This window comes from Zingiber officinale, chromosome 8B, assembly GCF_018446385.1.
Source record: "Zingiber officinale cultivar Zhangliang chromosome 8B, Zo_v1.1, whole genome shotgun sequence".
In the NCBI taxonomy this organism is placed as follows: Eukaryota; Viridiplantae; Streptophyta; class Magnoliopsida; order Zingiberales; family Zingiberaceae; genus Zingiber; species Zingiber officinale.
Genome location: NC_056001.1, coordinates 113,495,277 through 113,567,036, shown reverse-complemented (window position 1 = coordinate 113,567,036; position 71,760 = coordinate 113,495,277). Strand labels below are relative to the sequence as shown.

Here is a 71,760-nt window from a genome sequence, read left to right as displayed (position 1 = left end):
TGCTTAAACTGGTTCAATCGCACAAATACAAATAATTACGGTCGAACCCGATTCAAAAACCCGCAACAACTGCTGTAACACTTGATCAGGGTTTTAAAACACTTCCCAGAAGAAACTTAAACATGCAAACCTCATGAACATTTTATAGAGTGAAGAATCAAATTTACAGAAAGTGGAGGTAGTTTCGATCCAACAGCAGCAATAAAGAATCAGTGTGTGCATATATTTACCATCTGTATCGTCGCTATCTTAGTAATCTATTTGCAAAAAGTGTATAAACAAGAACAAATCCAGTCATTGTCCAAAGTAGTTTATCGTAAATGATCTGTGAGGATTGGCTTATCACGATTTGGCTGGCGTTCAGGAACCGGTCCTGGTTCTTACCAGATGATATGCTGACATTGACAGACTGAGAACCTGAAGAAAAGAGTGGTAGAGGTTTCAGCAGCTGATCATAAAAGCAATAGATAGAAGAATCATCCGCGATCAGAGACTTACAGTCGTAGCTCCGCCAACCGACACGCTGATTTGCCAAATCATACACCACTATCTTATCCTTTAGAACAAGGTCTGCAGAGAAGAATGCACATTGTGTTAATAACCCTTTAACTCGCCAAGCTTTCGATAAACTTTGTGAAAGATAAGAAGTTTCAAGAGCATGGAATTCTGTCTTTAGTCCACAAACCTCCTAGAATTGTTACTCCTGACCCGTGGTTGTTTTGCAAGCCTAAACACCATATGTCTGTATAATCCTGCACGTCGAAGTCAATGCTACCTATCAGATGCTTTGTGAAGTAGTAATGAACTTGTGGCTGCCACAAAATTACTCATTCGACAAAAACAATGAAGGCAACTTACAACAATGCCTTGTTTTAATAGATAATCCTCGGGCGTTAGTAACATTGATGCGCCGCCCTTAAAGTTCAATGTGATCGAAGGAAATGATTCATCGAGACTGCAATTGAGAGAAACAGCATGCTGTTATACGAGTCAGATTGCTAGAAAGACAAGCACAGCAATGTGTTGGAAAAACCTGCTGGAAGTTATGAAACACTCATTTCCACTATCGGTGGGGATCGAACGCACTGATGATGAAACAGAACCGTGCATCTACAAATAGTAAAGCAGAATTATTATGACAGCAATATAGATTGATAATAGGTTGGCCTCAGAAGCAACAAGTAAACTTACTGCATTGATCAAAGTAACGTAAATCTGTTCGGCAAGGTAAACCAATGTAGTCCCAGAGTCGACAATGGTCCCTTGCAAGTTTGTTGTGGTGAATGCCGATTGATCGATGGATAGTGGCTGATCATTGACAGCAATGCTTTCTAAAAAAACATTGTAATGAGGCCTGATGGGCAAACTGAGGCAGTCAGCATGTGTAAAAATCTTTTAAAAATAGAAGATAAAAAGACCAAGGGGGAATATCCAAAGAATGGTTGTCTGAAACATCATAGGCAAATTCATAATGGCGATATTTGTCATAAGATAACTAGAACACATCCATAGTTTTAACAAAATGAGATGATTTCCTAGCTAAGAAGAAAGGGATTGTTTTAATCATGAGAAAAATGCTTCAACTTCCACCAATTTTAGTGTGTTTAGAAAAGCATAAAATCTTATATCAAGAGAACTTACTGTGCTGGAACAAGTGGGGTGTAGGCGATACCAGGTGCCAAAATCTCTCCAAGAACCAATATGCCTCCGCCATTGTCTGAACCCTTCAAGCAATGTGAAAAAACTGGAGGCGCAACACCCATAGCCGACAATTGTGAAATGACAGATAATCCATTCTGTCCAAATCCCAAAATTCCACCAACTGCCTTGTCTGACTTGCTCAAATCTCCGGTCTGAGAGTTGCTACAACTGTACAAAAGCTATTTTTGAATCGGTAAATGTTTGTAATAATTTCCTTATATTAACTCAAAGAGCAAGCGGAAAAGCATTCAATTAAACTGGTGTAGGAAAAGAATGAATAATGAGGAAAGCAAATATCTATCAATGAAAATGACATAGAACTAGTAATCAATTAGGGAAACAAAGATAGCCTCACCTACACTCAGCAATCAATATACTGCATAAAATCTATGAATGAGTACCCTTTCTCACAACATAAAATAACTAATAGAAGGCAATTTCCTTTTGTCAGACCGAATCGAAATTGAGTTCATTTTTTTTGCAAGAAATATTTCATGGGAAATGAACGAGTAGGAAAGTTATCGTGCCTACAAGTTTTTTGTCCTTAACTATATGAAGCTAAAATTGTTTTATATAAGTTTATGGTATATGCTAAAGTCAAAATTTCCTATTGCATTATGTGATAATTTATATATGATGGATATGATCACTCAAACTGAGCAATGAAATTAAACAAACACACAGCATAGAGATACGCGTATAAAGGGCGGTACGGGTGCATGATGCTCCAACAAATGCGGGATCCTAAGGAAGGGTCGGATCATATTGGGTTTATTGTATGCAGTTTTACCTTGCATTGCAAAAGGTTGTTTCCACAAAGATGCACATATAAGTAAATGAAATAATAAAGGGTCTAATTTTTTGCCTTAAACTAGACACATCAATCAATTTAAGTTTTAGCAAGTATTTGTACCCGAAAACTATTTGAGCTGAGGAATTCAAAGACTCTGAATTTGCTGTAACTGTATCGAGGTGCATAATATCATGTACATAGAAACCGGCAGTGCCACTCCCATCACCATATTGGAAGGAGTAACTACAAGCATTTCCTGAAGAACCGATCGAACAAAAGGCCTCACCATTTTGGACGGCAGAGGTACAAAGTTCATCAAAGCAAGTAATAACTGAAGATGTGGATGATTTATCAGGTTCATAGAACCCCAGTTGGATCTGCATACCACCAAATGAGAGCTCATGCATACAATCTACCTCAAATGGTCAACAACATATCACTCGAGTAATAGAAAACATATCCAGGAAATCATTGGAGTGCAAAACGGCTTACATCAAGTCCGCTAGATGTCGGACAACCATCGCATGGATTGCAAGTTACCCACAAGACATCACTCCCTGTATCAATTTGAACATAGTATTCTTTTGCTGGGTTCCCCAATTTCACGTGAGTATAATAAAGCCTGAAGTAGAATGCGCAGATTAGCACAGATGATTTCTCAAATCTTCAACAAGTACCATGAACTAACTCCATTCACCAAGAGATATAAGGAGAACAGTATGAATGATTCCATGACAAACAAAAAATGGGGGAAACGCAGGTGCTGAAGAAGAAATAAGTAATTTTAGCATGGTTCGGATGGAACTCCTAGAACACGAAGAACGATATTCAATGAGTGAACATTTAGGAGAACAAAGCATCGAACTGATGCGAAGAAGCTACAATGCGTATTTTCAAAGCAAGCCGCCAGAATCCCTCAACAATTTCGAACCATGAGAATGAAAATATATATATATATCCAAAAAGATTCCTTTTGGGGGCAAAAAAGAAGCAACTTTCGGCAACGAAAAAGGTTTACATACCCGACGGTGAAGGGATTGGAGGAGCCCTCGACGGGGAAATTCACCAGGCCGGAGGCGGCGAGCAGGGACCGGCCGTGGCGAGCGCGGTCGCGGGCGAGGAGATGGCCGAGGTGGACGCCTCGGTGAGGCAGCGACCTGAGGAGTTTCAGTCTGGCAGGGAAAGCGCCGTCCATGGGGCCGACGGCGACCAAGGCCACGGCAGCAGCGAAGAGGAGGATCACCTGCGGAACCCGCATCTCCCTACCGCCAACGGCCATCCTCCCTCCTCCTGGACGGTATGAGGCTGCCGCCCAACGTAGCGGAGGAGGAGGGGAAGAAGGAAGGGGATTATGCCATCGCCATGAACAATTTGGGAGCATTTATATGCCCTCGTTTCTTTCCTCTTCCTTCCTCCCCTTCCCTCGCTATTTAGAGTCTTTTCCTATTTACTGAATAAATAAATAAATATCATTTTTCAAAAATAGACAAAAATGGGAAGAAAAGATGACGTGGCGTCAGGAGATGGATATTGTCGGATGACGTGGAGGTCTATGATTAGGGACAAGATTTGACGGAATTAGGTCATGTCATTTTCACCACTGAAAAAAATAACAAATTAAAATTTAAACAGGACAAATATATTTTTTAAATATATATTAAAACTTAATTTTTTTTAATTAAGAATTTTTTTGTGGTTTGTTTTGAAGTCAAGGCTTAATTTGGTGTATATATATATATATATATATATATATATATATCCCGCTATTCGGACATATTTGAGGGTCTCATTATTATTCCGGATAGATAACTTTGTAATTTGATAATATATAAGGTAGTACCTAATAGATCCTTATTTATATTTATTTAATATCTATAAAATCAATTAAATAAATAAATTTAAATAATATTTAGTTGATTAATGTTATAAATAAGAATTATAAAATATTCACGTATAAAGTTGGTAAACAATGTTTATGAAAAAAACTTATGAACTATCTATCGAAAAAGTTTCCTCAACCTAATAAATAAACAAATAAATAAAATTAAAAATAAATTAATCTTATCTGAAAATGGAGAAAATGGTACTGAGTAGGTGGCTCTAGTATTAACGGTATGAAGACTCCTAGCTGAAAAAAGATGAATCTGAATGGTCCTATGTATCAAAGGGAATATCAGCAATCGAGTCAGGGAAAGATCCCCGGCATAGACACTCTGACACTCAAGTAAGTGATCGATTCAATAGAAGGTAGTGAGCAGTAGTTGAACCATGGATGTATAACGTCTTGCATAGAGTAAGCGTATTTACTCATGTAAATGGAGACCCTATTTTATAGTATTAATTTTTCTCTCTGCACGAATCTTGATGTGTTGTCAAAAAAGAACAGATCATAATGATGCTCTAACATCTTTTCTAAAATTGACCCATAATTTCTACGTAGAAGATTTTGTCATACAGTTGGCACAGGGAATATTCCCGTGATTTACTGACAGCGGACATAAAATGACAAAAAAAATGTTGGGTCGTTGAATATAGGGGGGGCTTTAATATGCTTAAATGACAGATTAATCAAGTCCCCTTAGCAGTTTGATCTGACGTCGCTCACAAGATGCGCCAGGTCATATTAAGGAATGATATCAAGAACTTAATCTTCACTTGGCCTCTCTGTCTAGCCAAAAAGTCCGATCAAACCGAGTGTCTAGTATGCTCGATCGATAATATAGTTTGATTAGTCAAATCATTCAGCTGAAATAGGTAATCATATTATCCCAGGTGATGAAATGGACTTTACTTTGAATAATAATGGCTTAGTTCGGGGTTTCATTAATACTAAGGGACTTGAAATCCGACCAGACCAAGAGTCCAATTGGATGACCACTCGATCGAGAAGGTTGATCGTGCTAGCCCCAAGTGTTGACCCCTCCTTAATTTTGACTATCATGTTAGACCCCTTCCTAGATTTTGACTTGACTTTTGGGTCCTATATCATCAGATGTTTCATAAATAAACAAACTTAATGTTGTAAATAAGGATTATAAAGAATCTTCATGGATAAAATTTGTGAACTATATTCATGAATAAATGTTCCATCAACTTAATAAATAAATAAAAATTAAAACAAACAGATAAAGTTATATTATAAGTTTGATAATTAATCAAATAAATTTAAATTTTTAAAATTTTAAACATACAAATAATATTAAACTGAGAGCTCTGAATACCTAAATGAATTAAATTCAAATCCAACTCGAACCAAGTTGAAATTCAAATCAAGATAAGCTCGTAAAATAGAAAACATTGGTTTTTGGCTCGACTTTTCCTTATCTCGATTATCTTATCAAGTCGGAAAACCACACAGCTCAAACTCAGCTTCATTCGTTTACAGTCATATATTTATTAAATTAATATGATGGTTACATTTTATATTGTTGACTTTAACAACTGCAATTAATTAAAGATCACGTGGTTTAATTGTTTCATGAGTGGCTTGTGAATGAATGGTAATCTTCATTTTCATGATCATTAAAATATAAATATACGATGTATATCTGAATTATTAAAACAAATAAAAAAAACAAAATGATAAACATAAAATTCTAAAGAGAAGCCAAAATTAATAATAGTATTAGTTTAATCTTTTTTCCTTCACAATAAAAATACTTAAAATAATAATAATAAATTATGCAGGTATAAATATTATTTTTGATAAATTAAAAAATTTCTTGCGTAATTACATTTTATTTAGATATGTCGTTTAAAGATTTAGTTTTACTGAAACAACACTTAAAATTTTTGAACTTTTAGAAAACCTATCCGTAGGATCATTTATGAATATTGAATTATGGAAGATGGTGTATCATCAGTTCGATCCTTAGTTATGATGTATTTATAAAAAAAAATTTATGAAAAAATTTTATGAGTTCGGACCAGTCATTCCAAGGCTAGTCAATGAGACTAACTGAGTTTATCAATTTTTTTTTCATCAAAACATTACAGCTGTGATAAAATGAGGAATGTGCAAGAAGTTTAGTTCGAAAAAAAAATCAACAGACATTCATATGATTAGTGATAATGTAAAAGTTCAATTTGAGATTATATAATAATGAACTTGGTTGGTTCCCGGTTTACTCTTCCACTTGGTGGCGGTCGTCCACTCGTGGTGGGTAGCTTCTCTTCAGTGGTTCTTAGATGAATTTGGAGGGTGCAGAGAGGATATCCTACTGACTATATCGGAGTTTTCTTCTCTGGTACAAGAGTTATCTTCTCACCTGTATTACTATTCATCTATTCGGTAAATCTATTCCTCTCCCTTTTTTCCTTTAGTTTTCTTCGACTTTTCTTCCGCTCCCCTCTCCCTCCACTGTCCTGATGCAAGACGGAAGAATTGTGCTTGATCAAAATCACATTGATTCACACATCACAAGAGGTTGCTGATGTTTTCAAATTCTGTGCAAATTTCGACTGACAAGTTCCATAGAAGGAATTTCTTAGAATTTCTTAGATTAATTAATCAGTTAATCAGATTAATTCCAAATATATTGGCTTTAATTGGAAGTCTTTGGCGGCATATCATATTTGGTTTCGGTGAAGACAAATTGTTTTGTTTAGATGGTGATTTCAAATTGGTGGTTGCATGTTACTCTTTCATTTGCTTTGAATTTCACATGGAAGTGCTCCCAGGGCGTAGCGCAGACGGTGGGCGCATGGTATCTCTGGCGTAATGGCCAGGGGTCGATTCTCAGGAACTGACGACCTGGGGTTTACCCCGCCATGCGCCTATGGCCGTACCTGCATAAACCTTCCTCCATATCCGTAGGGCCGGTACTAGGGGGGCCGCTAAGGTAGTGGATCTACCTTTTTTTTTTTTTAATGTCACATGGAAGCATCAAGAAGAGAAAGAAAAAAGGCCTTACTGAGGTAGCGAATCAAGCCTCTAACGTGGTTGAACAAGAGCATGTTGACTTAGAACAACAAGATGAGGCAAACCGGTGGTGGAAGAGGAGGTTTCGAGTTTCAGCAAGAAACCATACACCTCAGGCTGGGGACAATCGATAGGTTGAAGCCAACGGAACAACAAATGCTGATGGGCAAGGGAATCGTCCATCACAAAAGAAGTCTTAGGCAAATCTTTTCAAAGAAAAGCCAGCTAGCTAGCCCTTTTGAAATTCAAATAATTCGCCATCGGAAGTGAATTATTTGTATCATCCTATTATCTCACATTTATGGTTAGAAAATAATGCAAATCATTATGAGATAAAGGTAACCTCTACTTAGCCCTTTTGATCATGAATTTCTATCAAGGCTAAGTGCTCCCCCTTAAGGTCTCAAATCAACCATTTTTCAAAGATTTGAATTATGATTTCAATGGTTGACTAACCCAAAATCCTCTAACCCTTGAGGATTGACTTTGGTACCCAATAGAAATTCTTTCTAATTGGGTTAATCAAATATTCCTTGGGGATCCATTTTCTATCTATAGTTTTGGTTTTTGATTGCCCCCTAACAAGTAGACAATGATAAGTTTTTTCATTGTTGGGTTCATTGTATCCTAACCCATTTTTCTTAAAACTTGTCCTTTGACTCCCAATAATCATATTTAGGGTTTTAGAGCCAATTTCAAATTTTCTAAGGGCATTGGTAAGGTATTCTACCTTTTCCCTTAAGGCCTTATTTTCTTTTAATAAACATAAATCATTTGAATTTAAAGAAGAAGCATGCATATCATTGTCCTTAGAACACATGGATTCTAATTTTTCTTCAAGCATACAAATATTATGTTTGAAAGACTTATTTTTCCTTTTTGCCTTAACAAATCATCATTTGTACTTGTAATAATTTTAATTAAAACATGGGGAGGAAGATTATGTACCTCACTTACCGAGAAGTCCGAATCCGTAGTTTGACCTCCCCATTCACTTGAGCTCCCTTCTTCATCTTCACTTGAGCTCCTTCCGTCTTCTTGTTCGGATGAGGTGGAGGCTACATCATCAATTCTCATTAGAGCAAAATGGGACACATGATGCTCTTCTTCCTCCAATGACGATGGATCATCCTATGTTGCTTTTAGATTGTGAGCCTTCTTCCCCTTTTCTTTTGTCTTCTTCTCCTCTTTCTTCTTTCCTTCCTTCTTCTTCAAGAGAGGATAATCATCTCTTATGTGTCATTCTCTTTGGTAATTGTAGCAAATGATCTTCCTTGTCCTACTTTTGCTTCTTGAACTTTTCCGAGCATGGGATTTGTTAGATGAAAATTTTTTAAATGCTCTTCTCAATTTTCTTACCATATACGCCTCTTGGTCGCTATCCATTGAGACACTTGATTCTTCGGAGTCGGAGGATGGTGGGGATGAAGACTATTTTTCTTACCCTTTCCCTTGTTTGCCACAAGGGCTACTCCTCTTGATCTATGGGCTTCTCCATCTAGCCCTTCAACTCTAGTTTCATGGAGCTCCATTGTTGAGAAGAATTCATCTAGAGAAGATTTCTCTAGATCCTTTGAAATGTAGAACGAATCTACAATTGAGCTCCATGTTGAGGTTCTTGGGAAAGCATTGATGGCTTTTATTATGATGTCTCGGTTTGTAAGTGTTGGAACCCCAAGGTGTTTTGATGTGATCAAACAAGCTAAGTTAGGTCATGCGTTTGTTTAACCCTTGTGTCTAAGTGTGCAGGAGCTTAGGAACACAGGAAGTCGAGCGGAAGACGCGGCTAACGAGAAGGACGGCACGGGGAGAGAGCCGACAGGCTCGGTGCGTCCGAGGGACGAGGTGACCGCGGAAGAGTACACCGGCGAACGAGAAGAACGTGCGCGGCGTTCGAGGGATGAGAAACCGGGAAGGAAGGCTGCTCGAGGAGAAGGCCGGAACATGGGTTCGGGTGAGCCCTATTCCGGAAGGCCGAGATCACCCAAGCTAGTGGAGCCAGAGCGAACAGACCCGGACCAAGACGAGCCGAACTGAGACGAGCTGAACAAGAGTCGAAAAGTCAACTTATGTTGACCTTAGGGCTCCGGGCGCCCGGAACCATTCTAGGCGCCCGGAACCATTCTAGGCGCCCGGAACCGACTGGGGCGCCCGGAACCCTTCCGGGCGCCCGGAATCGACTTTTCAACAGGATCGAGTTTTGACTCGATCCAACCGTTGGGAGATAAAATTTATCCCCCCCCAGGGCGCCCGGAACCCTTCCAGGCGCCCGGACCAAGACTATAAATATAGCCTTGGTCCAGAAGCTTAAATACAACGAACTACTTGTAATCTAGTGCTTTCATTTGTGTTATTTCTTTCTGTGCTTTCAACGCTGTAAGAGGCTACTCCGCCCAGAGGAGAATCAATTAGTGCGCCTTCTTTGCCTTGGATTAGCAATCCTCTGATTGCAAACCAAGTAATTCCTCTGTGTCTACTTTCTGTCTTAATTAGTCTCTGCCGTTTTAATTACAAGTTCTTTTAAGTTAGTTGAATATCCGAGAAGGGTTTTTGGTTTCAATTTTATAGGGCAATTCACCCCTCCCCTCTTGTCGGCCTTCAAAGGGACCAATAAGTGGTATCAGATCCAGGCGCTTCAGGAGGACTAACCGCCGATCGAAGCAACAAGATGGCCGGACCAAGCATCGTCCCACCAAAATTCGAGGGGAACTTCGCAGACTGGAAGCGACGTATGGAGGTATTCCTAAAAACAGATTTTGAAATTCGGTTTATTATGAAATATGGTTTTGTAGCTCCAATAGATAAAGATGGAAAAGAAAAAGAAGAGAGCGATTGGACAAAGAAGGAGCAGAATGAGTCGGTAGCAAACAGCCGTGCGGAACACCACCTGCTGAGCGTGTTACCGCCTCAAGAGGTCAACCGCATCGGAAACTATGTATCTGCTAAAGAACTTTGGGAGAAGTTCTTGGAACTCCACGAAGGAACGTCTGAAGCAAAGCTCGCTAGAAGGGACATCCTCCGCAACAAACTGATGAACATCCGTCTGGAGAAAGGTGAGAAAGTAGTCGGTCTACATGCAAAGGTAAAAGAACTAGTTACTGGTCTCGAAAACCTTGGTGAAACGGTAACAAACCGGGACACTATACGCTACGCGCTCAACGCGTTTCCAAGAACTCCGGAGTGGATATCAATCGTCGATGCTTACTACATCTCAAAAGACCTGGAGGTAAGTACTTTAGAAGATTTGTTTTCTACCCTTGAATTACACGAAGCTAGAAGTGCAGAGATATCAAAGGACACAACCCAGACTATGGCGCTGAACGCAACCAATAAGGATGAACCCGAGTCAGACTCCGAAGACGATCAAGAATCGTACATGGTAAGAAACTTTAAAAAGTTTTTTAGATCTAATAAATTTAAAATGCAGAATAAAAAGAATCAAGGTAGAAGAAAGGTACGGTGCTACCAGTGTCAGAAGGAGGGACACCTAAGGGAAGACTGCCCAGGACTCAAGAAGGTCAAAATGAAGACACCCAAGAAACACAACCTAAAAGCAACTTGGGATGACACTTCTTCTTCTGAATCAGAAGCTCAAGAATATGTGGGGATTGCACTGATGGCAAGCCACGAAGGGCAAAGCACATCAGAACCCAGCATCGATGAAGGGGGAGCGACGTCAGATGGAAGTAGCGAAGCAAGGGGAGATTCAGGCTTCAAGTCTGATATGGTAAGTGAGGTATGCCTCTTACCCCCTGATGAACTTTACTTTGGTATCAAAGCTATGACTAAATCCATGTATAAATTAGAAAATAAAAATGCCAAATTAGAAAATGAAATTTTAGAAATAAAGAGAATTTTGGCAAAATCATGTCTTATAGAGGATTTTAAAAAATTAAAAATTGAAAATGAAAAACTAAAAGAAGAAATAGAAAGATTGAAAAAATCTAATGGTCCAAATATTTATACTTTTAGAAATTATAGAGGTTTAAATTGGTATTATAGATTTCATCAAAGTCAAATTAGAAATATATCAAAAATCTATATACCTAGGAAATACTTGGTTAATCCTGTAGGTAGGAACCTCTATTGGGTTCCAAAAACCTATTTAATTTAAAATTAAAATCAGACTTAGCATTTTCAGCAAGGAAATTAAACAACTAATTTCTTTATGAGGCTTTGTCTAAGGAAGTGGTTGTTGCTCCAATAACCAAGAAGGCCTAGTGCCTCGCCACGACCTGAAAGCCAAGTATTGAAATGAAGAGTTTAATTGACTAACTGAAAAAGCATTAATTTAAATTGCTTAATGCTTTAAAAGAGTTATTCAATTTGTGTTTAATTTTTTTTTAACTTAGAAATTTTTTATTATCTTAGAAATTTTTATGAAAATAGACTTAGAATTGTTTCTTATGAATATTAACTTAGAATTTTTTTTTAATTAGAAAATTTGTTTTGAATGTTGAGATAAGTTTCAAAACTTAAAATTTTTTTAACACTTATGACTGTTTTATCTGAAAAATGTTTTACTTAAATATTTTTCTTTCGAAAGAAAAATTCTGAAGAGTGTCTTTAAATTGAATTTTACTTAGACATTATTAAATATTTTACACTTAAAGTTTTTTTAATTTACCTTAGACTTATTTATAATCCCAATTTTTATGTGATCAAAGTGGGAGGAGTATGTTAAGTCTAGGGGGAGGTACTATAATTTTTCAATTGAATATTGGAATATAAATCGTTTTTATTGCATATGATTACCCTAACTTAACTTGGGTTGCTCACATCAAAAAGGGGGAGATTGTTGGAACCCCAAGGTGTTTTGATGTGATCAAACAAGCTAAGTTAGGTCCTGCATTTGTTTAACCCTTGTGTCTAAGTGTGCAGGAGCTTAGGAGCACAGGAAGTCGAGCGGAAGACGCGGCTAACGAGAAGGACGGCACGGGGAGAAAGCCGACGGGCTCGGTGCGTCCGAGGGACGAGGTGACCGCGGAAGAGTACACCGGCGGACGAGAAGAACGTGCGCGGCGTTCGAGGGACGAGAAACCGGGAAGGAAGGCTGCTCGAGGAGAAGGCCGGAACATGGGTTCGGGTGAGCCCTATTCCGGAAGGCCGAGATCACCCAAGCTAGTGGAGCCGGAGCGAACAGACCCGGACCAAGACGAGCCGAACTGAGACGAGCTGAACAAGAGTCGAAAAGTCAACTTATGTTGACCTTAGGGCTCCGGGCGCCCGGAACTATTCTGGGCGCTCGGAACCGACCGGGGCGCCCGGAAACCTTCCGGGCGCCCGGAATCGACTTTTCAACAGGATCGAGTTTTGACTCGATCCAACCGTTGGGGGATAAAATTTATCCCCCCAGGGCGCCCGGAACCCTTCCAGGCGCCCGGACCAAGGCTATAAATATATCCTTGGTCCAGAAGCTTAAATACAACGAACTACTTGCAATCTAGTGCTTTCATTTGTGTTATTTCTTTCTGTGCTTTCAACGCTGTAAGAGGCTACTCCGCCCAGAGGAGAATCAATTTGTGCGCCTTCTTTGCCTTGGATTAGCAATCCTCTGATTGCAAACCAAGTAATTCCTCTGTGTATACTTTCTGTCTTAATTAGTCTCTGCCGTTTTAATTACAAGTTCTTTTAAGTTAGTTGAATATCCGAGAAGGGTTTTTGGTTTCAATTTTATAGGGCAATTCACCCCTCCCCTCTTGCCGGCCTTCAAAGGGACCAACAGTAAGTGTCTCACCTACACTTGTTAGTCCATTTAAAATTTCCTTAATTCTAGAATGTAAATTGATAGCTTTTCTCCTTTTTCAAGTTTGATATTGGTGAGTTGAGTTCAGAGAAGGTCTCTTCTTGCTAACTTTGCCTCCGATGTGCCTTCATGAAGCTCCATTAGTTTTTCCTATAAGTCTTTGGCGCTTGTGTAGTTTCCAATCCTAGTCATTTCTTGTTGGGGAAGAACACTTAGGAGGTGATGCATTGCTCTTGAGTTTGCTACATGCTTTTCCTTTTGCTTCTTGCTCCACCTTACTTTCTCAATTAACTTATTGTCTTGGTCCCTAGGCATCTCAAAATAATTTTCTATAATTAGCATTATATCGAAATCGGTTTCAAAGAATACATCCATCTTCTTCTTCCACCAAGAGAAGTCTCCTTCGAATTCGGGTGGATGGATGCTTGAGTCGACCATTTTGATAAGTGCTCTTCTAGGTGATTAGTCCGTTGAAGGGCGTCCTCACTCTGATACCATTTGTAGAAGATCGGTAGCCGGCTAGAAGGGGGGTTGGATAGCTAGGTCACCCCCAATTCATTTTCTTCTCTACACGACTAGTTTGCGCAAGTAAAAATGAAACTAAAATAATGAAAGATCATAAACGCTAACACGATTCCTTTACGTGGTTCAGAGATTGCTTGCTCCTACTCCACAGCGTGTCCTTGAGGTGGGCGAACCCTTGACCCTTCGGTGGATCAGTAGTCCTCGACAATCTTCGATTATAGCTTTCTCCTTCTCGGTGGAGCAAACCTCTCACAAAGGATCTCATCCTCTTTACAAGATGAAGTTTAGGTTTTGGGAGGAAAAGAGTAGACTTGGAAGCTTTGGGCAAAGACTATGAGTTATTCAACAAGCATGAGTACCCTCCTTCATGCCCCAAAGCTTCCTATAAATAAGAGGAAAGAGTTGATCATCATATCAACTCAACCCCGACATCAGTCTGACTGGTCCATGTACTAGTCGACTGATGTAGCCGTTAGACACAGCCAAGGGCTCTCTGCAGAAGCCATCTTCTGCCAACGACCATATACCAGTCGACTGGTCATGGGACTAGTCGACTGGTCCCCTTAGTCGACGAGCACAAAAGCATTATGTGCTTTCTGTGAAATTGGATCAGTCGACTGGTCCATTACATTCTCTCACACTCATCCTTTCCGGAGTCATCTTTAAAGCCCTCTTCCTCGGCCTTTGTCCCTCAGCTGCATCCGAGCTTGCGGCTCCTCTCCGTGCTATCCTTCACGTTGCCTTGAAGTCCGCTCCCCTCGGCTCCACTCCATTGCTCCTCGTCCGACGGTCCCTCGGATGTCTTCCACACCATCCTTCACCGACTCAAGGATCCGAGCCTTTAGATGAGCTTCCCATACTTGGCCGCACCAAGTTCTCATGTGTTCCATCAAGTCCTGCAAGACTCAAACACATATGAAAGTCTAACTTAAACTCTTTTACACACACATCAAAACCATGATCATATCGATCAAACTTGGGTCGATTGCACCAACAGAATATTCTCGTGATTTTTTGACAGCGGGCATAAAACTACAATAAAAAGAATGTTGGATTGTTGAATAGGGGTGCTTTAATATGCTTAAATGGCAGACCAACCAAGTCCCCTTGGTAGTTTGATCTGATGTCGCTCACAAGAGACGCCAGGTCATATTAAGGAATGATATCAAGAATCTAATCTTCACTTGGCCTCTCTGTCTGGCCAAAAAGTCCGGTCAAACCGAGTGTCTATTATATCCGATCGATTATATAGTTTGATTAGTCAAATCATTCATCCGAAATAGGTAATCATATTATCCCAGGTAATGAAATGGACTTTGCTTTGAATAATACTGACTTAGTTCGGGGTTTCATTAATACTAAGGGACTCGAAATCCAACCGGACCAAGAGTCCAATTGGATGATCACTCGATCGAGAAGGTTGATCGTGCTAGCTCCAAGTGTTGACCCCTCCTTAATTTTGACTATCATGTTAGACCCTTTAAAGATATGCCCTTTAAAGATTTAGTTTTACCAAAACAACCCTTAAAATTTTTGAACTTTTAGAAAACTTATCCGTAGGGCCATTTATGAATACTGAATTATGGAAGATGGTATATCATCGGTTCGATCCTTAGTTATAATGTATTTATAAAAAAAATATATGGAAAAATTTCATGGGTCCGGGCCAGTCACCCCAAGGCTAGTCAATGAGGCTAACTGAATTTATCATTTTTTTTATCAGAACATTACAACTGTGATAAAACAAGGAATGTGCAAGGGGTTAAGTTCGAAAAAAAAACAACAGACATTCATGTGATTAGTGATAATGTAAAAGTTCAATTTAAGATTATATAATAATGAACTTAGCTGGTTCCCGATTTACTCTTCCACTTGGTGGCGGTCGGCCACTCGTGGTCGGTGGCTTCTCTCCCGTGGTTCTTAGATGAATTTAGAGGGTGCAGAGAGGATATCCTACTGACTATATCGGAGTTTTCTTCTCTGGTACAAGAGTTATCTTCTCATCGGTGTTAATATTCATCTATTCGGTAAATCTATTTCTCTCCATTTTTCCTTTGGTTTTTTTCCTTTAGTTTTCTTCGACTTTTCTTCCTCGCCCCTCTCCCTCCACTGTCCTGATACAAGACGTAAGGGTTGTGCTTAATCAAAATCACATTGATTCACACATCACCAAAGGTTGCTGATGTTTTCAAATTCTGTGCAAATTTCGATGAGCAAGTTCCATAGAAGGAATTTCTTGGATTAATTAATCAGCATTAATGGGGATTAATTCCAAAGATATTAGCTTTAATTGGAATTTTGCTTAATTGGAAGTCTTTGGCGGCATATCATATTGGTTTCGGTGAAAACAAATTGTTTTGCTTGGACGGTGATTTCAAATTGGTGGTTGCATGTTACTCTTTCATTTTCTTTGAATTTTCACATGGAAGCATCAAGATGGGAAAGAAAAAAGGCCTTGCTGAGGTAACGAATCAAGCCTCCAATGTGGTTGAATAAGAGCACGTTGACTTGGAACAACAAGATGAGGCAAACTAGTGGTGGAAGAGGAGGTTTCGAGTTTCAGCAAGAAACCAGACACCTTAGGCTAGGGACAATCGATAGGCTGAAGCCAATGGAGCAAAAACTGTTGATGGGTAGGGGAATTGTCCATCACAAAAGAAGTCTTGGGCAAACCTTTTCAAAGACAACAGGAATACAAAACTTGTTATGACACTTGATCAATACGAAGCCAAAGGTGAAAGAATATTTTTTGATTACGATGACATAGATGGCATGGAAGATGCTATGGGCTTCAGTCTAGTTGGCTGCTTCATGGGATGACATTCGGGCGTTAATGGAGTCAGAATTATAGGTGCTCATTGGAAACTTCCCCACAAGTTTTTCTTGTATAAAAGCGGTTGGGTGGTTTATCGTTTTGACACAGAGGAAAACTGGCAAAAAGTCTTACAAGGAGGATCCTATTTTGTTTTTGACATTCCAATCTTTTTGAAGATCATGCTGAGAGATTTTCTTTTCAATGAAGATGGAAGATTTGTCTCTGCTTGGATCCGAATTCATGTCCTACAACTAGATTGTTGGACTCAAAAAGTGTTAAGCATGATTGGATCAAAAGTAGGAAAGTCATTATACACCGACAATCTAACACGAACAAGAGAACACTTAGAGTATGTGCGACTCTTGGTGGAGATTCCAGCCTTTGAGAAAAGAGTTCATGAGGTGCTTATTACTTTGCCCGCTAGAGTACAAGTAGATCTACATGTTATTTATGAAATGATGTCGGATTTTTATCAAATTTGCAAGCAGGTTGGCCACCGATCGGAGACTTGTTATTGAGGTATTGGCTCATCCAAATAGCAACACAACTGACCGACAAAAAATATGCAAAATGATAGGAATGATCAAGGCCCTGAGAGACAAAGATCACAATCAGTAAGGGGTCGAGAAAGGGCGAGGACTAGGGACCATACTTGGCAACAATGGAGACAAACACATCAACGAACAAATGCTGGAATTCCAAAAATGCATAATGAATTGGCAATAGTGGAACTTCACAGTCCGATTTCGATGGCTATTTGAACCACCCATTCACCACAACGTTGGAGTTTAAAGAGTTGTTGACCAAGTTAGAGTCCAAAGTGTTGTTGACCAACATGTCCAAGGTGTTGTTGACCAACACGTCCAAGGAGTTGTTGACCACAACGTTGAAGTCCAAGATGTGGGAGTCCAAGTAGCTATTGACCATGTTAGAGTCCAAGTTATTGACCACGTTGGCATTCAAGGGGTTGTTGAGATGCAACCTATACCCGCATGGATTAGAGAGGAGGTAACACGGACTATAGAGGAGCAATCACTGCATGCTGCCCATTTTGCACGTTCTAGCTTGGGAAGTTCATCTTCTTCGGCTAAACAAAGCATCGTCGCTGCAAATGAGACAACCAATAACACATCTGAGGCGCCAACATCATCCTTACCATCAACCACATCTTCGAGTACAAGTGGGATTGCAGGTGGTGACACAATAGTACCAAGGAGTGGGCGACAACTTTGGGTGCAAGTAGCCCGCCGAGATGCTCAATGAAGGTAGCGACTTAGAAAATTAAGGGCTTTAACAAGTCCCTAAAACATGGAGGAGTGCAGCACCTCCTTCAACACAAAAATATTCAAGTTATGGTACTATTGGAGATAAAACTTAATGAGAACTCTTTAGAGCTGATTCTAGGGAGAAGGTGTTCAGGTATGGGGCATGCACATAACTTTATTTTTTCTAACCATTGTCGTATACTGCTTCATTGGGACTTGCAGAGGGTGGATATGAATGTTATTATGACTATTGATCAATATAAGCATTGCTATGTTCAATGTTGCATCTCTAATAGAGGATTTTTGATAATTTTTGTCTGTGTGTTGCATTCAATTGTCTCACAAAGACCTTTATGGGAAGCATTCACCGATCTAGGAGGTACCATTTTTGATGCATGGATGATTATGAGAGACTTCAACTCTTATTTATCTATTTATGAAAAGTAAGGGGATCTCCAGTTACAAATCAGGAAATACGGGGCATACAGATCTTTACACAAGCTTATGGTTTGGTGGATCTCTAGTCCATTGAATATCGCTTTACATGGTCTAATGGTAATGTTTCTTGCAAGCTAGATAGAGTTTTGGTTAATTCATTTTAGTTGATGGTAGATTTTAATGTGTATGTAGAGTTTATGACATATGAATGTCTTTCAGATCACTCACATGCCATTGTACACACATTAGCCAGGGATCAACCACCAAATAGAGCCTTTAAATTCATAAATATGTGACCATTACATAAAAATTTTGAGAAGGTTGTGAAGGACTCATGGGCAGCCCCGGCAATGGGAAACACCCAATATGTTCTCACGGCAAAGATGTTTCGTTTGAAAAGATGCTTAAGAGAGCTAAACAAGAAAAATTTGGACACATTTCGAAGAAGGCAAGTAGGGTGAAGGAAGAGTTGGAGGAGGCGCAAAGAGGCATTCTAGATAGTGGTCCAACTCCTATAGAGTACAATCACATAAGGAAGCAAGTCAACCTACTAGTCGAGGCAGAAAGATAATTTTATCAACAAAGAGCAAAGAATGTCTACTTGAAGAGTGCGAACAAATGTATAAAATTTTTTCATGATGTGGTAAAAAGGAATAACATAAGAAATATAATCATTACACTCAAGAAAGGAAATGGGGAGCAAACCACAAGTATAGGTGAAGTTGCAAAGGAATTTGTTGACTACTTTCATGACTTACTCAGTAAAAAGGGGGTATGCAGAATTCTGGATAGTAATGAGCTCATGGGAAGGAAGCTAACCATGGGACAATCTGAGAATTTATGCAAGTCGGTTGAACTTGAAAAATAAAGGTTGTGTTATATGATATTGGGTGCGGAAAAGCCCTGAGCTGGAACAGCTACGGTTCAAAATTCTTTACTTCATCTTGGGATATTATTGGTAATGATGTTATTGCAGCTGTGTAAAAAAATTTTCAAAATGGTTGACTACTCAATCAATGAAATTACTCTTTAATCTCACTTGTGCAAAGGTGACCATGTTGTGGGGGTTTCATATTATAGACCAATTTCTTATTGCAATGTATTCTACAAAGTCATTTCGAAGATACTTGATAACCGGTTATCGAAGGTCATGGATTTCTTATAGGATCCGACTCAAGTAGCATTCATCAAAGGACATTCTATATGTGATAACATATATTTGACCCAAGAATTGCTCTAGAAGTATGTACGCAAAAGGGTTTCTCCTAGATGCATGATCAAAATGAACTTGAAAAAAGCTTTAGATATGGTGGATTGGGATTTCCTTATGTCGACAGTCGTTGGTTTTGGTTTTTACCAACGATATTGTAATTGGATAAAGGAATGTGTCACTATGGTATCTTATTCAATTTCTTATAATGATAGCATATGTGGTTTCTTTAGTGGTAAAAGAGAACTTAGGCAAGGGTACCCCCTCTCTTCATTGTTGTTTGACCTATGTATTGAAGTGTATTCAAGGAAGCTCAAGATCATCGCAACATTGTCATCTTTTCATTATATCACTCAATGTACAAGGAGGTGCAAGAAGGTGGGCATTACACATCTTGTTTATGCAGATGATTTAATGTTGTTTTGTCAAGCAGATATATCATTTACACAACACATAGTGAAATGTTTGGACTACTTTGAAGGGCGTAGACGGTGGGTGCATGGTATCTCTGGCGTAATGGCCAGGGGTCGATTCTCAGGAACTGACGACCTGGGGTTTACCCCGCCATGCGCCTATGATCTGTGTACATGCATGAACCTCCCTCCATATCCATGGGGCCGACACTAGGGGGCCGCTAAGGTAGCGGATCTACCTTTTGGACTACTTTGAAGGGATTTCAGGAATATGGGAAAACACTCAAAAGACATAAGTTTATATGGCTGGAGTGGATGCAAGTTTAAAGAGACAATTTCTTGATTTCATGGGGTTCCAAGAAGGTTCATTTCCTTTCCAGTACTTGGGTATCCCATTGGTGGCGCAAAGGCTAAGGATTGTTAATTATGGGTCTCTTCTAGATGCTATCACAAGAAGGATAAATACTTGTCCTAAGCATACTTTATCATACGCCGGACATTTAGAATTAGTGGGTATGATTCTTTAAGATATGACGTGTTTTTGGCTTTTAATGCTTCCAATTCGTAGTGAAGTACTTAACAAGATCAAAGCAATTTGCTGTATGTTTGTTTAGTCTTCAAAGCACCCACCTATATCTTGGTCCAAATTTGTTTATCAAAACAAGATGGGGGTTATGGACTTAGGGGCCTTCTTGCATGGAATGAGGTTTTGTTAAGTAAGATATTATGAGATATCAATGTCAAAACAGATTCCTTATGAGTCAAGTGGGTGCATCAACACTATATCAAAATGGTTGATTTTTGGGCATGGGAAATCAAGGCTCCGGACTCGCTCTTGATCAATAGACTTATAGAAATCCGGAACAAGATCTTAAGAACCTCAAATGGAATTGGTAGAGCAAACATGACACTGATGGATTGCTTTGTTGGTAAAGGAAAAGGAGTTGCAAAAGCTTATCAATTCTTTATGACAAGGGGTTCGGAGGTGGCTTGGAATTCTATAGTATGGAGGCCGGAGATCATGTCAAAGCATCAATTCATCTTATGGATGCTAGCAAATGGTAAACTAAGAACCAAGGATATAATGGAATATAAAACAAAGAAAGAATGTGTATTGTGCCGGCATCAAGAAGAATCAAATCACCACTTATTCTTTGAATGCTCTTTGGCTTGTGGTTTGTGGAGCAAAGTGAAACAATGGTCGGATATTAATTCGATTTTTCATTCCTTTGATGAATTACAACAGGTCCTTGGGCGGAACTACAAAGATGGTAGCTGGAAAATAAAGTCTCGATACCTAGGCATCTTAAGCCTGATCTACTTCATATGGGAAACTCGTAATAAAAGTCGTTATCAAGGGGTTGCTTCAAATGTTGATTGGATTTTTTACAAAAGTCATATCCATGCCCATCGATTTGTGGATCTTAAACCAACATAATGCTTCTTATTGACTATGCATTGCTTTAATTGGTGATAGCTATATCATGAGGTGAAACGACTGATTTGAGTTTGTGATTGTTGTCCGTGTTTTGTAACTGCCAACATGTTCTGTAGGTGTCCGTGAATGAGCTCTCAGTGTTGTTGATTCAAAGCTACTGGAATTGTTCGTGTTATTACCTAAGGAAGAACTTATCATTTGCATTGTTGATTGGCTCTGAATTTCACCATGTTATGGCTGTCTGTGTGAGCTCCACGATGTTTGGTTTGTGTAAGTAACATACAGTACTGTAGCTTTTGGTGTGTATGCAAAGGCGAATATGGATTTATGTCTGTGTAATTACACTTATGGAGTGGATTGACTATATTGTCCCATGCAAGATAGATGGTGTGAATATCTCAATTGGTGACATATGTCTATATGATATTTTATTATAGACCAATTTTAAGTGTTGAGTGTGAATTATGAAATTTACCTAAATTATAAATGTTTAACTCCTTAATATTTTATATATCTATCTCTCAAACTGATATATATATATATATTAAAATAGTAGATTAAAGATGATGATAAAAAGTGAGGTAAAGTTATTTTAATCAATTATTTACTCCATAAAATTATTATTATGTGACTGGAACTCTTGAGAGCTTCTCAAAAGGGAAAAAAAATAATTTTATGAAAAATGTTTTTAAAATCCATAAATAAAAGGACTCGTGAAATAAGAAAAAAGTGGCCAGTTTGCTTCTCTCTCTCTCGGTCTCCTCCTCCGTCTCCCTCCCACCGCCGTCGCCGAAGCATGACCAGCTCCTCCGCTCCTTCTCGTAAGGTCAGTCCGATCCTCCTCCTCCTTCTCTTCACGCTCTCCCTCTCTCATCCGCTTCAATCTCCCTTCTTTCGGCACTCTCCGTCAAATCCCCTTTCTAAGCGCAACGAATTTGGTCGGATCCTTCGCAGGCGCTGAGTAAGATCGCGTGCAACAGGCTCCAGAAGGAGATGGTAGAATGGCAGGTCAACCCCCCTTCCGGATTCAAGCACAAGGTCACCGATAACATCCAAAGGTTGGCCCTTAACCCTTGCCCTCACCTTCATCCATCCGATTCTCACTTCCTGGATCGATTTTCACTTTTTCCTTGTTCGCCGTGAGCAAAGGTGGGTTATTGAAGTGGTTGGAGCGGCCGGGACGCTGTATGCGAACGAGACGTACCAGCTTCAGGTCGATTTTCCCGAGCATTACCCCATGGAAGCCCCGCAGGTGACGAATACTTAACTGTTTGTTTCTTAAATTTGCACTTTCTGCGATTTCTTTTTGAGATTTCTGGTCACTTCGTCTCCATTAGGTTATATTTCTTCATCCGGCGCCTCTTCATCCGCATATCTATAGCAACGGGCACATCTGTTTAGGTAAATATCAGTTTGTGTTGGTATGAAGATCTTGATCTGATTGAGTATCAGTGATCTTATCATCCTTGCTTCTACTGACAATTTGCATATATATTCTCTATGAAGGTATCTGATTAATTTGTTGGAAATACATGACCTTTTCTCTGAATTTTGCTTGTCTGATGAACAATGCGCTGTCTGATTTGTCCACTTAATTCAATTACAAAATTTCTCTTAGGAATACTTCTATTTGTTAATTCTTCTACCATAGATTTCCATTGAGTAATCTCATGTTAAATCACCATCATAATCCACTGTGTTAGTCTGAACTATTTGGCTTCAGCTTGAGGAATATCACGTCCGTTTCTCTCATTCTACTAATAATAGGAACACTGCATACAATAAACTGGCATAAAAGGCACTCTATGAGCATTGAAACCTGATATTGAGGATGTGAGAAGATGCCTCAATCATCTAATACAGCAGGCCGTGGCTTGTTTACTTCTTTTTTGGCCATACATCCTTTCCGCCTAGCATATACTCTTGTGGCTTAAGCAAATTTTTTGATAATTTTAGCTCATCTCTCTTCTTAATACACATCTTCCATGTGAGAACTGAAAGGAAAAGAAATATTTTCAAACAAACTTTGTGAAATATCATGTTTGTCAGCTAGTCTTTGAGGGAGTTCTACAATAAGTGATTGAGCATATAAATATGGAAGTCCAATATTTCTTTTGTCACTGATTTTCTTTTTCCTAGTTGTTCAAAGTCCCTTGCTGATATATTCTTCTCACTTTTTTTTTTCAGTCTCAAGGTTCATAGTTTGAAGGTTGGTTTCATCAGAGTTTAGTTTGGTAATATATTAAAGTATAACTAGGGAGATTTAGTTTAGGTTTTTTACTGAAGAAATGCAACAAGAAACATAAAATCACCAAAATATCAGAGTATGAAGGATAGGTGCTCCCTCCCTAGGCTTTATGAAGTAAACAATAATTACTTTAGGCTACAAGGTAATCTGAAGTCATTTTGTTATGCTTGGTTCTTAATCCATTCTCAACTGAAAATTATTTGATAAGACTTGATTGACAATCTGATGCTGATTCTAAGGACGAAGTTCTTAAATAATACAATATTATGCTGTTTGCTGGGATTATCTGAGATTACCTGAGTAGAGGGGTTTTCACATGTGATTTGGGAATAACTAATCTTTGTCAATGCTGGTACCTTATATCAAAATGTTTTTTCAACATTTGACCACTTAAATAAATACAACAAACCAGAAGCCATGGACCATCACAAGTTATGCTGCATATGGAAGTTATTTTGTTCTTAGCCAGTTTCTTTTGTAAAGCTTTACCATGGAGGAAAAAGCCCTTCTAAGCTCTATCTATCCAAAGATCTTCTCATGTTAATTAGGAGCTTGGTTCAGTAATCTGAAATTTGGTATTAGGCCCGGTTGCTAAAGCATAAATGGTTGTAGTTCGAACAATAATAGTGAAGATACTTTCGAACAAAACAGTATAGAAAGGTGAAAAGCAAGTTGCAGAATAAAATTGTTATTTAAAGAGGGGATTAGAATGTGGTAGAAATAGGAACCAAGGAGAAGTGCTTCCGTGTGTGGGAGCTTGGACCCTGTGCAACTCACCCCACCACCACTTGCCTTCTCGGCTGCTGTGATTTATCTCCCTCGTGATGGCCTGGGGTCGGGTGCGGCAGGGGCGCTGGGGGCGAGCGATTTCGTCTTTTTTTTTTTGCCACTTGGTAGAAGTACCTTACCGACAGATGTGTATCTATGTTTCTTTCATATGATATAATTTAGTGTTAGTGTCCGAACCTAAAACTTTGTGTTAACATCCATATCTTGCTAATAATGCTGTAACTTGTAACTCCATTGAATCATTGCTGCGAAACCTTTTTAACCTGCACTCTGTTCCTGTATCCATGAAGCACAGGGTACATTTTGCAGTTTGTATTTTGTCGAGAATTACTCTCTTGATGTTTCCGATTGCAGATATACTTTACGACTCTTGGTCACCGGCAATGACGGTGAGCTCTATTTGCATCAGCATCTTATCCATGTTATCAAGCTCACCTGCAAAGGTATATCTACACATCCCTGTGTATCCCATGACCACCTCCATACCAATTTCTGTATCGTAGTATGGACGAACACTTTCTTTTCCGTGGCAGCAATGCCCTGCCGATAACGACCGATACGTGAAGAACTGTAGGAACGGTCGGTCTCCTAAAGAGACAAGATGGTGGTTCCATGACGACAAGGTATGATTGCTCGTGACGCTGCTGGATTCGCATGCTATAAACCCTTTGCCTGCCATTAAACATTGCTTTGAGAGAGTAGGAAGATCAAATCATGCAAGGTTTCAGATTGTGTATTGGTTTGCATAATCTGATATCTGTAAAGAAAATAAAGTAATAAGCATGAATCATGATCTACCATTAGAGAAGCACTTGGAACTCTTTAGGTCAAATATGTATATAGTTGATATCCAGGATAGTGGGCATGCCACCTGTGCCACGTCATGTTTCTATTAAGAGCATTCACATTGTCATGAACTCGTTAATGGCAATATGTTGTTTTTTTTATTCTTTTTAATAGGTAGGCATTAACACGTTCAAAGAATTGAACTCGTTAAAACTACAAGATTATTAAAAAGTTTCCACGATGACATTAACGCTTCAAGCATTAACGTCATTGTGGAAGCCTTAAGTCATGAGTTAAATGATAATATATAAATCTGATTATTAACCATAATCACGCACTCATATTTCATTTAAACAGGTCTGATCTGTTTTTTATCAAATGATAGTGCATGAAATATGAAGATTACTATTTTTTTCTTTATACATCTTTCAATATTTTTTGAATTTATTATATATATTCATTTGAAACCTTCACAAATATATATATGTGAACGTTCATTTCATCACTCAAGCTTACTCTTTTTTTTGTAAAAAAAAATCTTTTCTAAAATTTTAAAACATAAATGCATAACAAATTGAAAAAATATAGTGTTAGTTGATGGGAGTAAACTGATATACTTTTAAACTTGTTGGAGTATTTTTAAAAAATAGATAAATTAGTAAAATAGTAAGATTTGTATAAGGAACAATTTCAAGAGACTGTTGAAGGATAGATATATAAATTTATATTGAATCATTTTATTTTTTTATGGGTTTTATTATCTTATGTATCTATTTTCTTGAGATTTTTTGTCCTGTATTTTTTTCTCTATAGATATATATAGTTTTACGAGTAAAAATCAAAAGACCGTTTTTTTATTATCCTTTTCATAAAAGAGCATTTTTTTAAAAAAAACATCAAAATAATATTTTAATATATTTTTTTATTTTAAAAATACTCTCATTTCAATGTCATTTGTTATAGTAAATTTCTTTATATTATACCAATTACACCGCAACAATATTAGAATAAAGACATTTTTATTAATAGAAAAACTGATAGACCATGTAATACAGGATCTAAGGGATTAATTTGGTCTAAAATTTTTTTATTAGTCAAGATAAATTGAGAAATATTTATTATAAATAACTCAAAATTTTAGCATTACATTGTTAAAAAAATATGATGAATTAGATAACATCGAATTTAGGACGATTGATTTGATTTTATGAAAAAATTTTATTGACTATTAGAATACATCGAGAAGTACTCATAAATAATCTAAAAGTCTAACATTCTATAATTACACGTCTTATTTAAATAATTTTTTTTTATAAATATCTTAGAGTTAGGGATCAGATTGTGAATATTTAGAAGATAACATGATATCTTCAGTTATACCATAATTATCAATTAATACCGGAGCTGCTATGAGTTTGATGAACACCCTCTTTTAACTTTTAATTTTTAATTTTTAATTTTATCAAGTTTACATTTTTTTTGAATAAAAAATATTTTAATATAATATTATTTTATATATAATACTTTTGATCAAATTGAAGTAATTTTAGTTTATGTTATATCAACTATATTGTAGTTGGTCCAATAACACTAAAATAAAAATAATTTTAAAATAAAAAATTTGTTATGTACTACTTTGACATTTCAAAAAATAATAATAATAATAATAATAATAATAATAAGGAGAAGACATGACCTTTTAATTTTTATCCTAATTTCATAAATAATATACATTCATTACAAATAATTTGAAACATTTGTAGAGAAGATATTTATGTCAATGTAAATTTATATAAAATAATTAAAAAAATATTTTTATATATTTTTTAAAAATAATTTTCATAATTTATAAGGTTACTTATTATCCTATCCAAAAGTCGAAGAGATGGATGCTGGAATATGATGCTCCTGCTGACCGCTAGCTGACTCTTCTCGGATCTGCAACCACATACTACGTCAGTGCTCAGGGAAGGAGTCTCAGGCAATGACCCTCCGACGCTCAAATCAGTCTCTTACGAAGCAAGAAGAAGAAGAAGCAACGAGAACTATAGCGCAACAGTAGAATATCGTATACCTCCATCAATTTCGAACCCCCCTTTATATAGGACTCCTGTAGCGAGTGTGCACGTTTCTCCAAGCGAGCACGCTTCCCCAAGCTTTCCCTGAAAAGACATGTCAGTAAAGTGTCCTTGACATAGTACCTTAACAGGCCGAGCATGTCTCTGAAGTGGCAGTGGAAACTTCTGCCGTACGATCTTCTGTTTGACCATGTTGCCTATCAGCGACACTAGCTCCCAAAAGAATGTCGAAAGATAGCGTGCTCTGTTTGTTGTTGGCCTGAGCGGGATGGTCGCTCGGCTAGGATTCCGATGTCCCATGCTGCCACTGGGCCAAGCAAGATAGCCGCTCGGTCAAGCTCCATTGTCCTGCGCTATCTGTCATTGAGCCAAGCGGGATAGCCGCTCGACCTCCATTCCACTGTCCACTCGACTGATGTCAAGGATTGCTGTCAGGCCGAACGGAGGAGCCGCTCGGTCCTGCTTCTATGCACCGCCTCCTTTGATGCTCCCTTTTGAGCGTCGAGTACTCAGCGTGTTGCCGAGTCATAGGTGATGTCGGGTCGACCACCCTTCCTCCCGATCGGGAGACCCACTAGCCCGATCGGTTGGTGATATCTGAACATTAACTATCTTGATTTTGACCTCCACCGTAATGGACCTTTTTCGTAGGATAGACCCCTCCTCATCACCGTATCAACTTATAACTTTAAAAAGATTAAGCTATATAATATAAAATGTTCTTAACCTTATTATAATTAATCCAATTTGTTATACAATTCAATCCATATCATCATCCACTTGAGTATTTAAGTCTGGCCATAGATTTTACATTTGCTAATGGTATTTAAAATTGAGTTGGATAATATTATCGATAATATCCAATATTAATTGCCCTAATCACCTGATGACTTCATTACCTATACTAATCATGATGGAAATTAGGCAGAGTGCGGAACTCTTTTGTCATATCACCCACCAAACCTTCCTAGATGAATAATAATAATTATTATTATTTTTTAAAAAAATAAAAAACTTCCTTTGTGGTGATGCTTCATGGATTTCTCCAAAGCATCCGTCACCAAATCCCACTTCCAACAGATCAAAGATTTCCTCAAAATTAATAAGTTGGTGATGGTGGAAAAGCAAGTGGAATCCTCAATCAAATCTTTCACAAGCACTTTGAAGGTCCATGTAGTCACTATCAACGGAGGTGATGAGGCAATCAACCATTACATTTTTAAAAAAAAGTTAGGCTTCGCATGAGATAGATAGATAGATAGATACCTGTGTGATAGTTGGTATGTGTCTCCGACAACTTACAGTGACATGAATGACTAATTTGAAATACTTCAAATCCAAAAACATTCACTCTTGCAACAAGAGGAAGGGATTAAGATTCTTTTGGATCACGAAATTGTGTATTTCCACACTTCTTCTCTTCGTTTGGCCAGTTAAATCTTTAGTTTCTATCTTCTGTATTGCCCTTCTTCACTAGTAAATAGAATGTTGCAACTATCTTCTCTTTCGATTTTCTATCTTCCCCCGGATACCTATCTCTTCACTTTTCTCTTTCCCTATTAAACATACCCTAGCGCAATCCAACTAATCAAAGACTAGGAGCACTACCAAGAGTATAACATATTTGATATATAAGCGTGCATTGTGAAGAATCTTAACTTCAACATGTTCTATGAGCCTCTTTTGATGAAAATCTCTATGAGCCTACCTTTGATACTATATGGAATTGAGTGAAGTTTAATGTGTCCTAAAATGACTAGTCACTTGAGAGAGGGAGTCGACGGTTGATGTCTAAAATGTATGACATAATGAACCACCAAACTTGTCTAATTTGCAGTAGGTTATAGAAGGCTCCTGATTGAGAAAAGGGCCACTAAGGAAGCACACAAGTACTGGCACAGCCTTATCTTTGTTCAATTCTGGTGGACAACAACACGCAGGCATCAAGCAATGGCATGAAATGATCGAAAGTGGAATGCATCAAGCAAGCAATGGAGACTCTTACCTAAATGAAGTGGAATGCAGAACCACAAAAATCCACTGCCTGACTCATTCTCCATTCTCAACTTCACAAAGTTCTGCTTTTGTGACATTGATTCTACTTCCCATTTCTGGATCAGTGTTTCGATAACATTTTAATACATTAGCACTCACTCGAGGAAGAAGATGCTGGAATTTGGTGCAGCTCGTGTCCCGACCCTTGGCATGTGGCGTTGTGACCCCAAAAAGGAAGGTGGCATGACAGATCTTTGCCAGGGGCAGCATTACTGATGAAGAAATCTCTTTTAAAGTTGTTACATCTGGGCAGGCTGAGTTATCAATCGGGTGTGGTTGTGCTCGCCTTCGTAGGTAACAATGAGCATCGAAGGGTCTTCCACACACCTTTCAACATGTTTCCTTGCAGGGCAGCCCCTCATGTTGCTGCATTTATAGTATCCCCTACATTTGTATTTTCAGATAAAATTCAGTTGTGAAATTTTCGCTGAAACAAAAGAATAAGCAGTTTCACACAACAAAAACATAAACTGATTGGTTCGGAGAAATTTAAAGACAAAGTGTTTTATGAAACCAAAAACTCCAATTGTTGATTGTGCTTATAACCTTGTTAGTTAGTAATGAGTATAGCAGCTCAGATAAAAAAGAAAAATAAAAAATAACAAGTATCTGAATGGTGACTGATGTATGATGATAAAATACCTAGGATAAGGGGAGCCCTTTATTGGCTTTTGCCCATACTTCCTCCAAGAATACTCATCGGAAGGGATGCTAGCATGCTTATTACTGATAGCAGGCACCTTAATGGACCTCTTAATTCTTAGCTTCCTACAAATAATACATGTGACAAGCATTAAACTGAATGTCTTCAACCATAGTCTCATTTAACATCCATAACTTTACCTTCTCTTCGAGCAATGACACCGACCAGTCGTGGCACATTTTCCATTTCCATCTTCCCCTATACACACACACCTCCGCTTAGGAGGATGGTGTAGGTTCATTAGATCAGATGATACTGGTCCACCAATTAGATGGAATGATTTTCCATCCATGCTCGCTGCACTGCCATTCATGCTCAGCGACGACAAGAAGGATCTAGTGGTTGAGGTAGATGGCATGTGACTCGAACCCTCAAATTTGAAGTTAATGATGCAATTACTCCTCTGAAACATGTCTGCCTGATGATTCATCTTCTGGGGAAATCGAAACCTTGGATCATGCTGCGGTTGGTGCTGAAGAAATTGGTGTTCACTCGGAGACAAAGCTTGTTGATTGAGTTGGTTCTCAAGGAAGCTTCTTTGAGATGCTCGGAATTGGTTCCTAGCACTCGAATCCAAAACTTGTATTTTCGCCTCTAAAATTTCTCTTTGGAGTTGTGGTGGGTTGGAAGTGTGATCCATCTTGGGTAACAACTGATGGTCCAATAAGAGCTTATGATTGGAGGTGGATGCAACTTTGTTGCCAACCCTAATTCTTCCATGGCCAGAACTTTTGCCCAGCAAAGAGATAACCTTTCTGAAACCTGCAATAGCATCTCCTGTCTCAGACAACAAATTTCCAGATTGGGCTTGATCTTGAGGCCGGGAGAGGAGGCTCAAGACTCTGTGGCAACTCTCCACTGCAGCTCTGCTTGCTTTCTCCACCTCCTCCATCTCTAAATTAACCCTAAAAGTCCCATCTTTAGGGCATCAGTGGAATATGAGAAGTCCCGACTGCAAACAATAAGAACTGTCTAAGAATCTGCCCATTGTAGAGGCTAAAGCTGATTGAGTTAGATAAGAAGGGATCTAAACGAAGAACAACAAATTCCAGCAATTTGTTTACGTAAAAGACACGATGTTGAAACCAAAACCTGCTTCCGATGATCAAAGAAAAAAACAGAAAAAATATCATCAAGGTCATATTTTGGCCACGGAAAGAACTGACCTTGGAGGCGAGAAGTAGGAACCCTAGAGTTAGGTGGTGGTGGCGGCGTCGTCGGCGGAGGAGGAGGTGGTGGCGGCCTTCCGATGGCGTCCGTGAGGTTCGGAGCTGTGAATGGAAGCACCCACAGCAGAAGCGGTTCGCCTCCTCTTCATTACTTTAATATGCGGGTCGAGGAGCACGAAGATGTTATATTTAGTAATAAGAGGGGCTTATTTTTAAAATTATTGTCTTTTGCATTTTACCCCCTGGATATCACCTAAGTTCCTGAACGTCCCTTAAAGAAAATAGACGAAAATTAAAAGGAATCCTTTAATTATTAAAATTGTCAACAAACTCTATTTTTTTAAAAGAAAAATAAAAGTAAAATCCATCACAACACCCCACAACTATCTCACACCATTAAAAATAAATAAATCAAAACTAATTCCTTGTTTTTTATTAGAATTTAATCCTTTAAATCATGTAATATCAAGTACAATTTAACAGTAAGAAAATTCATAAGAATATATAAATTTATGTGTTTTCTAATAGGACACTTTATCAATCATGCTCTTGATTTTCGAGTATTATATTTTGACTTTTTAATATATACATTTTACTAATAAAAATAACTATTATATTATATAAAAAATAAATTAATTTCATTTAATTAAAAAATTATACATAGAACACAATTACATTAAACTTAATCAAATTTCAAATCATAATAGCCAATTATAATATTATAACAATCAATTAATTATTGTTACAATAATTTTATAGTAAATTAAATCCCTATTGAAACAGTTTTGAACAAGTTTGAACCATTTTAACCAAGTTGATCAAGAATTTTATATTTTAAGTTTTTATCAAATTGAATTAATTTATTTTTATATGTTATAATAACTACTTATAGATGTTACAATGATATTAACATATATAATATAATCATCTTTTATTATAATACAATGATATTAACATAAAGATATCTTTGTATGAGAAATATGAATAGGGAGATTTTTAATTTTTTATTTAAAAAAGTTTGAAGCCTTTTAATAATTTAAATAATTAGGGGTGTTGTTTTTAAATCTTTGCTCAAAAAAATAATCGACGAGTTGAATTTCATTATTATTAATTTTTTTACAATTTGTCTTATTTTATGTCCCATTGAGCTATATATATACATGGGCATGCTAAATATAAAATGAATTTAGCAAAAATGTTGACTCTAGATATTAATAAGTTGAAATTTTTTCCATCTCATGGACGCATAAGATGATTATTAAATTGTATAATATCTTAAAAAATCCTTTTATCAGCAGTTTAAATCTTTTGGTTAAAAGTTTTATTTTTCTAAAAAAAATCATAGTCACTATTAAAAGACAAATATTAAATAAAAATGTGACACGACTCGATCGACCATGACAACACCTAAATGGAGCCTACGGTTCTTGGCCTAGCAAAGAGTGAAGGGGATGTCTCTTAAGTATGCTACAAAATTAAATCATTTTGTTTCCCGGGATGAATGGGCAGCCGTGAGGTGCCTTTTTAATTTCCAGAATCGAATATCAGCCTTTAAATTAATAAATAAATTTCTCTAAAAATGTTATGCTAATAGATCATTATTACGAATATTTCCTTATTTATTCTAATGATTAATTGAAAATTTTTATAAGATTAAATTGATCATCCTAGAATTAATTAATCAACATAAACTAAACATCTACAAGACATTTAAGATTCAAATATTAATTATAACATACTACAAGACATTTTCCTTCCGTAAATGAGAAATTTAAGAATACTAACCATTTCAGATAAGACACCTATTAATACTTTCCTATTTATTCTTATAGTCAATGAAAAATTTTTATGAATAAGATCAATATCAACCATTCAAAGTACTGAATAACTAAATTAAAAATAATCATAAAGAGTATAATTCATGAGTTTAATATAAACCATAAGTGAAATATATTTTTTTACACGAACCTATAAATATAATGTTTCTTATCTTTATCTTAAAACAATTCTGCTATTTTCTTTTAATGGTCGATGTTTTCACCTCTTTTTTAATGGTCAATCTGATAAATAAATACTATGATGTGCATTAGTTTTCTCAAAATAGATTATATGAATATTTCTTTAGAATAATCATTTTAATGGTTATGTCACTAATCCTACTTCTTAATTAAATGATTTGTTTCAAAATTCCATTTGCATAAAGATGAACGCTGCCTTTTCAATTTCTCATATACTTACTCAAGTCTTAAATTTGACCAATTAATAAATAATTTTTTAATGAACAATTGACTTAAAAAATAGATGAGGTTGATTTAAAAATGGCTTTCAAAATTAATAGGCATAAATTAATACCTAATGTTAAAAATAAGAACAAATTTCGATGAAAAAAAAAGGCAGATCCCATTAAATTAAATAAATTTGGAAAATATTAGAGTGGCTGAGAATCCAAAGCCTTGAGATAATGATTATGTCGGATACTAATTAAGGAAATAATTTTGACATCGACACGATTAGGATCACTCGATTGCCAAAAGATTCCCCTTGTGTTTTTTATGCATGATAAAAAAAATGGAGGAGAAAATCGTATCATTTTAAATTACAACAAAGCACACTTAAATTCCGAAAAGACCGTCTAGAGGATGTTTGACTGAGCTTATAAGCTCTCTAAAATAGCTTATAAACTATTTTGAAACTTATAAGCTCTTCAAATTTGTTTGATAAATTTTTTTTCAAATAACTTATAAGCTATCAAAATAAATTATTTTGGAGCTTATAAGCTATTTTTAAAAAGTATGGAAGATCCTACTTTTTTAAAAAAGATTTTATTTTAATAATTTGTTTCTCTAAAATATCCTTATATAATTTCATAAATCCACATCTTATCCTCCATAAATTTTTATAAGCCTAATATCTTTTTATTTCCGCCGACTTTTCTTCCAACGTTGTGTCATCTTCTCCGTCAACGCCTCTTTCTAATTTTCTCTCCCCTGGTGCAGAAATTTGCCCAAACCCCTCAATTAATAAAAATCTCAAAACCCTCTATTAATAGTATTATATCATTTTTGTTAATTTTATTAATAAAAAGTTCTTATAATACTAAACACATCAATATCTTTAAGTTGATTGTAATAAGTTCACCCAAACATTTTAACAACGTATTTTTAAAATAAGACCTAACAACTTATAAGCTCCTAAAATAACTTATAAGTTGTACGAGTTTATAAGCTGTTTTTAATAAGTTTAGTCAAACACCCTCTAACTTTCAAAGATCATATTAGTTTTTCCATTTTATCCCCATGTCAATTAATATAGTGCTATATTTAAAGAATAATATTATTATGGTGATGAATTTTTAAAATTCAATACCTGCTTCAAAAATTTTAAAATCAGTATTTTGAAAATCAACATCACAAGAACAACACCACCGTAATTGAGGAGTATAAAATGAAAAATAATTATGGAAATTTAAAACTTAAAAGGCCGATTTAGTCGTCTAAGATAAGTCAAAATTTGAAGGTCAATAAGTCAACATTTCACCTATCACATTAAAAATCCTTGTCTTTCATCATAATATTGTTATTATTATCGACACGTGCTATGTTATTATATGGATTTTTTTTTTACTTCAACCACATTCTCATATTGACCCTTAAATTATGTAAGAGGCTTGTAAATTTAAGGGGACAAAAGTGCAAAATTTATTAATTGATGGTAAATAAATGTGGCATTTATTCTATTAAATTATTAACGTGGGCTCAATAAAAAGTTTAGTAAAGTTTTTAATAAATAAATTTGATAAGAAAATAAATAAACTCGGACACAATTTCAAATATTTGAATATTTAAATGTAAACATATAGTTCTAATATCTCACTTGAAAAATGAGACACAAATCTATTGTTAAATCAAACAATGGATTAATTCCACAAATGAAAACAAGGATTATAACTTATAATTAGTACAAATCCTATCAATTATCTTAATACATAAAAGCAATTTTTCCTCCATCCTACACTTTGTCTAAGTTTCTACGTATCTATTTTAAAGTACCATGTTTATGGATAGAGCACTCCATTTCATCTCAATGTCTCAATTTAGTTTTGATCATTATGTTGCTTATGCTATTCGATAGACGATCGCTTAAAGAGAGTTGTGAAGACAACCGACCATGAAATCGTAGCCGAGCCAAGTTGGTTGTGAAATCGCAACTAAGCAGTGACCGCTCGACAAACTCAATTATAATTTCGCAACGGTCTCCGCTATCTCTTCAAGGTGGCAAAAGATGAATATGTTCGTCCCTAGTACCCCCGTTAATCCATCTCAGGGTCAACATAAAAGAAAAAATTATTGAATATTGGGACCTTAAATGGACCAAAACGATTTTGAGGAAGGAAGTCATCAATTGTTGAAAGTCGTAATTGACTTCAAAATTGAAATCTACGATTCGCGTAGATAGATTTAGACTATTAATTTGCTCAAAACCGATTAAGGGTGAATAAGAAATTAATGTTTAAAGTCGGCCCAAAATAACATTAATTATTCATTAATAAAGTGCATGGGAGAATAGTCCCACATCGGAAATTCTCGATGTGTATTCTCTACTTATTAATGAAGATGTGTTAATGGAGTTAACACAGAAATAAAGGACAGGTGCTCCCTTAGCCCAGGGCGAGCAGGTGCTCGCACCTGTGAGCCCGCCACCCGCCACGTGCGCAATGGGCGCTTTGCACTTTGCACTTACGCATCGTCGCGAGGAGCATTGAGGAGCTTAAAGAATGGATGACTACTGTTGATCAACGTTGATCAAATAGGTATGATGGATCGCTTGTGATGCGATCTAGAGCGTTGGATCGCAAAGAGTAATGATCTGACGGCTTGGGATGAGACTTAATCTGAAGCATCGAATCAATGGATCCAGATCCGATGGCCGATGACAATTGGCGAGATCTGAGGGTCACAACTCCTCAGATCGGATGGATGAAATTGAAGTGGGCTTGGAGAAGAGTTACAACCCTTCAGAATGAATGATCTAGATCGATCCAGCCTAAAGAACACATCCACTCACCCAAAGGACACTCAACCTCTTCTTTCAGTATAAATAGAACCCTCCAGATGAGTGAATAATCACTCAATCCTCTCATCTCTTCCTCAAGCATTCATCTCATCTTGTGCATTCAAGAGTCCAAGAAGTCTACTAGAAGGTTTGCTGGTCTCAGAAGTCGGAGTGCTACGATTCCGAGACGTTCGTCGTCGTTGTATCTTGGGAACGAATTGCAACAATCCGTTAAGCACCGTAGCGAAATCGTTTACGGAGATAGTGTCGAACACTAGCCTCGACGATCAGTTTGCATACTCCAAAAGCTACCCGGGATAAACAGTCGTAAACGATATTTCGTGCAAACTGATATGGCTACCAACGACATTCCTACGGCCGTTCCGACCGTCATTCCGACGGCCGTTCCGACCGTCATTCCGACCGCCATTACGACAACCATTCCGCACGGAGAAAAGCCGGAGAAATTCACCGGAACCGACTTCAAAAGATGGCAGCAGAAGATGCTGTTTTATCTAACAACGCTAAACCTTGTACGATTTTTGCACGAAGACACGCCAGCCGCTACGGAAGGTAGTAAGGCTGCTAGCGATGCGTGGTCTCACGGAGATTTTCTGTGCCGCAATTATATACTCAACGCCTTGGACAACACGTTATATAACGTATATTGTTCTCTGGAGACGGCAAAATCTTTGTGAGAATCCCTTGAGAAGAAATACAAGACCGAAAATGCTGGATTGAAGAAATTCATCGTCGATCGGTTTCTAGATTTCAAGATGGTGGACTCAAAAAGCGTCTCATCTCAAGTCCAAGATATGCAATTAATACTGCATGATCTGGACGCCGAAGGCATGAAGCTGAACAAGACATTCGCAGTTGATGCGGTAATTGAGAAACTCCCTCCGTCATGGAAGGATTTCAAGAATTATCTAAAGCACAAGCAAAAGGAGATAGGGCTGCAAGACCTGATCCTGAGGCTACGAATAGAGGAGGATAATCGAAAGTTATCCGACTCCAGAGGAACCAAGCGGACTATAGACGAAATGTCCAACCTGGTCGAGCCGAACGCTAAAAAGCCGAAGCAGTTCAAAAAGAAGGCTCAAGCAAAGAAGTTCAAAGGCTCCTGCTACAACTATGGAAAGGCAGGACACCTGTCCAATGACTGCAGACGCCCAAAGAAACCAACCAAGGAGCCAAAGGATGCTGCGAATCATGTCGCAACCTCTCTTGAGGACTTGGATCTCACTGCGATTGTATTTGAAGCCAACTTGGTGGATACCAACCCGAAGCAGTGGTTCATTGATACTGGAGCAACTCGTTATATCTGTTCCGATAAGGCGATGTTATCCAAGTATACTTCGATAAATGGCAGGAAGCTCTATATAGGTAATTCCACGACATCGCCAATTGTTGGACTCGGAAAGGTTGTTCTGAAGATGACGTCCGGAAAGGAGCTAACCCTCATTGATGTACTCTATATTCCCGACATCAGTAATAACCTAGTTTCTGGAGCAGCATTGGTCAAGGTCGGATTTAGGCTAGTGTTCCAGTCAGACAACTTTGTACTTACGAAGAATGGTGTCTTCGTAGGAAATGGGTACCTAGAAAAGGGTCTATTCAAAATGGTTGTAATGCCTGTACTCCGAAATTTTGATGGTAATAAAATAAATGCTTCCAGCTATGTTGTTGAGTGTTTTAATTTATGGCATGATCGACTCGGACATGTGCATAATAATACTCTCAAACGTCTCGTCAAATTAAATTTATTACCAAACATCAATGTTGACGGAACACACAAATGTGAAGTGTGCGTGGAAGCGAAAATGACGAAACTACATTTTCATTCGGTGGAAAGGACAACAACTCCTCTAGAGTTAATACATGATGATCTATGTGACTTGAAATTTGTGCAAACAAGAGGAGGTAAAAAATATTTTATTACTTTTATCGATGACTGCACAAAGTTCTGTTATGTCTTTCTTTTAAGAAGTAAAGACGAAATCCTAGAGGCGTTCAGAACCTATAAAACAGAAGTTGAAAACCAACTTGACAAACGAATTAAAATAATTCGAAGCGATAGAGGTGGAGAATATGGTGCACCGTTTGATGAATTTTGTACAGAATCTGGCATTATCCATCAAACAACGGCGCCTTACTCACCTCAATCAAACGGTGTTGCCGAACGTAAAAATCGGACACTAAAAGAAATGATGAATGCTTTGTTGATAAATTCAGGCTTACCTCAAAACTTGTGGGGGAAGCAATATTATCGGCAAATCACATTCTCAACAGAATCCCTCATAAGAAAAATGATAAAACTCCATATGAACTATGGAAAGGTCGCGAGCCATCGTACAAATACCTGAAAGTGTGGGGGTGCTTGGCAAATGTCGAAGTACCTAAACCAAAACAAGTAATGATCGGACCTAAAACGTTCGATGCGATATTTGGCGGATATGCCCATAATAGTAGTGCATATCGTTTCCTAGTTCACAAATCAGACATTCCTGATATACATGTGGGAACAACCATAGAATCTCGGAATGCGATATTCTTTGAAAACGTATTCCCAAATAAAAAGGGAAACGGTGAAAGTGATAACAACGAAAGTTCAAACAAAAATGACGTTACTGAATTTAGCTGTTATAAAAGAACTATTGACGATCAAAGTGAAGAGCCACGTCGTAGCAAAAGGGCTAGAGTTGAGAAATCGTTCGGGCCAGATTTCATGACTTTCATGTCAGAAATGAAACCAAGAACATTAAGTGAAGCTCTCTCTAAACCCGATGCTCCAATGTGGAAAGAAGTTGTCAATAGTGAAATTGAGTCTATCATGAATAATCATACTTGAGAGTTAGTAGACCTTCTTTCTGGTAATAAACCATTAGGTTGTAAGTGGATACTAAAACGTAAGTATAAAGCTGATGGATCAATTGACAAGTATAAGGCCAGACTTGTAGCCAAGGGGTACAAGCAAGAGGAAGGCCTTAATCACTTCGATACATACTCACCGGTGACAAGGATTACGTCCATACGAGTGCTAATAGCCATTGCAGCACTGTATGACCTTGAAATACATCAAATGGATGTTAAGACTGCGTTCTTAAATGGTGAGTTGGAAGAAGAAATTTATATGGAGCAACCCGAAGGGTTCATGGCTCCTAGAAATGAGAAAAAGGTGTGTCGACTTGTTAAGTCGTTGTACGGACTTAATCAAGCGCCTAAACAATGGCACGAAAAATTTGACAAAGTAATGCTGTCAAACGAATTCAGAATAAATGAATGTGACAAATGCATTTATGTCAAAAACACACCTGAAGGCTATGTAATTGTCTGTCTATACGTAGACGACATGCTAATAATGGGCAATAATCATGATGTAATCATGACTACAAAGAAAATGTTGACCAGAAATTTTGATATGAAAGATATGGGTCAAGCAGATGTTATATTGGGAATTAAAATTTTCAGGACATCAGAAGGGATAGTTTTAACACAATCCCATTATGTAGAATCTGTATTGAAAAAATTCAATGCGTACGATCTCTCTACAGTGAAAATACCTATGGATCTAAGTCAACACTTAGCGAAAAATTATGGTGAGACCATATCACAGTTGGAATATTCTCGGATAATAGACAGTTTGATGTATCTCACAAACTGCACACGTCCGGATATTGCCTGTACGGTCAACAAACTGAGTCGTTTTACGAGTAATCCAAACGACACCCATTGAAAAGCATTGATGCGAGTTCTCAGATATTTGAAATATACTATGAACTATGGATTACATTATGGAAAATATCCCGCTGTGTTGGAAGGATATTGTGATGCTAATTGGATATCAGATACAAAAGACTCCAAATCCACTAGTGGATATGTATTCACGATCGATGGGGGAACAGTATTTTGGAAATCCACTAAGCAGACTTGCATTGCTCGGTCAACTATGGAATCCGAGTTTATAGCACTAGACAAAGCAACTGAGGAAGCTGAATGACTGCGAAATTTCTTGGAAGATATTCCGAGCTGGATGAAACCTGTGCCTGCCGTACTAATCCACTGTGATAGTCAATCGGCGATTGGAAGGGCACAGAGTAATATGTATAATAGGAAGTCACGACATATACGTCGTAGACATAATACCATTAGGCAGTTGATCTCGAATGGAGTGATTGCAATCGACTATGTTAAGTCCAAAGATAATTTGGCAGATCCTCTAACGAAGGGGTTGAGTCGAGATCAAGTATACTGCTCATCAAGAGGAATGAGATTAAAAATCTACAACTGAAAACGACTGTAGCGGTAACCCAACCTTGTTGACTGGAGATCCCAAGATCTTGGTTCAATGGGACAACGAAGTTACAGAATTTATGGTCCAGCACATTAGATAGTTTATCTCTATCCCAATCCTAGGATGAATTTGTGCTGTCCTACCTCATGTAGTGAGGTTAAGCTTATGTTTTTAGTGACTTCTATACCTGATAAGGTGGAGTATGGTAGGATACTCTTGATAGAAGTGTCACCTATGTGAGTGTGAAGACAGGCCGCATCAATGAAACACTCATGAATCTAAGATGGTATCCATGGCTGAAACGGAACCAACCATGAGAACCTAAAGTAGGTGAGATAGATCTCTGTGTGGGTGTTATTGTCTAAGTATACACCAACAACTGAGCAGTTCAAGACATCACGTTCACTGCGCAGCCTAGTATACTCGATAGCATTTCACTACGGAAGGTTCAAAGCCACAAGCTACCTCTCCCGATGCAGTGACTTATCGATTGGACTCTTGTAAAGTGTCAACATGCATACACGCATTGCATTAATTTCCATTCATGTGGGGGATTGTTGGATATTGGGGCCTTAAATGGACCAAAACAATTTTGAGGAAGGAAGCCATCAATTGTTGAAAGTCGTAATTGACTTCAAAATTGAAATCTACGATTCGCATAGATAGATTTAGACTATTAATTTGCTCAAAACCGATTAAGGGTGAATGAGAAATTAATGTTTAAAGTCGGCCCAAAATAACATTTATTATTCATTAATAAAGTGCATGGGAGAATAGTCCCACATCGGAAATTCTCGATGTGTATTCTCTACTTATTAATGAAGATGTGTTAATGGAGTTAACACAAAAATAAAGGGCAGGTGCTCCCTTAGCCCAGGGCGAGCAGGTGCTCGCACCTGTGAGCCCGCCACCCGCCACGTGCGCAATGGGCGCTTTGTAGGCGCACTTTGCACCGTTGATCAACGTTGATCAAATAGGTATGATGGATCGCTTGTGATGCGATCTAGAGCGTTGGATCGCAAAGAGTAACGATCTGACGGCTTGGGATGAGACTTGATCTGAAGCATCGAATCAATGGATCCAGATCCGATGGCCGATGACAATAGGCGGGATCTGAGGGTCACAACTCCTCAGATCTGATGGATGAGATTGAAGTGGGCTTGGAGAAGGGTTACAACCCTTTAGAATGGATGATCTAGATCGATCCAGCCCAAAGAATACATCCACTCACCCAAAGGACACTTAACCTCTTCTTTCAGTATAAATAGAACCTCCCAGATGATGGAATAATCACTCAATCCTCTCTTCTCTTCATCAAGCATTCATCTCATCTTGTGCACTACGATTCCGAGACGTTCGTCGTCGTTGTATCTTGGGAACGAATTGCAACAATCCGTTAAGCACCGTAGCGGAGCAATATCGTTTACGGAGATAGTGTCGAACACTAGCTTCGACGATCAGTTTGCATACTCCAGAAGCTACCCGGGATAAACAATAATTGCGAACGATTACTAACCTTTGAAATAATGACTAACACATAAAAGAAACAATTATCTCGACTTTTTCAAAATTCAAATTTCATGATAACAACACCTCATATACTAACCACTAGACTATCTCGAAAGGACCTCCGCTACCTCTTCAAGTATTATAGGAAAGTAGACAGTGAAAGGAGGAGAGTATTTTTAAGAAATCAAATTCTGATATTGTAACGCCCGAAAATTCTCGAAACTGCATTATAAATATTTTATGATTTTTCTGGAATTTTTAGATATTTTTCCGGAATTTTCCGAGTAGCGGAAGCAGCAAAAATAATTAGAACCACAAAATAGCTTAGGCGGGAATCAAAACCGGAACCTCTCGGATCCGATAAGTTTTAGTTAGCCTTAGTAATCGGTGAACCCAGCAGGGCCATGCTGAAAGAAAGAGGAATCAATTATATTTATATTAGAGTTAGGTTCAATTATCCACTTAATATAAATAGAAGAGTTAGGTTGGGTTTGGTTTATTTTAGAATTTGGTTCGGCAAACTCCTCCCCTCCAAACCCTTACGCCAAACACCCTTCTTCTCTCCTTCTCTCGGCGCCAACCACAAGGAAGACCTAGGGTTCTCTCCCTAGGGCCCCAAGGACATCTTCCGGCGATAACTCCGGCACGAGGACGCTCTCCTTCGCGAGGGGAACGCTTAGACGCGAGAAAATCATCGAGAAGTCGTCTCCACCGGAATTCTAGCGAATAGAATTGTAAGGAAATTAGCGTACGAGGTAAGAAACCCCTCACCTGCAGTATAAGTAGTTCCGTTTAGGTTTTCTACGCATTAGTTTAGTTATATGCAGATTTTAATCAACGCATAGCGTGAAATTGACCCTCCTCGCAGGTTTAGGGATTTAGTGAGCACTTCTAGATGGGTCGGACACGTAATCCCTCTTCAGTGGGGGGTTTCTAGACGTTGTCGGGTGCCTAGAAGTGGTCTCCCTAATAGCGAGGAGAGTTGGAGCACACTAAGTGTTCGATAAAATAGTTAGTTAAGTAAAAATGCAAACTAGGCATTTTAACAGCTCAGTTGAATGCATTAGAAGCATCTAAATCAGTAAATCAGTTTATTCTAGCTTATATGGGACTACGGTCCAATGGGTGGGCTCCCACAGTCGCCTCTGGGTTCAGACAACCTAGCTCTAGGTTAAGATAACCTAGAAACAGCAAATTAGAACAGTTTAGCTATATTTAGTATTTTACTTTTCAGTTGGCACTGTACCGGATTATATATTCATTGGGTTGGACTCCCACAGTCGTCCCTAGGTTCAGATAACCTAGTAAACCCTACTAAATTCGGGAATTGCAAACCCGGGTTTAGTTAGGGATGCGCGCACAGTAAGTACAGTTGTCAGGCCCAACAGCACATGATTATTATTTTGAGCTACTATGCTATTAGTTTTCAAAACTCATAAAATCAGTTATGTTAGTTGAGTTTGATTTCAGCTTCAGGTTAGCTTCAGTTAGCTTAGTTCTCTATTATTGTTCTATGTGATTAGCCTGCTATGCCATGCTTCAGTTTACATGTTCAGTTATTTCAATTTATGCTTGCAACCATAGTATGTCATGCCAGTACATGTTTTCAAATAGCATTCTTTAAAAGCATGTTTGCATCGTTGCATGTTTTAGTGAGGTAGTTGGTTTCTTACTAAGCTTTAAGCTTACAGATTCTACTTTCCTTATATTGCAAATAAAGGTAAAGGGAAAATGGACTAGCAGAGGAAGCTGGAGTTCAATGCAAAGATGGTGTGTGTGACAGGAACTGGAATAAAAGATCCTCAGGGGTTTTAGCAAGCTTAAATAGTTGAATTCTTAGTATTTCTTCTTTCATGCATTTTTAGACCTTAGAATGTTTAAACCATGGGAGATTTATTTAGTTTGTTAGTAATTATGTTAGAATGCTGGTTAATAGTTGCTAGAATATATTCCAATTGATTTTAGAATTGTTGTGTGAGGTTTTGGCACGCCAGAGTGCTGAAATCAGAGTTTCAGGGTGAGATCAGAACCCAGATCGGTCTGCAGACCGATCAGAGCCGGGTTGTGCCGCTGGATCGGTCAGCTGACCGATCCAAGAGCGAACAAAGAGTTTATGGATCGGTCAGCCGACCGATCCAGAGGCGAACAGTGAGTACAGAGGTTCACTGATCGGTCAGCCGACCGATCAGTAAGCTACTGGATCGGTCTACCGACCGATCAGTGTACAAAGGGTTTAAAAGTTAAGTTGTCTTGTTATCTAACAAGTGTGAATGAGCTTGCAAGAAAGTCCTAAGTGTTCTTAGGCAAAAATTCTAGTAGATTCTAAGCAGATGAAAATTCATATGGGAAGGTAACCCTATGTCCTAGGGGGTGATAACCCTATGTTATGGAAAACCCTAAGAGGAGGTAACGCTAGGTCCTAGGGTGTAGTAACCCTAGGTGGAAAGTCTTGGTAGGTCATGAACTTTGAGCGAAATCCTAGAGTCAAGGACTTTAAGTGAAAATCTTAGTGGTCGCAGACCAAATGAAAGTCTGGACGGGTCGTGGAGCGGACGCCCAGCATGAAGACATGAAGTCTCGGACACTAAGTAAAAGTTCAGTCGGTCTGGAGGACCGGCCTGACAACATGTAACTTCTCTTGAGAGGAGTAAGTGAGGAAGTGTTCCCTGTTGAGGGAATAGTAGGCGTCGATTTAACCTAGAGTTTCCAGAGAAAATCCGAAAGTCAGAACCGGATAGTCCGAAGACTGTCAAAAGTTATATATTGTTTTACTATTATTTGCTATTTGTCTAACTCTGTTTTGCAGGGAAACTAACATTTTGCAGGTTGAAGTTTCGGTCTTGATCTGTCAACCGAACTGGCGATCGGTCGACCAAACCTCCAAGCAAGCAGAGTAGATTTCCAGCCAACTGATCGGGTTCGACCGAAGGATCGGTAGACCGAATCTGGGGTTCAGTCGACCGAACGATGGATAGACGTCGATGTGGTCAAGCCGGATGGATCAAATCAAATAGGCCAGCGGGATCGATCGACCGAACGGCAGGATCGGTCGACCGAACAAAGACTCTTATCCGAGCAGAATCATGTGGACGAGAAGCTGAGCAGGTTTAGAAGGTTCGGTCGATCGAACACTTGGATCGGTTGACCGATCAGCGTCGAGTTAAAGACTAATCTCGAGATCAGTGAATATGGATCAAGTCTAGCTCGACTATAAAAGGAGGGTCGACCAGCAGCTTCGGATAACACATTCAGAACGATCATCTTACGTGTGCGCTACTCCAAGACAATACAACAACGTCCAAACGCTCTCTGACATTCGACGACCAAATACTAATCCTATGTTATCAGTATACTTTAGTTTTAATACTTGTACTTACATATATGTAAAGCTTTTACGAGTTGATAGTGGATTGCCCAATGTAAGTGATCAACGATCATGGACCTTGAAGTAGGAGTCGTCACAAGTTCCGAACCAAGTAAACCAAAGGTGTCAACTTGGTTTTTGTTCTCTTACTTTTCGCTCTTTAATTTCCGTTGCACAAACCCTTACGCGATTGACTTTTCAAAAACGAGTGAAAAAGTCACGAGTGTTATTTACCCTCCTCCTCCTTTAGCACACATCGATCCTACAATTGGTATTAGAGCGAGACCGCTCTGAATTGGTGAAACCACCAATCGAATAGGAGGGATCCTTTTTTTAAAAAAAAAATTATATATCATGTTTGTTTAAAAAATATTATTACGTCTTTCGTTTTTCCTCCAAATTTCTTTTTTTTTAAAAAAAAATTTATTATTATTTTTTCATTATTAGTCAAATTTGTGAAATATTACATTTCACAAAATTTTGTCATAATATTTTTATTATTATTTTAGTATTTTTCTTAAAATTAGTGAAATACTATTTTATTGTTTTTCACCACTGTTAATCCAAGACCAAGTCTTGGGACAAGTCTACTTATTTTTGTTATGTCATAGATTTTTTCAATAAATGACATACCAAGATGGGACAACACCGCACGCCCACCATTCTTGTCCGGTAAAAATTTCGAGTACTGGAAAGACCAAGTGGAGTACCAACTAAAGACCCAAGTAGAGATATAGATTATGATCCAGACCAGATTCATACTCCCTGTCGAAGAAGATGTGTCCATCGCCTGTGACAAGTGGGATGCACAAACAAGGAGAAAATTTGAAGTTAATGCAAAAACAACATGTACACTCTTATGCGGACTAACAAATAAAGAGCATGATCGAGTTGAAAAGTTCAACAACACTAAGGAGCTTTGGAAAAAAATTGATCAAGCTTCATGAGATTCCGTCAGAGCCAGAAGACCAAGTAGAACCTGAGTTCAAATCTGAGTATGAATCCCCAAAGTCAACCTCCGAATCATACTCAGAAGAATCAAATCAGACCAATTTCACAACACTGATGGCCAAGGAAGAGATAGCTGAATCTGAGTCCAAATTCGAAATGACAACGGTCAAGGAGGAGAATCCTATCTTGGATCTAAAAGGTAAAATTGTAAATAAAAATTTCCAATTTCACATAACTTGTTTTAGGTGTAGGAAGAGAGTTCAGACGACACAACCGGAGGAGAAGGAGTCATTAGAAGAGTCGGACGAAGAAGAACACGAGCAAGCAACTTTTGTTGCTCTACCAGCCCGAGAGCAAGTCATCAAATCTGAATCCGAGACAGAATCAGAAGTCGAGTCCGAACAAAGTCACGGATCTGTATCCGGTTCAAAAAGTTCTCAAACTAATGTAAGTATATCTCTAATTAGATCACATAACTTGATTTCTTACTTGTCAAGAAAATTGGCTAAATCCAATCTTCAGGTGAAGTCACTCCAAAATGAGGTAACAACCCTTAAGGAAGTAACTAACTCGAGTTCTTTGACTAAGCAAGTTCAAGAAGGAACCTCAACTCAAGTCCAACAACTCGAGTAAGAGAATTCCAATTTAAAAACTCAAGTCAAAGAACTCAATGACTCATTAGAATGATTCACTTTGGGTTCCAAGAATCTTGATTTGATTCTTGGAAAACAAAGAGTCGTATACAATCGATCCGGACTTGGATACAAGGCTAACCGTAAGTTTAGATTTTATTAATCACTTGTTAACCGAACAAATAGAAAAATAGTCCAAGCATAGATCCCCAAGTCTAACTTGATTAATCAAGTTGAACTTGGTCAATATTGGATCCCCAAAAGTCAAATTCATTATCTTGATAGACCCTACCGAGATTATGATATAGGGAGAGCCAATAAAAAGACCATATTCATTAGATAAATTTATGTGATGTTTGCTTTATTGTTTTTTATTATTCATGCTTAGATTATGATAGATAAGGACTTAAACCTAATTCATACTTGACTAGTTAGATCTAGGATTTTCAAAAAGGAAATTAAATATTTAATTTTTTTAAAAAATTTTGTCTATAAATGGTTGATGATCCAATACCTAAGAAGGCATAGTGACTTGCCACAGTCTGGAAGAAAATTATTGAAATAAATATTTAATTAATTAACTGTTAAACCTTAATCTAATTCAAATGTAACTCAATCCTTAGATTTTAATACAAAGTGAAAAATTAAATTAACCATCTCAAAAACTATTAAGATTCTCTGATTGAAAATCTTAAAAAAAAAAAAAGTGAAACGAACCTAGGTATAAAAATAAAAAGTAGTTAATCAAATTCAAATTAATTAAACGCAATTCAATTAAGTTAACTAAATTAAAATTCAACTAAAATTAATTCAATCTAAGTCACTATAATTAATTTTAATTGTAAAATCTAATTTCAAAAATCTTAATTAATTTCAAAAATCTTAATTAATCTCAAAGTTTTAAAAACACAATTAATTTTAAAGTGTAATTAATTTCAAAATATAATTAATTTTAAAAATATAATTAATATTAGTTAATTTTTAAATCATAATTTAATATTTTTAAATATTAATTATTTTTAATCATAATTTTTAAAATTTTAATTATTTTTAAATCATAATTAATTTTTAAAATTTAAATTATTTTTAAATATTAATTAACCTGTAAAATTTTAATTATCCTCAAATGTTCAAATCTAATTAATCTTTAAATTTTAATTAATTTTAAAATTCAAAATTATTTAAAATTTTAATATTTAATATTTTTGGAAATCTAAACCGAAATATTTTAAAATTCAAAATTAAATAGATTTGTTTAAAAATTTCTTCAAAAATTAAGTACTCAATATAGTATTTTTAATTTAGGAAGTATTTTTACAAGAAATTCTTTTGAAAGTTAAGGAATTTTCAAAGTTTAAATTTGGCTAAAGTATAATTAATTTTAAAAGTATGATTAACTTCAAAGATCTTAATTAATTTTAAAAATCTTAATTAATTTCAAAATCTAAATTAATCTTAAAGTATTAAAAACATAATTAACTTTAAAATATAATTAATTTCAGAAGTGTAATTAATTTTAAAAATATAATTAATATTAGTTAATTTTTAAATCATAATTTAATATTTTCAAATATTAATTATTTTTATTACAATTTTTAAAATCTTAATTATTTTAAAATCATAATTAATTTTTAAAATGTTAATTATTTTCAAATGTTAATTAATCTATAAAATTTTAATTATCCTCAAATGTTCAAATCTAATTAATTTTTAAATTTTAATTAATTTAAAATTTTAATTTTTTTTAAATTTTAAATTTTAAAATTTTTAGAAATCTAAATTGAAATATTTAAAAATTTAAAATTAAATATTTTTCAAATTTAAATATCTTTCAAAATCTAAAACTTAAATATTTTTCAAAATTTAATCTTAAAATCAAATCAAAATTCAAAAGATAACCTTAAACATTTCCAATTATCAAACTTAAAATCAACATCAAAATTAACCAAACTTCATTATAAGCTAAACATATTTAATAACATAGAAAGGATGAGATGGAAAATAAAAAATATAAAATTTTAAAAATGTTCTTTTCTCTTGCATGGACTCTAAGATAAGTAAACTTAAATAATTTACTTAAATTATTTTGAAGCATTAATGAAGAGAGAGAAAAAATGAGTTAAGTTAAATGATTTTCAAAAGTCACAGTATTTTAAGTTTTTTTTAATAATTTTTGAAAAAGCAATGTTACATATTATTTTAAATTTGGAAATATATGTTTTTAAAAAAAGTATTTTTAAATAAGTTTTTAGATCTGAAAATTTTTTAAAAAAATATTTTTAACTAAGTTTTTTTGAAATCTTTTAAGCTAAATACTTAACTAAATTAGTTTAAAATATTCTTCAAATGTTAAGTACTTGATATAATATTTTTAATTTAGCTAAGTATTTTTCAAATAAATCATTTTCTTAGCTAAGTATTTTCACAATAAATTCTTTTAAAATCTAAGGAATTTTCAAAACTTAAATTTGACTAAAGTATAATTAATTTTAAAATCTTAATTAATTTCAAAATTTTAATTAATCTCAAATCTTGAAAGAACAATTTATTTCAAAATATAATTGATTTCAAAAGTATAATTGATTTTAAAAATATAATTAATATTAGTTAATTTTTAAATCATAACTTAATATTTTTCAAATATTAATTATTTTAATCATAATTTTTAAAATCTTAATTATTTTTAAATCATAATTAATTTTTAAAATATTAATTATTTTTAAATATTAATTAATCTGTAAAATTTTAATTATACTCAAATATTCAAATCTAATTAATCTTTAAATCTTAATTAATTTCAAAATTTAAAATTATTTTAAATTTAAATTATAATATTTTTTGAAATCTAATCTGAAATATTTTAAAATTTAAAATTAAATAATTTTTCAAACTTAAATATCTTTCAAAATCTAAAACTTAAATATTTTTCAAAATTTATTCTTAAAATCAAATCAAAATTCAAAATTTAAATTTAAATATTTTTAATTTTCAAATTTAAAATCAACATTAATATTAACCAAACTTCATCTAACATATATTCATAAGCTGAACATGTTTAATAATATGATCAGGATAAAATGAAAAATAAAGAAATAAAATTTTAAAATGTTCTTTTTCTCATGATTGAACTTTAGGATACATAAACTCAAATAATATATTTAAACCATTTTGAGATATTAATCACGAGAGAGAAAAAGGAATTTCAAAAGTCAAAGTATTTTAAGTTTTTTTTAACAATTTTTGAAAAAGCATGATTGAATATTATTTCAAATTTAGAAAAATAAGTTTTTTTTAAAAAAAATATTTTTAACTAAGTTTTAAGATCTTGAATATTTTTTTAAAAATATTTTTAACTAAGTTTTTTTAAAATCTTTTTGAAAAGTTAAGTACTTAACTAAAGTTGTTTAAAAATTTCTTCAAAAGTTAAGTAGTGTTTTTAATTTAGCTAAGTAGTTTTCAAATAAATCATTTTCTTAAGTAAGTATTTTTATAAGGAATTATTTTAAAAACTAAGAAATTTTCAAAACTTAAATTTAGCTAAGATTTTTGAAAAAATTAAGTCATTTTGAAAACCTGAATTTAATTATGTTTTTAGTAAAAGCTAAGTACTTGATAAAAAAAATTTTTTGAAAAAGGTTAAGATGCTTAAATTAAAAACTATAAATTTTTGAAAAACTAAGTTTCAAAATCTATGCTTTTAGCTTTCTAAAACTTAAGTATTTTTCAAAAAAAAAAATTCATAAATTTTAGCTATGGTAAACTCCCTAATTAAATTTTTTTAAAAAATCTTTCAAAATAAAACCTATACTATTGGAAAAAGACGAGTTTTGTTCTCAAATATTTTTTAAAGACAGTATTTTTCAAAGTATTTAAAAAGATAAAATATTATATTTTGAAATTAAGTGTCTTTTTCTACCTAATTTTTTTTTTTTAATATGGCAAAGGAGAAGAAAATAGTCAAAAGTTAAGGGGAGCTAAAATTACTTTAGTGTAAAAATTGCTATGTTTTTTTGTATGCTATATGTATTTACTTAACTTTTGAACCAGGTTGTCATAATCAAAAGTTGGGAGATTGTTGGTGCAGAGATCACCAGATGATTGAACCTGAGTTTTGATTATAACAAAGAGTTTAAAAATTAAGTTGTCTTGTTATCTAACAGATGTGAATGAGCTTGCAGGAGTCCTAAATGTTCTTAAACAAAAATCCTAGTAGATTCTAAGCAGGTGGAAAATCCTAGGGGAGATAACCCTAGGTCCTAGGGGTGGTAACCCTAGGTGGAAAGTCTTGGCGGATCATGAACTTTGGGCAAAATCCTAGAGTCAGGAACTCTAGGTGAAAATCCTGGTGGTCGAGGATCAGGTGAAAGTCTGGACGGGTCGTGGAGTGGATATCCAACATTAAGACTTGAAGTCTCGGACGCTGAGCAAAAGTCCAGTCAATCTGGAGGACCAATCTGGCAACAGGTAACTTCTTCTAAGAGGAGTAGGTGAGGGCGCACTCCCCGTTGAGGGAACAATAGGCGTCGGTTCGATCTAAGATTTCCGAAGGTTGTCAAAAATTAGAACCGGACAGTCCAAAGGTTGTCAAAAGTTATATATTGCTTTACTATTATTTGCTATTTGTCTAACTCTGTTTTACAGGGAAACTAACATTTGAAGGTTGAAGTTTCAGCCTTGATCGATCGATTGAATCGAGGATCGGTCGACCGAACCTCTAAACAAATAGAATAAATTTCCAATCAGCTGATCGGGTTCGACAAAAGGATCAATCGACTGAACCTGGGGTTCAGTCGACCGAACGGTGGATAGGCGTCGATGTGGTCGGGCTGGGTGGATCAGATAAAATAGGCCAACGAGGTCAGCGGGATCAATCGATTGAACGATAGACTCGGTCGATCGAATGAAGACTCTTATCTAAGCAGAAGCATGTGGACGAGAAGCTGGCTAGGTTCAGAAGATTCAGTCGACCAAACACCTGGATCGATCAACCGATCAACGTCAAGTCAAAGACTGATCCCGAGATCAATGGATCTGGATCAGGTCTGGCTCGGCTATAAAAGGAGGGTCGACCAGCAACTTTGGATAACACATTCAGAACGATCATCTTACGTGTGCGCTGCTCCAAGATGATTCAACAACATCCAAATGCTCTCCGACATTCGACGACCAAATACTAATCCTATGTTGTCGGTATACTTTAATTTTAATACTTGTACTTGCATATCTGTAAAACTTTTACGAATTGATAGTAGATTGTCCAATGCAAACGATCAACAATCGCGAGCCTTGGAGTAGGAGTCGTCACAAGCTCCAAATCAAGTAAAATTAAAGGTGTCAACTTGATTTTTGTTCTCTTACTTTTCGCTCTTTAATTTTTGCTACACGAACTCTTACGCGATCGAGTTTTTAGAAACGAGTGAAAAAGCCGAGTGTTATTCACCCCCCTCTAGCACACATCGATCCTATATATCTCTTACGAGGCGGTGTGCCGTGATAGTAGTCGAGTACCTCTCAGTTCGCCGTGACCATCAGTATTTGGTGGGGATCATGGTTCATCGTTATATCCTGAAAACAGATGACATGAGGAAACCTCGAAGCACAGCCAGAGATGTGGCGAATCTGTTTTAAGGAAACTGCGACCCTCGCAAGCCTTAGTCTATCTGCCCGTTCGAATTCCACATTCGCACGACCACTAACTCAGTCGGCCTTTGCATTTGCTGGGCCGCTAACTCAGTTGGCCTTTTTGTCTAGTCAGCTGCATGCTCATTTGGTCGCTCGGTCACTTGGTTTGCGACTCACCCGTCCGGCTAGCTCAGTTCGCTCGCCTGCTCGCTTACTTCGCTCAGCTGCTCTCTTAGTTCGCTCGACCGCTCGCCTAATTCGCTCGGCTCGCTTGCCCGACCGCTCGCTCGATTAATCCGCCGGGTCGGCCACTTGCTCAATTCGCTCGGTTGGACACTTATTCGCTCGGTCGTTTGCTTGCTCAACCTCTTTGCCCACTCTGTCACAACCTGTCCTGCCTCACGCTCGCTCGATCTGCTCAGTCGATCACTTGCTCAACTGATTGCTCGGTCCGCTCAACCACTCGACCCTCTACTCAGTCGGACATTTGGCCGATCTGCTCGCTCGACGACTCTGCCCGCTCGACACTATGTAGCCAACCTTCAGCACTTGGCAGAAAATCAGCCTCAGCTGACAGCCAGAGATTATCTGCTCATGTTATCTCGACAGATAAGTTGAATTTGTTGGAGCAATCTGGGTACCCTAGGTTTTAATATTTGGGCAAAGGTTTAAGTTAGGTTTATTGTTGTATTTGATATGCATTGTGAGTGTGCAGGATACAGGTACGACAAGGAAAGTCCAAGGGTGATCTTGGCAGAGGAAAGTCCAAGGATGAATCTTGGCGGTGTAAGTTCAAGCATGTAATCTTGGCAACGTAAGTCCAAGTGTGACTTGGTAATGAACGAAGTCCCGGAGGCGGGACCTCTTGGCAAAGGAAGACCCGACAACAATGAAAAGACCGATGGAAGCTCCAGAAGGCAAGACGTGAAGGATGGAGAGACATCCGAGGGACGCAAGGCTAATGGAGGAGGTTAGAAGGCTAGGTCTAGATTGGTCGGGCGAGGGCGAGTGCTGAGTGAATGTACTCGAGGGTAAAATCCTAGAATCAGGGTTTGCTGTAGCAGTATTGTAGCAGTCGACTGCTAGTTTCACCAATCGACTAGTGCAGTCGACTGGGAGCGAACAGAATGCTTCTGTTCGCTCGACCAGTGTGGAGCAGTCGACTGGTACTTTTAGCAGTCGACTGGTATCGAGCCGTTGGGATGTAACGGTTGAATTTCCACAAGAGGACAGTGGACTGATAAGCGGGGTTTCCAACTCATGGCCTATATAACCAAGGCTTGGGAGTTTGGTTAAGGTTGACGAAAATAAAGGTGGTTAACCCTTATTAGAGTCTCCAAGGTCTTCTTGAGTGATCAAGAACTTGTGTGAGTTTGTGGCGAGGTTTCTCCACCCACAAGGAGCTACTCAAGCTAGCCAGATATTTTCCGGGGAGTCATCCATCGACGGATCGGGATCGTCCACCTTATAGACAGCCGTGGAGTAGGAGCTTCGTCTCCGAACCACGTTAAACAATGAGTTAGATTTGCTTTCTTTTGTTAGTGTTTATCTTGTATTTCCGCTGTGCACACTAACCATTGTAGGAAGCGACGTTTTGGGTGAAACGCTATTCACCCCCCTCTAGCGGACGTCAAGGTCCCAATAAGTGATATCAGAGCTAGGTTAGCTCTTATTGAACTAATCGCCAAGGGAGCGAGCGCTAGAGGAAAATTGAGTCCGAAGGACCTCTATGATGAGATATCCGAATCCCACCTCCATACGATCGAGATGATTTCGAGTATTGGAGGAAGCGGTTGGTTCCAAATGGATTGGAACTAATGAATTGTGTTGGAGGAACCGTTTGAAGTTCCAACGGACAAGAAGGGAAAGATTGGGCCGAGGAGCAAAGGGAGCAATCGGAGGCGGACAAGGAGTAACTAGAATTTTGATTAATTTATTACCTCTTAATTTGTTATTGAATGCAGGTGAATACAAGAACGCAACAACCTTTGGAAAAAGGTAATTGCACTTCATGAGGATCCTACAAAACTCCAAGTAGTGGAGGAGCCCAAGGAGAAGGGCTCATTGGTCCAAGAGGAGAAGGACCAATCGGATGTTGACACGTGTTCAACATCCGAGGAGAAGAAGGAAGATGAGGAGGTATCATCCACATCTTCAAGGGAGGAAGAAGTGAAACCATCCACATCTTCAAGTGAAGAGGAAGAAGAGCAATCCAAGGAAGAGGAGATCTTGGAAGCTCAACCCTCCACCTCAACTACCAAGAAGAGCACAAAGTGTTAGATCGAATGGATGCGATATAGGGGGGTGAATATCGCACCTTTTTAAAACTTTTCTTTTTTTTGAAATCAGGGTCGTGCACAGCGGAAAATAAAAAGAAAGACAAGCTTGTTTACTTCGTTCGGAGTCTAGGTCGACTCCTACTTGAAGGTCCGCGATCCTTGATCGCACCGATGAGCAATCCACTATAACCATTCTTTCCGAAGTCCTCGGGAAGAAGCAGAACGTACAAATGAGCAAGATAATAACAACCTACTATCTTGCTTAAATTAATTACAATGCAAGCTTAATAAAATATATCGAGAAGTAATGGAGTTGAAGCTTCGATCGGCACTATCGGACGGAGTGACTTGCAGAGTTGATGAAGACTTGTAGCACGAACTGCTTGTAGAAGAAAACTTGAGTCGATCAGAAAGTATTCTATAGCCTCAAACCTCGAGCCTCTTTTTATAGGTGTAATAGACGTTCGGTCGACCGATCCCTCTGTTCGGTCGACCGAACCAGCTCCCTTCCTTCCTGGCTGGATTCTGACGTTGGCTCGATCTCTGGCATTAATTGCTCATTAAGTGTTCGGTCGACCGATCCCATTTTTCGATCGATCGAACAAACTCCTTCCCTGTTCGTCAAGATTTGCTGAGATCCGCATTTATTGTGCATTAATGGTTGATTGGTTCGGTCGACCGATCAACTCAATTTCCTTCTGCTTCTGATCGGTGTTGATTCTGTGCTGAGTCATCAGAGTTCGATCGATCGATTCGACTGTTCGGTCGACCGATCATGGCTTGATCGGACTCGGTCTGTTCTGGTCTGATCTGAACACTGCCTTGATTTCTTCTTGTTCGGTCGATCGATCCTCCGGTTCGGTCAATCGATCCTCCGGTTCGGTCGATCGATCCAACCGGACCTACAACACAGTGTTAGACAGAAAAGAATCCTGCAAAATAGATGTTAGCACAATAGTAATATTATAATGCATGAATAATATAAAGGACAATAGAACTACCTTGATCTCAACTTTGAAACCTTCCCGGTTTCTTCAGTTAGATCAGCGACCTAATGTTGTTCCCTTCGGGAACCCGACCTCATTGTCGCTCCTCCAATTGTTTACCTCAACCTACCTGCCAAACTTATATCCTCCAGATCTAGTTTGGACTTTGTCTGCTCAGTGTCTGATCACCTGATCCACTAAGACCTTTCCTGCAATACTATATTAACCAACAACAATAATAGTAATACAGAATATAATGGTAAACCTAATCCTAGATTTACCGAGATCCGCTGGTCTGACCGATCAACCTTGCTTGGAGTTCACTCCTCCAAGACTTCTCGTTACCTAAGGTTATCTCCCCCTAGGTTTTTCACTACTTGGTTTCACTCACCAAGACTCAGTATCCGGCTACTCAAGGATCAGGTCCTCCAGACCTATCCACCTGGCTTCCACGATATACCGAGATTTCTCTTGCCTCAGTATTCGGCTGCCCAGGGATCAGGTCCTCCAAACCTATCCACATGGCTTCCACGATATACTGAGATTTCTCTTGCCTAGCCTCCAACTAGGACTTCCCTTGCCTAGCCTACAACTAAGACTTCCCTAGATCAAGCTCCATACTCAAACATATTTGTCTAACATTAAAACCTTAGAGGTCGATTGCACCAACACAAAAGACCATATCAAATGCTTTGAGTGTGGTAAGATGAGGCACTACAAGAGTAGGTGTCTTTCGCTCAAAAAGATAAAGGAGGTAAACCCTAAACTCACTAAAGTTAATTTAGAAACTAATGTGGATTGTAGGGATGGAGTCAAGGAGAAGAAGCATATTCGATGCTTCACATGTGGTGAGTGGGATCACTACCACACAAAGTGCCCAAGAAGAGGAAAGCTCAAGAAATTGGCGCACTTAAAGAAGTGGGAGAAGAAGAAAGCTTCAAGGTTAAGGGAGATAAACCCTAACTTGAATTCAAGTTCAAATTCAAATTCCTCCATGCATGTTAGAAATAATATGAATTATTTGCCCGTGCATATTTATGATTTTAGATATAATGATAGAAATAGGGTTAATGTAGGTGATAATCCTAGGAAATCATTTTCAAATGATAGACCTAAAAGGAAATAACCTATCTTGCCTAAGGAGAAGAATGTGGTTGAAAACCTAGGTATTGATCCCAAGAAGGGGAGGCACATGCCTAGGAAGGGTAGGTCTAGAAATGTCCATGATGGACATGTTGATTCTAGGGTTAGAACCTTAGAATTAAAAAATCAAGTCTTGAAGGCAAAGCTTGAGGAAATGGAGAAAGTCCCAGAGAAGTTCATTATTGAACCTAAAGGACTTGACATGTATTTAGGTGGTCAAAGATCCAAAAATGTCAAATTGGGTCCCTCTAAGATCAAAAGGAAGTCAAGTGCTAAGGTGACACATGACATTGGTAAGGGAGGAGTAACCAAGGACAAGAGAAAGTCATCCAAGGTCAATAAGAAGGAATATGCTAGGGTGGCATATAATTATAGCAAAGATGAGATGTCCAAGGTTAAGGACAAGAAGAAATTAACCTAAGACAAAGTGTCTAAGGTTAAGAAAGTCAAGTTTATAGGCCAAGTGTCACCTATGGTGCACCATGTGGGTATAGCCATAGTGGATGAGTCATCAAGGGAGGTGACTAAGGTTAAGATTCCTAAGGTTAGGAAGAGCCTTTGAGACCCATGGTAGATGGGTTATCAAATGTGTCAAGTGGTTAGGAGATAGACTTAAGTCTCTAACCTAGTGGGTTGGCACAATTAGGATGATATCATGCATGAAAATATGACATTGGGGTCATATTGCATGAAATTAGTTTTTAATGTATATATTCCATATAAACTCATGCTAGGGAAGTATTGTGGTTTAGTATGGACAGATACATCAAGAGGAAGCTAAAACTAGGACTTTAGGTCAATGTTCAATTGAACTATTTAGATAGTTTTGAATTTTGTGTCATTATTGGGATTTGTGATAAATATATTTTTATATATATTTTTCCCAAGTAGACAAGGATAAAATAGACCTCTCCATAAAATTTGAGATTTTTTGGATGTTTGTAGAATTTCTGGTGCATTTCTGAAGTTGGGTAAAAAAAATTGATTTTTGCCAACATAGAGTACCAGTCGACTGGTACAGTTACCAATCGACTAGTAACAGTAATTTTGAGCACATAATGTCTCTATAAGCTCATTTTGACGATGACAATCGACTGGGACTTATTGCAGTCGACTGATATGGTCTGAAAATGTTTTTCAGCATTGGAAAATGACCAAAAGAGTGGTGAACATGTATGTAATCTTATAGAGGATTAATACATATGTTTATAGTCATTAGAGGTCAAAGAGTCCAATAATTGAGATATTATTGGAGCTCTTTTTGATGTATGACAAAGGGGGAGAAGTTTAGGTTTAAGTGGGAAACCTACATACCTTTACAAGAAATTCTAACTCAAGGGGGAGCTTAAGTGAAGGAGGAGCGATTGCTCATTTATTTGTAAAGGGGGAGAAGTTTGCCTTTTGCGGGGGAGTTTAGGTGAAGGGGGAGTCTAGGATTAGGTTCCATGATTTATGCATGTGTAGATTGCATATTTATTTGCATATGTATTGATATATTGTTTCCCTAACTTAAACAGATTGTCAAATATCAAAAAGAGGGAGATTGTTAGAGCAATCTAGGTACCCTAGGTTTTGATGTTTGGGCAAAGGTTTAAGTTAGGTTTATTGTTGTATTTGATATACATTGTGAGTGTGCAGGATACAGATACGATAAGGAAAGTCCAAGGGTGATCTTGGCAGAGGAAAGTCTAAGGATGAGTCTTGGCGGTGTAAGTCCAAGCATGAAGTCTTGGCAACGTAAATCCAAGTGTGACTTGGCAATGGACGAAATCCCGGAGGCACGACCTCTTGGCAAAGGAAGACCTGACAACAATGACAAGGTCGATGGAAGCTCCAGAAGGCAAGACGTGAAGGATGGGGAGACATCCGAGGGACGCAAGGCTGATGGAGGAGGTTAGAAGGCTAGGTCTAGGTTGGTCAAGCGAGGACGAGTGCTGAGTGAATGCACTCGAGAGTAAAATCCTAGAATCAGGGTTTACTGTAGCAATACTTTAGCAGTACTGTAGCAGTCGACTGCTAGTTTCACCAGTCGACTGGGAGCGAACAGAATGCTTCTGTTCGCTCGACCAGTGTGGAACAGTCAACTGGTACTTTTAGCAGTTGACTGGTATCGAGCCGTTGAGATGTAACGGTCGAATTTCCACAAGAGGATAGTGGACTGATGGTTTTAGCAGTCGACTGGTAGATGGGGTTTCCAACTCGTGGCCTATATAAGCAAGCCTTGGGAGCTTGGTTAAGGTTGACGAAAATAGAGGTGGTTAACCCTTATTAGAGTTTCCAAGGTCTTCTTGAGTGATCACAAGAAGATAGTCGACTGGTAGGCGGGGTTTCCAACTCGTGGCCTATATAAGCAAGCCTTAGGAGCTTGGTTAAGGTTGACGAAAATAAAGGTGGTTAACCCTTATTAGAATCTCCAAGGTCTTCTTGAGTGATCAAGAGCTTGTGTGAGTTTGTGGCGAGATTTCTCCGCCCACAAGGAGCTACTTGAGCTAGCCGGAAGTTTTCTGGGGAGTCATCCACCGATGGATCGGGATCGTCCACCTTACGGACAGCCGTGGAGTAGGAGCTTCATCTTCGAACCACATTAAACAACGAGTTAGGTTTGCTTTCTTTTGTTAGTGTTTATCTTGTATTTTCGATGTGCACACTAACCATTGTAGGAAGCGACATTTTGGGTGAGACGCTATTCACCCCCCCCCCCTAGCGGACGTCAAGGTCCCAATAGAATTTAATTTGGTGTATTTAAATTGAGCTAATTTCCTAAATCTCCGACAACATATTGTTTTGTCTGACACTAATAGCTAGTAGTCATCCGTAATTTACCTCCTCCGTGTTGACTTAAGAACGAATTAACGGAGACACTAGAGACTAGTCTCTATTTTATTTAATGTTTCATTTCATACCAAACAAAATAAATAAATAAATAAATAAAATAAAATCTAACGAAAATGTTATTTTTAAACTAAACAAATAAACTGTAAAATTTTATTTTCCATAAGAATATAACAAACAAACTCATGCACGTAGAAATCACACTCTATAATCATAAAATCATAAAAGTTTAAGTAATATCTATTAAATGAGGCTAGCAAGTAAAAAATAAACGAAGATAAATGGATAAATTAAAAAAAATATATCTTAAGTAGAGAGTAAGGCAACAAAATAGAATCCACACATGTATGAAACTTGAGGCAACCACAAGCATACCTTTCGAAGCATTTAATGAATCCACGCATTTTCACATGCATTTTGTTGTGAACTCAATTATTGCAATAGAACAGTTTTTATATAAAAAGAAGGGTCTCCTTTTCTCTGTATAAATGCACCTCTCATCCTTCATAAGTAGTGTGTGCATTTTATTCTTCTTCAAACTCTAAACTTCAAGAGGTTAGCAATGGTGAGACACTTCTTATTCTACTATACTTCATTTTGTTGTCTTTTTTCTTTTAGGAATAATTTTAGTTTAGAGTTTTCATTCTTGTATTCGGCATTATTTTTGATGTTTCAAAATTTTCATTCAAGTCGAGTTATAGAATTTTTCAAACATTCCTGGCTCTAAAGCTTCCTACTCTTCTCTTCTCTCTTCCTACCTCGTGCGTTCCTCCTCGCTCGGAAACAAAGTGAGGCTTTTCGATGAAATTTTCTCTTTTTTTTTTTTTTTTATCATTGAGATACTTTATTTACTATCAATATAGGCTCGAATGAATAACTACGGGGACTATAACATGGGTCAAGGATACAATTGGGAGAGGATGCGACCCTCTAGCAACATGGACCAAGGGCCGAATTGGGATGGGACGAGGACGACTACCGACATCACAAGGATTGAAATCTACTCGAGGGGAGCAATTGAGACAGTTAAAGTACATTATCCTAATCAAGAGTTCTCGACTTTTCCTAATCCTTGTGCTAACTACCCTAATTACTCTGGGGGAGTACCAAGCAGCTATGGACCAAACAAGGTATGAATAATTTGTTCTCTCGTCTTTCTTCTTCCAAGTTTAATTATGATCAAAACGGCTAGATTGGAGCAATCAAGGTCGGTGATTGGGGTGCCAACGTCGGCAACCAATGGGACATGGGGCCGGTGAACAAGATCACAAGCATCAAGATCCATTCTGGGGCCGTTGTAGACTCGATCGAATTTACTTACTTGATGAACGCATCCATCCAATCAACTCCAAGATATGGTGGACGGGGCGGTAACCCGGTGCAAGTTCGTTATTGCTTCCAATCCAAATCGATTGCTTCTTTTAATTTACTACCATCCAAATTAAACTAATTTATTTATTTCTCTCTCCTTTTTTTAGATTGATCTCAAAGAGGGAGAGTACCTGAGCTGCATGAGAGGCTACATCATTTTAAACTACCTGGGATTGCCTTGCATAAGCCAAATTATATTTGAGACCAACTTAGGGAATTATGGGCCCTATGGGAAAGGGAGTGGGGTGCCCTTTGCCCTTCCTGTGCTAGAAGGCAAAATTGTGGGTTTCTTTGGACGTGCAGGGGACTTCATCACCTCAATTGGCTGCTACATTATTCCTAATTGATCTAATTAATTGCAAAATTAAGGGTTGGATTAGGTTTCATGGAGTATTTGGAGACAATGTTAGCACTAATTAGATGTTGTAATAATACCTAAATAATGGCAGTAGATTTGGTGGCAAAATATTTATTTATTTGTGATCAGTGAGCTATTGGTTTAATTTCAGATTTCTTTGTGTTTAGTATTTGACTCAAATAAAGAAAAAAAATGTCTTAAGCCATTGGTTCAACTGGTTAACCCAAAACTAGAAGTCGATCAAATCCGATTAGATTTTTGGCTGATTCAATCAAAAAAAACATGGTCCAATATTCTCCACAATTACTATTTTGCCTCCTAATTGCTATCAAAACACAAATTTAGTGTCAAACCTACTGCTATTGAACTCAGACTCAGGTATGAATATCTAAAATAGATGTGGATCTATGTGATAACATGATTGTTTTTCAAATTGTTTATACGCAATAAATGAAGAAATTATGCAATGAACAAGTGAAAAGGGTTTAGGGTAAACGTTAGAATCACCTTGGAATCTTGAGGATCCATCTTTAAACATTCATTGAGCCAGAAAGTCAACCTTACGTAGACAAACTCCAATTGGCCGTGGCACATGATACCCACCTGAATTCACCACCAAATAAGAGATCCATGTAAATTCTAATTAAGATTTATCCTACATGAAAATTTCTAGTCAATAGTTATACGAGATGACAAGAGAAAAATCGACAATGACATTATGTCCAGTTATATATCAATTGACTTCTCCAAAGTTACATCTAATAGATTTGACTACTTTACTTGTAACTACTTCGATGCATCTGATACTTCAGTAAACTATCAAACATCTTATGATGTTACCATCAAGTCTCAAAGTGTTTCATTCAAATCCTAACTCATGAACTTTAAGCAGACTAGCATTGCTTACCTCAGCTTATGGTCAAGATCAAGCTTCCTGGCAAGGTAATTCTGGATGAAATAAATGGACAAATGCTTAAGATGCATTTTCTTATGATTTTCCTTGCTGCCATCATCCTAACAGAAATGAACTTAAGCAGTGAACCATGTTTGGCACAATGGTGAATCTTTTTCCCTGCAAAAATTGAATCGATAAGAATGAAACTATATGCAAGAGAATGCAAGAAGAAACAAAAGTCCATAGAGAAATATGGATAGAGTTGAACAAAAATCAGGATAGAGTTGAACAGAGACATAGAGAAATCCAAAAGACATTGTTTAACTAAATGTCTCACATCATCAGTGGAAATGTTGTCTGAGAAAAGAACAGCAATTTGTCCACAGGTTTCACCAACGGAAGTAATGCTATCAATTCAACACACAAAACCTTATAGTTTTCTAAACAAAATCAATTCCTGAGTCAATCCAAATGCCTCTAACAGACATTCTTGATCTTGTCCCTAACTTCGTTATTTCTTTCAAGCGGACTCAATTAGAGGAACTCTTTTGATTTTCTTTGTGCCATTGAATGTATTCACCTAATGCTTTCTTCAATTCACAAAATGAACACGGAAGAAAACACTCGGCACCAAAGTGGAAAAACCCCAACCACCAAAAAAAAAAAAAGAGTTCGATTCGTGTAATATTCAATGCAAAGAGGATAAGTAAATCAAAGATCGGAGTTCCGGAGCAGCCTGCAATAAGAAACAGACGAATCACGTAAACCAAGATCGAAGAACCCTAGACTAGGAACTACACATTGACACAACATACACGGCGAAAGAGAAGCACCTCATATAGGAGGAAGCCAAAGCGAACGGAGGTGATGAGGGTAGGAGCTTCCCGGTTACAGCAGAACCAGCAGCGCCTGCGGACCAAGGCACCGGAGACAACCGGCGGAGGGGCGAGCTACCCGGCCGAAAGATTGGTTGGAGTAATATCGGCATTTTTCTGTACTTACCTGACTTTTATTAATATCCAAATTATCAGGTACATTATTTTCATATTTATTGGATCACCAATCTCCTTATCTCTCTTGAGTATTAAAGTGAGTGTCCCGTGATTATGATGGCAAGGTATACATATTATTATCTAAGTATTTATAATTTGAACCTCACTTATGATGAATTTATAAAAAAAATTTCTCCAAATGAGACACACAACTAAAAGATGTTAGGTTCTTGGACTACCCGTTGCGAGCATTTCTTGATTTACCTTGATGACCGGTGGAAAACTTCCGTGGAATTGGACCTGTCACCCCAGGCTCGACGTTACCCAGCCTGATTAATCATTTTTTTAAGTATTAAAATGAATTGAAATTCATCATATTTAAATATATTTTCTCCTCTTTAGCCACCTCCATTATTATCTGTCATTTACCTCCTTCGTGTTAGTCTAGGAACTAATTAACGAAGGTGTTGGAGAGAGCAAATCACCTTTTACCACTTGAGCATTAAAATATAGTCTCCTCAGGACGGTATAGTGGCTAACGCATAAGTTGTTGTCAACCTAAGGTCTGGAGTTCGAATCTTGGTATAGTAAAGATAAATGTCTCTCATGTGTCAATCACTATTCCAAGGGCTAATAGTCATCCATGATTTACCTTCTCCATGTTAACCTAGAGACTGGTTGACAGAGGCGAGCGAATCACCTTTTGCCACTTAAGCATTAAAATAAAGTCTCCTCAGGACGGTATAGTGGCTAACGCATGAGTTGCTGCCAACTTGAGGTCTAAGGTTCAAATCTTGGCATAGTAAAAGTCAATACCTCTCATGTGTCAATCACTATTCTAAGGACTAGTAGCTACCCGTGATTTACCTCATCCGTGTTAGCTCTGGGAAGGATTAGTGAGGGCGCTAGTGGCAAGCGCGGTTGCCTTTTGCCAACTTGAGCATTAAAATACCCTACACCCTACACTTGTCCTATTGCAAATACTTAAATATATAAATTATAGCTCGTTACCCAACACCTTTGAAGATTGTCAGCTTAGGCTCGGTGTCAGTCGGTTCCTCGGTAGTAGTCAGGCACAACAACGTCATAGCAGAGTCACAGCAGTAAGTCGGAGTAGTCGGAACCTCAATCGGATGTGTAGAAGCTTATGTGCGAGTTGTTCTTGGTTGCTTGGTCGAGCCTGCCTTATATAGGCTATGGAAGGCGCCTTCTATAGGCATGGAAGGCGCCTTCAACTGGTTCAAACTCTATCTCGAATGACTCGGCTCTTATCTGCGATGACGTCTAAGTTTATGCCGTGGAAGACGCCTTCTATAGCCATGGAAGGCGCCTTTTATGAACAATGTGAAGGCGTCTTCCATAGCCATGGAAGGCACCTTCTATGAACAGTATGAAGGCGCCTTCCATAGCCATGGAAGGCACCTTCGGGCACTGTTCACCCGAAGGTAATTTCCCTCTTTTGTCCTGCAAAACAATGTTAGTCCAATAAACCTACAACACAAGTTAGCATAATTATAATTAAAGAGTAGTAATTAGTTCCTGTCCTCCATGGACCAGGAACTAGTCAAGGTCTCAATTTAGGGATCCAAAATGGACCTAAACTGGACCGACGCCTATTATCCCACCAATTGGGGTGCGTCCTCACTTAGTCACTCTCCTCTAGTGACTTACCTTAACTTACCAGTTTGCTAGACAACCGGTCTATCCGTCGACCTGTCTGGACTTCATGCCAACTTTTTGGTCTGTCCATTGACCTAGTTGGACTTCTTATCAGATATTTGGTCAGCTCGTCGACTTATCTGGACTTCGTATCACCTATCCGGTCGGCCTGTCAACCTAGCTAGATTTTGTACCAGCTATTCGGTCGGTCCGTCGACCTAATTGGATTTTGTACCAGCTATTCAGTCGGCCCGTTGAACTAGTTGGATTTCCTGCACACTTATCAAGTGGTTAGATCACAACAAAACCTAACTTAACTTACTTGTCATTCATCAAAATCTGAATTAGACCGTTAGTACAAAATTGCACCAATAGAGCAACAGCATGAAGTTGGAGCGATCGGAGCGTCAAACGGATGCGGAAAGGCTTGTAGAAGAATTATATATAAGTTGTGTAGAAGCCTTGGGTGAGACCTCCTTTTATTGAGTGTTGAAGACGCCTTCAAGCCAATAGAAGGCGCCTTCAACCCCAAGGTTTTATCCTCCCAAATTCGGCTCTTATTGTCGATGAAGCCTTCTACCTTATAAGATTGAAGGCGTCTTTCAAGCTCTCAAAAGCGTTTTCCATCGCCCAGCTTATAGCACCTTCCTTCGCATGGAAGGCACCTCAAGTATTGTTCACCTAAGGCATTTTGTGCTCCTTTCACCCTATAAAATGTGTTAGTCCAATAAAATAAAGTATACCCTACAGAAAAAAAGTTAGCACAATAAAAATAAGTAGTTTACTAATTAGATCCTATCTGTTGGTACAGTTTGCACTAACGGTCTAACTAAAATTTTGATGAATGACAAAGTAAGTTAAGTTAAATATTATTGTGATCTAACCAATTTACCAAGTGTGTAGGAGTTAACCAGATAGGTTAACTGGACGACCAGATATCCAATGTGAAGTCCAGATAGGTCAACAGGGTGACCAGATATCTGGCAAGAAATCCAGATAGGTCGACGGGCCGATCAGATATCTGGCAAGAAGTCCAGATAGGTCGATAGGCTGACTGGATATCTGACAAGAAGTCTAGATAGGTCGACGAACTGACCGGATGTCTAGCAGAAAGTTCAGTTAGGTCTGCAGACCAAACAACTGGCAAATTGGTAAGTAAAGGTAAGTCACTGGAGGAGAGTGACTAAGTGAAGACGTGTCCCGGTTGAGAGAACAGTAGGTGACGGTCCAGGTTAGGTCCATTTCGGATCTCTAATATGAGACCTTGACTAGTTTCGAGTCTTGGGAGGATAGGAACTAATTAATACTCATTATTATAATTGTGCTAATTTTGTCTTGCAGGATAGATGTTTTAGTTTTGGACTAACATCTTTTTGCAGGATGAAAGAGCAAAAAACCTTTAGATGAACAGTACCCGAAGGCACCTTCTGTTGGAGTGTATACTAAAAGTCTAGCTTTTGTAAACATTTATTTGTTAAAATAAAAGAATCACATTGGTCAATATCTGCATTTATTTATTAAATGTAATTGTTCAATTAATTTATATAGTAGACAACATGGAGTGTGGTGTCACACTCAGAAGATCATGTTGTCGATTCTCTATAAATTATAAACAGTTGCTCGCGACTAAGATAGAAAGGAACAAACTATCAGTATAGTCGTAGTGTAATTAAGTATTAGTTTATCTTGACTAATAAATTACACTAATACACTTTAAGAGTATTGAGTAGGATCATTTAGGTATGCTCTTTTTGTACTGACTTAGTAAAAGAACTAAACCTTAGTTATTATGGAAGTATGTGCTCTTAATACTAATATAATAACAAACACATATATTTAATATTTATTTCTTTGATTTATCAAAGGGTGAGGTTTAGCTCGATAAATCAATATGTCCGATAAGTTGGGAAATAATATTACTTATAATGTGTGTTGTTGATTATAGAAGGAATCTGTGTCCTAGTTATCTAGGTTGAGAATGTCCCCAAGAGGAGCTCATAAGTATTGCCATGTTAAACCCTACAGGTGGACCTAGTCCAACATGACAATAAAGTTGAGTGGTACTACTCTTGGAGCTAGATATTAATTATGTGAGTTGTCAATAACTTACTTAATTAGTGGACATTCATAATCTTAAACACAGGGAGACTAACACACTCATGATAAGAAGGAGCACATAATGTAATTTGGGATTGGTGCAGTAGTACGGTAATAACTCTCTAGTAGAATGAGTTATTATCAATGAACTTGAGTTGTGTGTTCGGGGCGAACACGGGATACTCAAGCTCATCGGAAGGTCAAAACCAATTTCTCCTCTAGGTCCCTGTCGTAGCCTCATTATAGCCTCAAGTTCATCCAAATGTAAGACTTTTCTTGGTGTCCAAGAAGGGGGTCGGACCATTGCTTGGTGACCAAGCAATGGCCGGCCACATCCTCTTGAAAGGGGCCGGCCCTATAGCTTGGTGACCAAGCTTGTAGGGGCCGGCCATAATAATTCAAAAAAGGGAGGGTTGTTTTGAATTTTTAAAAAATCTTCTCTTTGTAGAAAACTATAAGTTTTAAAAGAGAGATTTTAATTTTTAAAATTTCCTTATTTGAATTAGGCCACATGTTTAAATAGAGAGTTTAAAAGTTTTTATAACTTTCCTTTTTAACCATCCTTATGATTTAAGAAAAAAAAGGAAAAGAAGTTTTAAAATTTAAATTTTCTATCACCATGTTAAAAAAGGAAATTTTATAAGAGAGTTTTTAAATTTTAAAACATGATTTTAATTTTTAGAAACTTTCCTTTTTTAACTCATACTTTAGGAAAGAGAGCTTGTAAATTTTATAAGAGGATTTCTTCTTGTAAAATTTTTAAAAATTATTTTTCCTTTCTTTTTAATTGTGGCTGGCCACCTTGCTTGGTGCCCAAGCAAGGGTCGGCCAATAGAATTAAACCAAATTCAATCCTAAACCAAATAGGATTGATCTCAACCATTGATTGATGATTGATTCAATCAAGAGGAAAGAAAAGGAAAAATAAAAAGGGAAAAGGAAAAACTCTTGGATGATTTTATTTTTTATAAAAGGTTTTTCCTTATTTGCCTTGGGCAAGTAATATAAAAGAAGAGGTGAGGGGGCTTCATGAGACACAACTCTTATTCTTTTGCTTGGGTGATCTCTTGGTGGCCGGCTCTCTCCTTTCTCCCTTTCCCTTTGCTCTCTTCTCCTTGGTGGTGGTGGTGGCCGGATTTTAGAAGAAGAAGGAGGAAGCTTTTGGGTGGTGTTCATCTTGGAGGATCGTCGCCCACACGACGTCCAAGGCGAGGCGAGGAATACGGCAGAAGATCTCGAGGTCATTAGCTTACAAAGAGAAGGTATAACTAGTATTTTTCTTCCGCATCATACTAGTTATTTTTCTTTGTATGAATTCTAAATACAAGAGGCAATTAGATCTAGTTTATCGAATTTATTTTTCGATTTTATGTTTTCTTCTTTTTCGAATTTGTGATTCGATTGTTCCTTTTGGTTAACCTAGAGTTATTTAAGGAAATAAATATTAGCTTTCCTTAAAAGGCTTTGCCTAGGCGGTGGTGGTTGCTCCCATATCCAAGAAGGCCATGTGCCTCGCCATGCAGTCCTGGAAGTCAATTTTGGTAATTAATATTTATGGAATTAATAACCTAGGTAGATTTGAATCAATAGTGTTAAGTTCCGCTTGCGATTCAAATCTAAACCATTAAGAACAGATAAGTTAAATTTGGAATCAATGATGTTAAGTTCCGTCTGCGATTCCTTATTTAACTTCTAAAGAACACAATAGGTTATTTAAGAAAAGGTTCGACACTTGTACAAAAAATTTTGTACAGTGGAACCGGTACGTTTTCCTAGGTTTAACCAACACCTTCAAGGCTAAGGGAAGGCGCCTTCGCACTATTCATGGAATGCGCCTTCTGCAGGATGAACTTTGGACATCATTATGGATAAGAGTCGGGACGATCGGGATCAGACTTCTCGAGTTAAAGGCACCTTCAATGGATATAGAAGGCACCTTCCAAGCCCTTTATAAGGATGCTCGCCCAAAACTTCATAGACAATACTCATACGAGCTTCTACGCATCCAAACGACTTTCCGATTGCTTCGGGCTCTTGCTACTGCTCTATTATGACTTTGTTACACCCTACTGTCGTCGAGAAGCCAACCAAACACTGAGCGTGAACCGACTGACTTCAGACATAGTTTGGTAACGTTTGTTAATTGCACTTAAATTCTGCAAACGGAAGTGTAGTCTGTTACACTTCTCCGATCTCCTTTCTATACTCGAATTCCTCTTCCAGAGGTACTGGAAGATGATTTTAGTGGATTACCCATCGATAGGTCCGCGGGACCTGGGTCTTGGAGTAGAAGTCGTCAAAGGCTCCGAACAAAGTAAATGGCTTGTGTTCTCTTTGTGACTTTCTGTTTTCTTATTTCTTCTTTTAAAATGATAAAATAGGATTTTTGAAAACCACGTGATTTACCCCCCCCCCCCCTCATATGTGACTCGAGCCAACAAGTGCTATCAGAGTAAGATTTTGCTCTGAATTAGTGCAACCACCAATTAAGCCGAGAGAATCATTTTCGGACTTTTTTTAATTAGTAAAGCTTTACCTATTCAGACAATAACTTCTCGTTCGGTTTTAACTTGAAGTTGGTGCAACACCACTCTAACTCTTCAATATTTTATTTCTCAAACTCTACTAATCCAAGACCAAGTCATGGTTCCATGTTTAGTCTTGTCTTTTCAGTACTCAAATGGCCTAAAATGAAGGGTACAGTGTCATTCATCCCCCACTCTTCAACGGGGATGATTTACCATACTGAAAGAAGTGGATGGAGATGTACCTGAAGACTGACTTCGACCAATGGTTCAACGTCACCAAAGGGTACAAGGCGCCAACTGACAACGCCGGATGTCCAATGGACCCGAAAAATTAGAATACGGAAATGAAGAAGAATGCCTAGATTGACTTCAAGGCCCTCAATACAATCCAATGTGGGTTAACAAAGGAGGAACTGAACCGCGTCGGCTCACATGAAAACACCAAAGAACTATGGGATAAATTCATAGAACTACATAAGGGAACCAATGATGCAAAGGTAACAAAAAGATATTTATATTTAAATAAACTATTTAATATAAAAAAATAAAGGAAGGCGAGACTGTTAGTCTACACGCGAGGATAAAAGATATCCTCAACCGACTTCACACAATCGACCACCAGATGGAGAACCGGGATCTTATAAGGTATGCTCTAAACGCATTTCCTCGAAATACACTGTGAGCATCCATCATGGATGCCTATAAGATTTCAAGGAACTTGTCCAAGTTAAAATTAGACAAATTTTTTTGTGAATTGGAGCTACACGAACAAACTAATGCCAAAATCGAGAAAGGTATTGCTCTTGTTGCAAGAATGTTGAAAGAAAAATCCAGAATTAAGTCGGAACCTAAAGTCAAGTCGGACCCAAACTCAGATGATGAAGAATACTTGATGAACTTGGTAAGAAAAATATTCACCAAGAGAAAGAAGAACTTCACCAACAAGGACCTGCAGAAGATCAACTCCACCCCCAATTCTAACAACAAGAATGTGGCATGCTTTGGATGCAACAAGAAGGGGCACTACAAGAATGACTGCCTGAATCTAAAGAAGAAGAAAGCCCTCAAGGCGACTTGGGACGAATCATCTGCAAAGGAATCGAATGGAGAAGAACCAAATCACACCAACTATCTCACACTTATGGCAAACATACCAGAATCGGAGAGCGAATCAGAAAACGGGTCCGAACCCGAGTCAAGTCACGAGTCTACATTCATTTCTGAAGGTCCTAATGAGGTACATTTTGGTTTAAGCAAAAAGTTTTTTAAAATTATAGCATGTTTAAATAAGAAACTAACTAACTTTGAAAATAAAATAAATAAACTAACAAAACAAAATAAAACACTTAATGAACAATTAAAATTAAATTCAACAGTTAAGCCAATTCAACCTGAAATCCCAACTCAAGTTGCAAAACTTAAGGAGGACAATTTCAGATTGAAAAATGAAATAGCAAACTAAAAGAATTACTGGAGAAATTTACAACCAAATCCAAGTAACTTGACATGATACTTAGGTCGCAAAGAGCTGTGTACAACAAGTTCGGACTCAGATACAATTCCAGCTCAACCAATAAAATCTTTATATCTTTAGTTAACCAAAATCAAATTAAAGCTTGGGTTCTAAAAGCGTGTCAATTATACAAGTAGGACTCAATCAGTTTTATGCACCTAAAAATGAAATCCACCATCTAAAACCAAATCCAACTTAAAATTTAAAACTGAACTTAAAAATTAATTCAAAATCAAACCAAAATAAAAAGCTAAATTCCAAAATAAATTTAAATAAATCAAACCTAAATCTAAAAGGTAAAATAAAGTCAAACTTAAACAAACAAAATAAATTCAAATAAAAAAAATTTAAATTACCATCAAGTTTACTATAATTATAAAAGTAATCGACACAAACCCAAAACTTAAAAATTAGCCAAATAATTCAGGGGAAGCTCCAAATTAACTGCACCTCCAAAATAATAGTTTACCCGGGCTAGGTAATTAGGATTAGTCAAAAAGGATAAAAGTTTAACTTGATAAACAATACTGGTGAAGTTTTGAATGATAGTAGATTATGGAAACTCTATCTATCCATGTCTAGGAAGATAT

The 71,760-nt window shown here is 37.4% G+C and overlaps 4 protein-coding genes across 8 annotated transcripts; 2 read left to right on the top strand and 2 right to left on the bottom strand.

The window, feature by feature from the left end:
* Positions 1–113: 113 nt before the first annotated feature.
* On the bottom strand, positions 114–3,924 carry LOC122017459 (aspartic proteinase 36-like). Its single transcript, XM_042575083.1, has 10 exons — positions 3,517–3,924; positions 2,987–3,116; positions 2,615–2,871; positions 1,642–1,869; positions 1,192–1,354; positions 1,034–1,110; positions 859–955; positions 686–752; positions 499–570; positions 114–417 (listed from the first exon to the last, which is right to left on the bottom strand). The coding sequence occupies exons 1-10, from the start codon at positions 3,873–3,875 to the stop codon at positions 245–247; spliced, it is 1,623 nt and encodes a 540-aa protein (XP_042431017.1). The 5' UTR covers positions 3,876–3,924; the 3' UTR covers positions 114–244.
* Positions 3,925–21,968: 18,044 nt separating this feature from the next.
* LOC122017018 (probable ubiquitin-conjugating enzyme E2 16) lies at positions 21,969–25,251 on the top strand. The gene is made up of 6 exons (XM_042574479.1): positions 21,969–22,091; positions 22,220–22,323; positions 22,415–22,517; positions 22,603–22,666; positions 24,657–24,745; positions 24,836–25,251. Exons 1-6 carry the CDS (start codon positions 22,062–22,064, stop codon positions 24,929–24,931), a joined length of 486 nt encoding a protein of 161 aa, XP_042430413.1. The 5' UTR covers positions 21,969–22,061; the 3' UTR covers positions 24,932–25,251.
* A 3,925-nt stretch (positions 25,252–29,176) lies between these two features.
* On the bottom strand, positions 29,177–63,370 carry LOC122017016 (probable WRKY transcription factor 21). 4 transcript variants are annotated; one of them, XM_042574472.1, is made up of 7 exons: positions 63,215–63,370; positions 62,394–62,558; positions 61,994–62,089; positions 31,091–31,364; positions 30,065–30,876; positions 29,864–29,989; positions 29,177–29,605 (listed from the first exon to the last, which is right to left on the bottom strand). In XM_042574472.1, the coding sequence occupies exons 5-7, from the start codon at positions 30,814–30,816 to the stop codon at positions 29,461–29,463; spliced, it is 1,023 nt and encodes a 340-aa protein (XP_042430406.1). In that variant the 5' UTR covers positions 30,817–30,876; positions 31,091–31,364; positions 61,994–62,089; positions 62,394–62,558; positions 63,215–63,370; the 3' UTR covers positions 29,177–29,460. The 4 variants fall into 4 exon arrangements, with proteins under 4 accessions (XP_042430406.1, XP_042430407.1, XP_042430408.1 ...); XM_042574473.1 differs by having other exon boundaries at positions 31,091–31,354; XM_042574474.1 differs by having other exon boundaries at positions 31,091–31,244.
* LOC122017017 (horcolin-like) lies at positions 60,017–61,971 on the top strand. 2 transcript variants are annotated; one of them, XM_042574477.1, is made up of 4 exons: positions 60,017–60,322; positions 60,621–60,887; positions 60,950–61,135; positions 61,236–61,971. In XM_042574477.1, the coding sequence occupies exons 1-4, from the start codon at positions 60,320–60,322 to the stop codon at positions 61,473–61,475; spliced, it is 696 nt and encodes a 231-aa protein (XP_042430411.1). In that variant the 5' UTR covers positions 60,017–60,319; the 3' UTR covers positions 61,476–61,971. The 2 variants fall into 2 exon arrangements, with proteins under 2 accessions (XP_042430411.1, XP_042430410.1); XM_042574476.1 differs by having other exon boundaries at positions 60,023–60,322; positions 60,950–61,141.
* Positions 63,371–71,760: the final 8,390 nt, after the last annotated feature.

What these genes read in the sequence shown, in the direction of transcription:
- LOC122017016 (XM_042574472.1), bottom strand. Translation starts at nt 30,816, where the DNA reads ATGGAGGAGGTGGAGAAAGCAAGCAGAGCTGCAGTGGAGAGTTGCCAC. An exon ending in TGTCATTGCTCGAAGAGAAG is followed by an intron (nt 29,990 to 30,064) that starts GTAAAGTTATGG and finishes TATTATTTGTAG; the next exon opens with GAAGCTAAGAATTAAGAGGT. An exon ending in AAGGGCTCCCCTTATCCTAG is followed by an intron (nt 29,606 to 29,863) that starts GTATTTTATCAT and finishes ATACAAATGTAG; the next exon opens with GGGATACTATAAATGCAGCA.
- LOC122017459 (XM_042575083.1), bottom strand. Translation starts at nt 3,875, where the DNA reads ATGCTCCCAAATTGTTCATGGCGATGGCATAATCCCCTTCCTTCTTCC. An exon ending in ACCCCACTTGTTCCAGCACA is followed by an intron (nt 1,355 to 1,641) that starts GTAAGTTCTCTT and finishes TTTGCCCATCAG; the next exon opens with GCCTCATTACAATGTTTTTT. An exon ending in TATTAAAACAAGGCATTGTT is followed by an intron (nt 753 to 858) that starts GTAAGTTGCCTT and finishes TTCGACGTGCAG; the next exon opens with GATTATACAGACATATGGTG.
- LOC122017017 (XM_042574476.1), top strand. An exon ending in GCAGCTATGGACCAAACAAG is followed by an intron (nt 60,888 to 60,949) that starts GTATGAATAATT and finishes CAAAACGGCTAG; the next exon opens with ATTGGAGCAATCAAGGTCGG. An exon ending in GGGGCGGTAACCCGGTGCAA is followed by an intron (nt 61,142 to 61,235) that starts GTTCGTTATTGC and finishes TCCTTTTTTTAG; the next exon opens with ATTGATCTCAAAGAGGGAGA.
- LOC122017018 (XM_042574479.1), top strand. Translation starts at nt 22,062, where the DNA reads ATGACCAGCTCCTCCGCTCCTTCTCGTAAG. An exon ending in ACCCCATGGAAGCCCCGCAG is followed by an intron (nt 22,518 to 22,602) that starts GTGACGAATACT and finishes CGTCTCCATTAG; the next exon opens with GTTATATTTCTTCATCCGGC. An exon ending in CAACGGGCACATCTGTTTAG is followed by an intron (nt 22,667 to 24,656) that starts GTAAATATCAGT and finishes TTCCGATTGCAG; the next exon opens with ATATACTTTACGACTCTTGG.